The sequence below is a fragment of the Aythya ferina genome (genome assembly GCF_964211825.1).
Source record: "Aythya ferina genome assembly, contig: HAP1_SCAFFOLD_257, whole genome shotgun sequence".
NCBI classification, from domain to species: Eukaryota; Metazoa; Chordata; class Aves; order Anseriformes; family Anatidae; genus Aythya; species Aythya ferina.
The window spans coordinates 12,543-68,028 of record NW_028181284.1 but is presented as its reverse complement, the minus strand read 5'-3'; the positions used below and the strand labels follow the sequence as shown (position 1 = coordinate 68,028).

Below are 55,486 nucleotides of genomic sequence, written 5' to 3'. Positions count from 1 at the left end.
GACGAGTACCTTTTCAAATTAATAATAACCTGAAGAACACAAACTGAAAAAAGTTATCTTCCTGGCCTTAAAAGGCTACATTTTCAAAGGCTGGCACAGCAAATTCAAATATCACCTTTAAGAATCACCTATAGAATTAATGCTCGCTGAAGGGATTGTACGCTACACTGATAAAGTAATGGCTTTCACCACATCCAACAGCGCCTCCTTTGTATTTACTTGCCTTGCTGCAGCCTTTACTTAGAACCTTTATGGCTATCGAGGGAAGAGAAAGGCTTCAGCAGACAAGTGAGGGCTTTTTGCTGAGTTTTTATTTCTCTCCCAAAAGGTGTCTGAAGTAGCTAGTACCTCTACGTCTTCCTCCATTTTCAAGTTCTAGTATTAAAAGGTAGGTAAGGAATTTCACTACTTATTTTAGAAGGAATTTACAGCCTGTACAAAAACTTCTGTGGGAACTCAAGCACTTTCAAAGCAGTTGATAATAAACACGTCTAGGTAAGACCCGTTCTCTTCCCCCAATGACTGAGACCAAATCATCAGAATGACAACAGCGTGGTCCTGTTTTGGGCACCTTCCCTTAATGTAAACTCTCAGAAGTCAATGAAGTTCTGCACGTACTTTTACTACAGTTTATTTAGGAATACAACTAGAATTCGATTCCAAAGTTACTTTAGCAGAAATTGGAACTCAGCTTTCCAGCTTGGAAAGCTTTGGCCTATATGAAGAAAGAAACTGATTTATTTATTTATTTTTTTTAATCAAAGTGTTTCAATTCTCTACTAAATCGCATTATTAGCAGTTTACCCAACATAGCATGGAATGGCAGACTGTCAGAAGAAATCTCTTCAGTAAGAACATCCTCTTGTCATTTCAAGCACTTCATATTCTTGACTGAACCACTTTGTAGCCACCAGAATTATTGTATTAATTTATTATTTGCATGTGTGAGAAGGGGGTGAAAGTCACTTGCTTGACTCAGAAAAAACCTGAAGCAGATGCTTTCACAGTATTCTTTTTCTCTAAGCAAATTTTAAGTGATTTGTTAGGGTGCCTGAGTAATAACAGCATGCATTTAAGAAAGCACAGCATTTTGATGCTGAAAGCATATATAAATTACAAGACACTGAAGAAATAGTAAGAAAAGTATTGACAAATACCTCTTCTGGGAGATCTGAGTGACGTACATCAGACGTAGCAAGCAGCAAAACTGGCGAAAATGCTGGAATGTTACGTAGTAGAGTTAGAAAAGTAAGTTTCAAGGCAGGTCCAGCGTTGTCCCACCATAAATGGATATCTGGGACATAAATTGTGCTTGGTGCTGTCTTCTGAGCATTTCGGATCAGCTAGTGAAAAGGAAAGCTTGCGTAAGAAAACTAAAACACGTACAAGAACCTCTTAATACATAGCTACATAGCCATCTGACTGCCCCATGAAATGAAACTGCGTGAACAGAGTGGCAAGCATCCTTTCACATAAGGAATTTCTCTGTGCACCCTTTCAGATTATCAGTACTCGGAGAACTCTAGTCAGAAGATGGGAAGGATATATTCAGGCAGTGGCTAGACACCGTAGCTATATGGCCACAGCCACAATCATCGCATAACAAAGAAAGGAAATGTCCCTCTTAAGGGACACATCAGTATTCAGTCGTGTAACATGTCTGTCCTTACTTGTATGGCTCTCAAATGTTTCCACGAAAAGTAAAAATATTTTAAGGTAGTGATGCCAAACAAGAAAATGGATTTCCTGCCTAAAAGTAAAAACACCAAATCTGTTCATTTTTTCTAGTTAAAACCACATCACCGTGCAAATGAAGTGTTTTCTGAATGTTAATGCTTTTATTGCACATACTGCAACAGCACAAGTTGTGTACGTCCGTGCGAAAACAAAATAAACAGAAGCCCCAAACCTTGGTTGCCTTACTAATATAATTTAGAAGAAGGCTACAAAAAGTAGCCGACATGCAGTCTGATACAGAGCCATCTACTGGGAGCACACAGTCTTAGGAGGCAATGAGAACTACTTTCTGGATCCCAGTGACATGAGCAGCATTTCTTTCCACAAAGAGATGTTCATTAGCAACACCGCCCAGCTTCCTGAGCTGCTAGCAACAGCCTCACTGTAAAACTGGGTATGGAAAATGTCGACATGTACAACATCCAGATTGTTTGTGGTGCTGTCTAAAACAAAAGGGGATTTTCAGACAGAAGCAAACATCCCAGCACATTAAAACAAGGCCACCTCCATTACCAATGAATTTTGTTCACCTTACTTGCAACTCCATTGATCCTTTACATACAGTCAGTGAATCCGATGAGAAGAAAAAGAAAAAAGGTACCTGTCCGCAGATTTCTTCTGGCGATGCAACGTTTGTAAGCAGAACAGAAAGGTCCAGGGTGTGAACGGGAAACTTCTCCAAAGCATGCAACACCGCGGGTGCCACGTAAGAAACCTGGCTGTACCCTTCTTTTCCTACTATTAGCAGACGGGGCTGGCATGATGTTGGTTCACAGAAAGCACTCCTAGAACAGGAGTTAAGAAAACAAGTTTATAAATGAGGTGCTGAATAGACACACAGATGTTCCAAGTAATTTTCCTATAGACTTTCTCTTCCCTCCCCAAATAATCCAAATGGCAGCGGTACATTAAATACATGTAAGATTTCCAGTTAAGTTATTCAGTCATTCCAATTGTTTCACCTTCTTCCCTTGTGTTTCCTATTCTTTACTAAACCAAGACTGCAAATTAATATCCCTGCAATCTTGCTTTACTTTATTATAAATTTATTATTTATTATATATTTATTATTTACTTTATTATAAATTTATTTTTATTTAAAAATAAATTGGTGAGGAGCATTTGTTTCCCCGCTACAATCAGGCTGTACCTTTGCTGGCTTAAATCAAAGATGCTAGAGACTTAGCCTTGCTCTAAAGCACAGAAAATCTTCTGGACAGCACAGCAATAGAAACTGAGAAAAATAACTGATCCAGCTGTGACAACATGATCTAACTTTCCAACTGTGGGCTTGCATGACTTCCATACTAAAATATCACAAGATTAACACAACTTGGTGGCTTAACAAATAAAGACACCATTCAATTTTTTCTCAAGGTGTTTTAACAAGCCCTTTCTCGGTTTTCTTTCTGCTACATAATTCACTACTGGTTTAACAATCCTGGAAAACAGAAGGGCAAAAGGTGGCAACACAAACCCATAAAGCTGGGGTATTTTTAGCTAAAAGGACAGACAGCACATTTATGTGGTCTTGAGTCTTTCAAAGAATGCCATGGATTAAGTCAACGTGTTCTGGTAGTCTACGGATCACTTTGGCTTACGAAGAGAAGCCTGGGCTTTTCAATTTGGTCATTCAGAGCAACTTCATTACAACTTTAGTCCCTCCACCCTTTCTTCTTGTGAATACCAAGCACCCCTTCAACACACAAACTTGATGTTGCCCCTTCGTCTACCACCCCTCGCACTTTTAACAGCTGGAACTGTTTACAAAGACTCAGCAGACCTGAGAATTTAAACGTAACAGGGATCTATCTTTCTTTACCTGCTGAAACAGAGGCATTTTTTCTCTGGTCCATTAGGCATTCCATCTTTTAATTCATCTCCAGAAACCAAGGATGCAACGTCATCACTGTCAAACATATCATCTTGTAAAATAGGATTGAAATGCTCTGAAAGGCAAAAGAGGTTTGTTAACTTTCCTGAATAGCCTTGGTCTCTTTCTCTTCCATTAATACAGCTTCTAAATCAGTGCCAAAACCCTTTCTTCATTTGAGAGCACACACTGAAAGCTATTTCCTAGAGTTCAGCCCACCACAGATCTAAGGAGATGGCACAAGGCCCTACAAAGCTGTACTAAGTCCCACTGATGTGTACGTGTAAGGTACGCTACTCTTGGTGATTTTTTTCTCCCCCTTAGAATAAAGAAGATTACGAACAATTTCTGCAGTTGCTAAATAGCTAAAATAAAACAAAAACAAACAAGACCATTTCTTTCTGGAGGAGGTTCCCACAATGAAAGCACGGGGATAAAGGATGTGATGGCCACAGAATTCCATTCATCTAGTAAATATCAATGCTAATTGATCTCACGTGTATAGTACGATCCACAAACATTTAAATTAGGAGACTGGTTAAAAATGATGATAGCTAAAACAATATTTAGCTTAGACCAGTTATACTTGTATCCTGGTCCTGACATTCTTCAGAAAGGAATTAGAAACATTGACCTAGAAATGCTTCCCCTCCAAAGATCTGAGTTTTGATTTTTTAAAGAAAAATAGGTGCCTTATACTTCAAACCTCAAGTCAACCTCTACAAATGCTAATTATCTTAGCTGCCGTCAGAAGCAGGATGCTTCAGTAGAGAACGCATCATCCTTTACTGTGTATTGAGTCATTCAGAGCTTCCATTTGGCATTTCAGTTTCAAATCCACAATAAAACCTATGCGTTGTATTCCAGACTTGCCCAAAAAAAAGACATGCACATGGAAATAATAAAATTCTACCACCATTATGTCTGAAAGGTTTAAGTTGATTGCACAAACCGCAAGTTTTTGCTTTAGCAGAATTATAAAGAAGTGGATGCTGTGGTTATACCTTGCTGTTGGTCCTTCTTTAGCGCAAGCTGTGCATGCGGGAAGATCTGCACAACTTGTAAAATATTCTCTACTGATCTTTTAAAAAGTGGCTTGAAAATGGGTGATAGTGCTTATACGGGTGAAGCCTTGATCCGGTTTGAAGCTGGAACAACCTTCTTCATAGCCATGAAAAAGTCCTTTGCTTTTATTTTAATAGAATTAACGTCTAGTAGCAACTTCTCCCTACTTGCATAAATCTGAGGATAGCATCGGCGTAGAGAGCACAGCGCAGCTTCAGTACATAAAGATTTGATATCTGCACCACAGTATCCTAACAAACAAAAATCAAACGTTACATCGGTCAAGGCCCAGGTTTACAACATGCAACATTTAAAGAATTTGTAATGCCAAAACCAAACAGCTTAACAGGGAATTCAAAGTGCTACCGCTCTGCAGGGAAGTTTCATGTTGCTCACTGCCTGATATCCTGCGCTTATGCAGCTGAAGCAGACTCCTCATCAAAAACTATACTCTCGAGGAAGATGCCCCAGAACCATTTAATGTTCTCAGACAACAAGAGGAACGATAACAAAGAGTAAATAGATGAAAGCATCTCACTCAGATTGCTATGAAGGTGTGCCAGCTGCCTCGTTGACTAGTTGTGCAGCAAGGCACAAGAGCATGGGTACTGCCTGGTACAAGCTAAGGTTCTTTACAACTTGGTCACAAGCAAGAATCCGTTTCTGTTTCAGTCTTACCAATGCATTTCTCAGCTAGTTCATCATGCAACATGTCCGGTGGCTGAGGGGTCCAGTCACAAGTATGAATCTTGAAAATTTCTTTTCTAGCCTGGAAGCAAAATCATTGCATTTTAGCTTGTCCCAAGTTTTCCTTAAAAATACCAACAAGAAACAAACAAACCAAAAGGCAAACAAACAGACAAAAAAAAAACAGTCCTCCCTCAAAACCCCTCATCTATTAATACACTTTTCTTACTTGCTCAACTTTCAAGTATTTTACAGTTATTTAATATACACTCTGCATTTTCAACCAGGAAATTGAATATTTCTTATTTGTTATACTGAACTTTTTATAGGAACCTACAATGAAAGAAAAGGCATTTATAGCTTCAATAACAAGTTTCCAAACTACGAGACCTAAGGACCCAGAGGAAAATACTGTAATGAAAAATTTATCCAGAAACATTTCTTTGCTGTCCAAAAAACTTCTCTAAAACTTAGCAAGCTTTCATTGGGACAGTCTCATTACTTCATCACATTTGCTTTCCAGTCAGTAAATTCACAGAAAGCACTTCTGGCACAATGCTTCCAATTGCTACAATTACTATAAAGAAGAAAAGAATTATGACTCAAACTACTACCACTGATCCGGGGCACAATCAAATGCAAACACGTCCCCTGTTCACTCATAAGTGAAGGATTGAGACCAAAAACACAACTTCATGATGAAAGCGCCCAAGTGGACTAAATAATTAAGCAAACAGGTACAACTTTGGGAATGAAAGGTTTGATTATAGAACTAACTACTTGGTGGTATCATCCTGACCATATATATCCAGTACTAGATTTGCCCTCCATGGAACAACGCAGTGTCTCCACGTGTCACTCTTTTGTTCAAGTTGTCAATTATTTTTTTTTTCCTATAAAGTTGGACTTTGCCATGGTAGCACTAACGTTGAATTTAAGTTCTCACCTCTTAATTTGGCAAGTTGAAGAGGAAGTGTCTGCCAAAGCGTCCTGGTCTTCGTAAAGCAGGATCTATAGAATCCAGTCTGTTGGTAGCTCCGATTACCACGATCTCCCCTCTGTTATCTATGCCATCCATAAGCGTCTGAAGAGTTGCAACAATGGAACTAATAGAAAAATATAATTTTTACTTACTGGTTCAGTAAATTTTGTTACATTCCACATGACTTTTTTGATGCCGGAATAACCTTCTTCCTAGTGGTCATTCAAAACTGGGAAAAAAATAGTCTACCAAGTCGGGGTTTTTTTGATTTGATAATCAATCTGCAGACTGTTAAGTCATCAAGCACTTCAAGACTGTTTGAAATAATCTCTACGTTAATATAAAAGGAGTACTGCACACTTCTGCTCAGGAAGAAAATCACGGAAAATGTCAACTTTGATTTTAGATGTTGAATTTGTTGCAGTGAGATCTTCCTCATCGCACGATTCTATTTGGATTTAAACCATATTATCTATGGAGAGACCAAGATTAGGACAAGAACAGCACAGAGTTCAGCATGAAGCCAATCAGGAGCTCAAGTTTGTATTCTTTGTATTCAACTTTACCCTTCTCTTGCTGGAAGGACCTGCTTTTTGACTCTCCTTCTCTTCACTAGGAGCATGTTCCCTCTTGCATTCGTAATGCTCTTTCTCAGTGGTTTTAGTCTTGTCCTTTGTATCTTGGCATCTCTCTGTAACAGCTGAGGAGGAAAGGTTTTTAGAGCTACATTCAGTGTCAGACTCGAGACAGGAAGTATGCCGCAATTTCTCACCAGGCTCACAAGACTCTTTGCCGGACAAAACGGTTTCTTTTGAAATGAGGTCACGTTCTTTTGATCTTCTTGCTTTCTCCTTGTCTCCACGGTCATCACATTGGTACTGGGCGAGGTATTCAACATTCCCAGGAGATTTCGGAGGGTCCACGACACTGCACAAAATAAAATCACATTTCTCACTTCTGCTGAAGGACATGAATATTAAGAGTAAAACCTTCCAACGTCGAACAAACAAACAAAAACCTCTGAACTACAGGAACCCTCGCAAAGATATGCCATTTAGAAACCTCTCCTGTGATTAGGACACCTTCTTCAGCTCCCAGAGAAAGTGCTTTTTCCCCTCTTGCTTCTGAAGCCATTGCACTAAAAAAGCAAACGCATCTGTCTCCCTCCACATGCTGCTCTGAATAAGAGCCAGAATATTCAAAGCCACTCTATTTGTTCTCCCCACATAGCCGAAAAAACACCAGTTGAAAGAGTTTTCTACCTCTCTCCACGAATTTACATCCACATATCCTATGACTGCAAAAATAGAAGGCGGGGCTCAGGAGAAACAGCCAGTGCTGGAAATGAAAAAAAGCAGCTTGTTTCTTCAGAGTCTTAAGCCTATGCTACTAGGAACAAAACAAAACAAAACAAAACAAGAGGAGAGGAGAACAACAGCGGGAAATTTACCTATTCTCCAGGTGTTCAATTGCAAAGCCTCCTCTGGAGGATCAACAGTTGTGAATTCAGTGTGCTTAGGAGAAATCAGATCTACATCTGAACCACAACTATTTCAGTAGTATCACGAACTTCTGTTACTCTGAAGAAGCAGTCAGCACCGTTTCTATGTTAGGAAAGAGCTGAACAGAGTCTGTTATTCACATCAAGTAGTAAGGCAGGTTTCTTTAGGAAGGCTGGGTTTCACTAGAACATTACTAGCCTGTAAGCCTCATGGCATCACCTTCCATCTTGACTGCTGAACCTCCTTGCTCCCTACTATCTTCTTTGCCAAGATACAGCTGTCCACATTTACTTTTCCTACTTGGCTGGACTGAATTTAAGAAGATCTTGCATCTAAGAAAGGGAACAAAAGCTGCTGCCCAGCAGCGTCTGGCTCAGGGAGGAGTGAGAAAGCTCTGTGCAGCCCCCAAGGTCCGTGCAGCAGGAGGCAGGAGGTGCTCCAGGCTCACAGCAGCAGTTCCCCTGCGGCCTGTGCAGGGAGAGGCCCCTGGTGGAGCAGGCTGTCCCCCTGCAGCCCATGGGTCCCCCGTGGAGCAGATCTCCACGCTGCAGCCCCCCTGTGGCTGGAGGAGCCCCCGGTGGAGCAGGTGGCTGTGGCCTGGAGGAGGCCGCGGCCTGTGGAGAGCCCCCTCAGGAGCAGGCCCCGGGCTGGACTGGAACAGGCTGTGCTGAGCCTGCTTTGCCCGTGACGCTCCTTGTGGAGTGATCTCCCTGTCCTTCTGGCAGCCCTTGAGCCCTTGCCAGCCTCTTTTCTCCCCTTGGCGTTGGAGGAGGGGCAGGGAGAGAGCGCTTGTGCTGGAGCTCAGCTGCCCAGCTGAGGAAAACCACCACGGCTCTGTCTTGCCGCTGCTGCAGCACGCTGGTAGCAGCCAGCACCGTCTGTTCTTCGAGCCTCAGCAAGCCCACAGCATCTTCCGTGAAGGGATCCCGTTCCTTCACGCCTGACAGGCGCCGCCTCCAGAGGCTGAGGGCTTGTGCCCCGTTTGCAAGCGCTTTCTCAGTGCCCCCTTCCCCAGAGACGGATCCCAGCTGCTTGGCTTCACTGCCCTCTGCTGCCAGGCTCCCGCAGCTGCTATCCCAGCAGCGCAGCGAACATGCGGATAGAAGGCTGCATCATCGTGAGTATCCGCACGTCCCCATGTTACATCTTTCATTTCCCTCATTCACAATCGTGTTTTTTGGTCAAGAAAAGTTATCACAAGGAAAAAAAGAATTGTACTTCTCTAATAAGTAGTCTTTGTTGTCCGGCCAGGATCAGTAAAAATCCCTGCTCGCCGGTAACTAGAGCCCTTCATAGACCAGCGGGGGGCAGGGGAAAGGCCTCCTGCCCGGCCGGGCTCCCCTCTGCTGCCCTGAGGGGGAGCAGGCCGTGTCGCAGGCCCTGTGGGTCGGGGTGCCCTTAGGGGAGGGGGGGAGGTGAAGGCCGCAGGGCCTGGAGGCAGGGCTGGGGGCTGGGGTGTTCCCTCCCCCTGTATCAGCCCCTTCTGGGCCCTGTGAGACGCGGAGCTGCTGCCCGGGGTTAGGCCCAAGGTCTCCTGTCAGGCCCGGGGCCGCCCTTCCCCTCGCCCTGCCCTTCCCTCCCGCTCCTGAGCCCTTCGTCAGGCCTTGCTGGGCCCTCTGTCCGGCTGTCTGTCTGTCCGTCCATCTGACCCTCTGGCCATCTGTCCCACCACCCTGCCCCGTCCCTGCCCTCTCCCTAAGGAAGCAAAGAGTCCCCGGGCTGCCTTCATGGGGGGGGTGGGGGGCAGAGGGGAGGTTCTGCTGAGAAAAAAATGAAAGATTTCCCCCTTAACGGGCACCTTGCGAGTTCTTTCGAGTTCCAACCTTCTGCCTTCCTTCCGTAGCAGTGCCTCTAAGGGGTGCGCTGTAAGGCAGCCCTCATCTGGCGCGTTGCTCCTCTGTTCCCCCAAGGAACTGCCTTCAGGATCTGACTAACTCTGGATGCACCCGGTTGTCGCCTTAATTTCTCCTTTAGCTTGCTGAAAACAAGCCGGTTGGGTGACCTTTTGCGTTTCTCGCTTAAAATTTGGATCGAGGAGGTCTGTGTTTCCTTACGCTGATGTCCACGCTGAAGGTGCAGAAGGGTTCCGTGCTGTTGCTTGGGTCAGCCTTGTTGCCAGGTTCGGAATGTTTAGCCTACCGGTGCTTCGGTGCTGTTGGGCTGCACTCAGAGTGTGAGCTCTGGGCGTTATTTCTCAAATACTGCGTTATTTGAGCGTACAGACCCGAGATATTCTGCGGAGAGGTGATTTAAGGCACGTCAGAACCACCGCTGCGGCGTGTGCCAGCGTCGGACGCCCGTTCGAGTGATCGGGCGGAGCAGGTGAGTTGAATTTGGTGCTGGGTGGCGAGGTGGTGTTGGGGGAAGAGCTAGGCTAAGGAGAGCTTCCTCTTGCTCTGCCCCTTCCCATCTCAAATGGCCGCTTCCTGGGGAGATGGGTTCGTTGGGAGGTTAACTACAACGTTACAGTGAGGATGAGGAATCATCTTTAGTCCCGTAGGTATTTGCTGCCAGGCCGCAGCGTTGATTTCAGAAATTGTATTTAAAAAAGGGAAAAGAAAGGAAAGATGTATTCTTTAACATACTCTCTTTTCTCGGAGAGTAGATGGAGGAGCTTCAGCAGTGCCCTTCCTCCGGAAACGATTCCCAGTGTCTGCTCAGACACTGAGGAGGAAAATGGAGGAGAGCCACCCGATAGAAATAAAGGAAAGAAGGGGTCATGGATTAAGGGAAAAGCACTACTTAAAAAATTGGTGCTCTCTAAAAACGGGTTAAGGGTTTGGGACCTGCAGGTGCTGCCTACAGCTGTGTGCGTTGCAGTCGTGCCTGTTGCCACTGAGCAAAACGGGGAGAGCTGCTTTGTCGAACGCGGCGTGTTAAAGCACGTGCCACTGCCTGGAAGAAAAGCACGGACTTCCCTCGTGTGGGCCTTCTTCCCTAGCGATCTGTGGTTTACCTGATGGTTTCCCATAAGCTGAGAATGTTTAAAAGAAAAAAAAAAAAAAAACAAAAATCAAAAACCAACACCAACGTTGAGAGTGGTGAAGCAGATCCTCACGTGGGGACTCAGAATCAGCGGTGACATCACCATGCGAAGCATTGTGTGCGCTTCGGGTTGGGGCTGCTGCGAGCCTCGCAGCGGGGAGGGAGAGCGGATCCGGGGTGCCTCTGTGTCATCCCTCTGCCCTGGTGGCTTCGTGAGCACTGAGAGTTTGACTCCTGTGTTCCCAGCTTTCGCTTCCGCACCTGCGGTGTGGCAGAGCCAGCGAGCTGCTTGCTCAGCTGGAGGAGGAAGAGGAGTGACCTCAACATTGCCGAGGTAAAGCACAGTTACTGAAAAGATTTGGCAAAGATGTGGGTTGTACCAGCGCGGCTGCTGCAGCTGCAGCAGATCCTGGAGCATTGGAGAAGATAGAGAGGGTTTTCTTCATGAAAAGAATGCTGTTAAAAGTGTTTTCATGCCAGAAATTAGGATAAACGCCTCTGTTGTTTGACATCCTCTATTGAGCTGGCACATTGGCATTACAGCGTACCTGGCACGCTGTTTGTATTAAAAAAAAAAGGTATTTTATTCAGGGCAGGCCAGAAACCTGCCTTGGCACTTGCACATCTCAGCAATGCTTACAGACCCTGCATCCTGGCTGCCAGGCCAGGATCTAAATCCGATGGTGCTGTTGGTAAACTGAAGCTCAGGAAGCGCTTCTGGGTTTTTTTGTCCTTCCATGTGAATTTTTACCCTGTGAAGATGGTGTATGAAGCTATTTTCGTAACAACAAATAGGTTTAAAAGCAGTTTCAGTTTAACATCTACACGCTTGGGTGTTATCAACAGAGCTTTGTATACTGAGCTGGTGCTTGGTAGGAGAAAAACCATCAATCTTACCTGGGAAACCTGGACCCCCTCAGCTCCATACTGCTATGAGGAAACTCAGATGTAAGAACACACTTAAATAACACCTCACCAGAGCTGCTGTGCTCCTGACCACCAAAGGCACCTTTTTCCAACACCGTCGTACTGGAAGTTGATGCAGCTGGTTCCATCCGTAACGTGTGACTGTACAGTGCTGTAAAAGAACTATTTTTTCACAGCTTTGGAGAAAGTGAAGCAGAGAAAACCACGCGTAACCACTGATACCTGGACCCCAAACTGCCACAGACTGACGGTGATGCCCACTGGATATCTCCTGATACCCTGCTGCCTTCTGACTGCTCCAGCAGAAGTCCCGTTTTAATTAGCCAGCAGGTCCCTCTGAGGGAGGGACTTTGCTAAAAGTCCTGCCGTAGGAAGTATCCTACGGGAGCCAAGTTGCTAAACTGATGTGTGGTTTTCCCTTAACCCCCTCACCCCTGACTTTCCAGCTCCTGACGACACTGCCAACGTGTGCAGTGTCACCGTGTGCCAACTAGGTGCCAGCTGCCATGGTTTATATATTGTAAAATTAGTGATTTGGGACTCGTGAGCACTGAGGAGAGGCTAGCAATTGCTTAAGAGCTTTCCTTGTGTCGCTCTGGGGCAGGGAGATGGGTGAAACATCTTAGGCTTGAAAGTGATTCCCTGCAGAGTGACGTGCTCAGATCTGCACAACAGATCTGTCGTTTTGGTCACCTTATTAGATCCCTGCTTGAGAGGTTGCTTGCAAGAATCGATTCCTCTTCACCTTGATGTGTCAAGCTAAAGACAAATCTGTGCCGAAGCACTGTTTGATCAGACGAGTGCCTTGGTTCAGGATTGTTCTTTGACAGCTACAGAAACAGCAGGACGATCAGCGCCTTCAGGAACAGATGAATTTGATCTTGAGGCTGTCGTAAAACAGGTCCCTGAAGTTTGAAGACTCTTCAAATAGTTTGGGCCAGCAAGGAGCAGCTGTACGTGGCGGCTGCGGTAACTCGGGGCTCCGAGTCTCAGAGAGCGTGGTGAAAGCTGGCTGCTGGAGGAAGCTGAGGCAGCGTTCAGCTCTAACCTTTGCCTTCTTGGCTGGCATCTTTGCACTCCTGCTGTCAGTGGGTGTTGAGTGTCCTTCCCGGCAGCCTCAGAACGTGCCCTCAGATGTAGGCAGCGTTTAGCAGCTAGAATTCCCTCAAATAGAAAGAGTACAAATGATGCGTTTTCTGCTTTTGCTTTGGAACTCTTAGCTTGAGGTTTTCCTGCAGGCCTTGAGGTTTCTTGCAGCAGCAGGGATGAGTTCTGTTAGCAAGAGGCTGTTCTGTGCTTCGACTGTGGGAAGATGAATAGTTACGTGTGCACCGTTAAATATAACTTGACACCTAGCACACCGCACTTGCAGCCTGTGGGGTGCTTTAACAAGCAGGTAAATCAGCAGAGGCTGTTTTGCAGCCGGGGTGATGCTGGGTGATTAAAAAGCAGGGGCAGAACAAGGAGTTTCTAGTGTTTGTTCTTGCTTGTCATCCGACTCTCCACTTCCACTGTTCTTTAAACAAACAAACAAACAAACAAACAAACAAAACAAGCAAGGGGTAAGCATCTTAATATCTTTATTATAAATGGAAGGCACAAAAGAGGCCAGCAAGAGAGACTGTCCAAGAGAAATGCTTTGTGCTTTATAAACAAACAAGGAAGTACCCTTAGGTGGGTGTGATAATCCTCCTCTAATGCGTTTTTGGGGTGCAAAAATAGATTTGTTCCTTTCTTGCTCTTCTCTGCAGGACAAAGGCAGAATAGGCACTGCAAAGTTCGACCAGGGAGGTCAGTTTGTTCCGTACTGAGAAAGACAAGCCTGTAAAACAAACTAGACAGATTTTCTTTGTACTATTCATCTTCCTTCAGCAAAGGCAAAGCTTATGACACTTGTTGGTGTGTATTTCCAGACCCCCAGCTACTGGCACTGTAGCGCATCTCTAATTCTTTGGTACAAAAGGTTCAAAATCTCTTAATGCAAAAATTTTACCAGCACCCTGGAGCAAAAAAAAGAAATCTAAAACCCTTACCAACTTCTATTACAGACCTGCTGAGTGCACCAGAGTTACTCATTTTTATTCAGGCTTTCAGGGGCAACTTCAGTTGGTTTAGTGCTTGGATTGCTCTGTTAGCAGATGTCAGTTTAAAAAAAAAAAAAAGCTTTTGAGGTCCTTTTTAAAATGAGACTGCTTTTTTGGAATTTGGAATACTGCAAGGTATCGCTGGTTTTGCTTTCTTCCCATTCCTTAGACCAGATCCATTCAGATTCTGAACAGCGTTCCCGGTCTGTTCAGGAAAATGGAAGGCAACAAGCAAAATGATGAGCTCCTTGGGCAGTCAAAAGAGCTAAATCTGGAGAGTGTTTTGAGTCAAACTTCCATGCTAAGGAGCACCAGTAATTGTTAGAAGTAGCTGCAGAGGAACCTGCATGGCACTGGGTGTGTTTCTGAAGGTGCTAAAGGTCCGAAGTGACGATTCCTATCCATACTAAAGAAGAGAAGGAAACCTTGCACTTAACTACTGTTTTTATTCCCTTTGTCCAGCAGTCAAAAGCAGTAACTAATATGAGAACCCAACTTTTCCTCTCTTTATTTTAGATTTGGGAAAATTCCCTGCCAAAACAATATTTCCTGGAAAATTCACTAGTGTTTGTGTGAGTAAAAGCTTCCAACCTTTTATTATTAATTTGTAAGAACTATTTCATCCACTTTTGTCCAGAAGAGTCAGAAATAATTTGCACAGAAATGTGCAGCGTTTTAATGAAAGGATTCAGAATCACTCTGAATTGAACTTTATCTGGTCTGGTTGCAGGTTTTGTGACATTTAGTGTCTTTAAAAAAAAATAAATCAAAATTTCTGACTTCATATCAGAAAAAAAGAAAAAAAAATGCTTGTGGCGAAATAAAATCTGTTGCAGCTCTGCTCATCGAAAACTCATTGGCTGTTAAATTGGACCTAAGTCGTCTTCTCTAACCTTTCATGATCCTGCAGCAATGGATGATGATGGATATATGGATTAGGGAACAGCACGTGATGGCAAACTTGTGGTATTTGCTACTGTACTGGGTCTGGCTGGAATGTTAACTTTCCCTGCAGCAGCCCATACAGTGCCGTACTCTGTTCTTGTAGCTGGAACAGCAGTGTTATCACACCAGTGTTGTGTCTACTGCTGAGCAGCAGTGGCACAGCATTGGGCCTTTCTCTAACCCTCCTAGGGGGTGGGCAAAAAGGTGAGGAGAGAAACATCACTAGGGCAGCTGACCTAAACCAATCAAAGGGATATTCCATACCATGTGATGTCCCACTCAGCAATAAAAGGTGGAAACAGGAAGAAGAGGGGAGGGGTGGGCTCTCGTTGGGAAAACGTCGGTCCTCCTCTCGAACACCGGCTGCGTGCGTTGAGGCCTTGCTTCAAGGACGTGGTCAATGATGGCTCATTTGTGGGAAGTAGAGAGTAATTTCCTCTGCACTTCCATATAGCCTTCATTTATTTTGTTTGTTTGTTTTCCTCCCTTCTTTTCATTTTTCCTTTTCCCCTCCCTTTTCCCCTTTCCCTTTTTATTTCCCCTTAGTTAAATTGTTTAGTTCATGGTAGTCTTTATTTAATTATTATAATTTTTTCCCTTTAATTAAATTATCCTTATCTCAACCCGTGAGTTGTTCTTTGCTTTACTTCTCCCCCTCCTCATCTAAAGGAGGGGGAGTGAGAGAGCGGTTGTGGGGTTTAGCTGCCCAGCACGGTAAAACCACCACAGCTACAGCGCAGAAAGAAAAACCAAATTGCTTCCAAAAAATCAAAGTAATTCAAAATCCTTGGTATCATGCAGCCGTGCCACTGGCAAAGTGAGCATTCCCCTGCCTCTCAAAGCTTGCTGTACCCTTGATCTGCTGTCTTGCTGCTGTTAATTGATTGCAACTCTACGTGTCTGATCAGGGCTACGAGTTGTTCTCGATATGGAGATCATACAACATCTACTGTGCACGCTTGTGTGTATAGATATGTTTATCCTGTATGCATGTACATCCGTATGCATATTTGTGTGCTGGCCCCCAGATCCCTCATGTTACAAAGCATCGGCCTCGAAGGCATACTCATCAAAATCTTTTGTAGAGCCTCCATTTTTTTCTAGTTCCCTCAAAATGAGAGAATTTTTACGCGCTCTCTGTGTCGAAAAGGCAAAAATTCTGATTTTCACTGTCGCTCTCGCTAACTTTCTCTCACTCCCTCCTCGTGTGTGTATAAACACAGATGTGTGTATGCGTATGCACATCTGTGGATTTAGATGCACTGGTATGTTTTTTGCTGTACAGGTAATAAAGACGGGGAAAGGTTTTTGTGTTTTCTTAATAGGTGAAGAAATCTTGAAGACCAGAGATTGGAAACATGCTGAATTTTAAATTAAAAAAAAAAAAAAAAAAAAAAGTTAAATTGCCCGGCTGTGGAAGATGGAGCCTCATTTTTGCAGCCACTTTGAATCACGAGTTCATCTCTAAATGCGCTGTTTTTTTTTTGTTTTTGTTTTGTTTTGGTTTTTGTTTTTTATTTTTTTGAAGAGCTAACTAACCCTGGCTGCATCCAGTCTGAGAGAGCATTCAAATGGACTTGCTTCCTCTCTTAGTTATAAGCTGTTTAAAAGCGCATCCTATGTTTGAATTGTGGATGAGAGGTTCCCTTGGCAAAGTGAGGAGGAAAATTCTTCCTACCCCTTTATTATTAATTCACGGATTCAGTCTTGGTTCGGCCTACAGGAGCAGTTAACTGGAAGCCTTTGAAGATCGATAACTTTGCTGAGGTTGTCCAGGTAGGTGAAATCGAAGACCCACAGGGCCTGGAACGTGCTGTTTAATGCGTCCTAACTGTGTTCTAGAGAAGTTATTTGTAGCCATAGTTGATTATTGACTCGCATGTATCATCAGGTGTTTTTTTAAGGAGTGACTCCGTTTTCAGGCTTCCAGATGTGCTCCAAGTCATATTATTGAGGATGTGGAAGAGAACGCTTGCTGACAAAGCTCCTGGCAGCTTTACAGAACTTTAATATTTAGTTAGTTCATGTAACAGCTGATTTCAAGGCTTTGCTCTCTTCGAGAGACTGATAACTTGATTTGATTAACTGAAGAAAGCTGGAAAAATGTTCGTTCCTCATTATTTTTCACTTGTTACTTTCTTTCGGGTTACTTTTAAAAAGAAGATTTCACCGATCACAAGCCAGTAGAAGACTTTCAGCCCAAGCAAGGGTGAAGACAGCTCTCTCCAAGAGCAGAGGAAGTCCCTGTGGAGAGATCCCGAGCTTGTTAGCAGAACTCGTCGGCATGTCTAAACAAGGAGACGACTGCTACTTCTATTTCTATTCTACCTGTACCAAGGTATGGCTGGTTTTCCTTTGCCTTGCTTTTTTTTCCCCTTTTTTTTTCAGGAAGGAGTAGATTAGGAGGAGGAAGCACACTGGTCTTTGGTTAACTTGAGAACCAGATAGATTGTGAATTCAGTTGTAGCAACATGAGGCAGCAGCATGGCCATTTTTGAGGCTGTACTCTATTTTCCTTGTTGGTTTCCTTTTGGTTCCAGGGAGACAAATGTGCGTACCGCCACTGCGAAGCTGCTCTGGGCAATGAGACGGTCTGCAAGCTGTGGCAGGAGGGTCGTTGTTTCAGGAATGTCTGCCGATTCAGACACATGGAAATTGACGTGAGTGCCTAACGATGTGTTCTCAAAATAAATCAACAAAAGCATTTTTCAGTGCCGTAGGTGTACTGATTGTGCTTTTGCAGGATAGATTCGTTTGCTTCAAAATCATACTGGTTTCTGTTACCAAGAGGGGGGGTGGGAGGAAGCAGAGGGAAATAAAATCAATGCCTTAGGTATGTCTTAGCAAGATATTTTTATTTTTTTTTATTAGATGCTGACAGTTTTCTCAAGAGATGCAGAATAGCTGTTAAATAGACTGCTAAAACCTGCTGGAGCAGGGGGGTAATAAACAGGCTGTTCTATCCTCATGGGAGCAGGCTTGATAATGAACTATCAGGTGTCTTCTGACCCACAGTCCTTCAGATAACGCTGTTGTAGCTGCCTGGGGTAGGAAGTGGGGAAAGTTAAAGGTGCAGCAGAACTAAGTGTCCAAGAAGTAGTTCTAGACAGGGTTAGCCTAGGCAATTTCAGATGTTCTTTTTCCCTCTGAATAATCCTAGTATAATCCTAGGTGTATTAGTTTAAGCCACCCTCAACTGATGTCTGAGAGTGCCTGTCTTCTCAAACTGAGTGATGACCAAACTAAATGTGCATAGTGGTTACAGCTTATGCAAACTTTGTGAATATGCCCAGAAATACTACACTTAACTGAGAAACTGACCTTTGGAATGATGTTTCAGCACTGTGTTGTGACAGCTGTCACGATCTGGAGCTGTGCATCTCTTTGCAAGCCTCAGGTGCATGTTATCACGAGCTTTTCTTTCTTTCTGTCTTCAGAAAAAGCGCAGTGAGATTCCTTGCTACTGGGAGAACCAGCCGGGAGGCTGTCAGACAGCCAACTGTGCTTTTCATCATGCAAAGGGACGTTACATCGATGGACAATTCTTACCACCAAGCAAGAGTGAGTTTAGGTCCTTTTTCTTTAAGCGCTGAAGAATTAATTTTGAGTAGTACTTAGTGGGTGCCAATCCTGTAGGGGGCGTCAGGTAACTGTTCATTTGTGAGGGCAGGAAAAGGTCTGCAGTCATAGGTGTACTGCACCGAGTGTACTGCTGGTGTTTGTTTTCTGCTTTCGTGCTCAGCTTCTCTTTGCTTAGTGTGATGTTTGCCTTGCAGTTTGCTTCCTGTTGTTTCCTCTTTTGCTGGGTGGTAGGGAGATGTGGTGTTGTTGGAAGGGAAATCATTGTTCACGGTGTAAGCAGTGATGGGATGGGCAAAAGGAGATGCTGAACTCGTTGTCTGTGCGGGTTATCTGCCTTTGCTACCATCTCTTTGCATTGTGGTCAAAGTTTTAAACTGCCATATTACCGATGATCCTCGTCTTCCTCTAGCTACACTGCCAAGTCCGCCTGAGTGCGCGGACGATGATCTGAAAGTGGCTCAGATGTCACTGCAGCAAAACAAACTTTCTGTCCAGTCAAATCCCTCTCCACAGCTAAGGGGGTGACGAAAGTGGAAAACTCTGAAAATGTCCCAAGCCCTACACACCCTCCAGTTGTAATCAATGCTGCAGATGATGATGAAGATGATGATGGTGAGCATGTTTTGGTTCTTGGAAGGAATTTGTGCTGTAAATGATTGTGTAAATCTTTGGTTCTTGAAGGAATTTGTGCTGTAAATGAATGTGTTAAATCTTTGGTTCTTGAAGGAATTTGTGCTGTAAATGAATGTGTTAAATCTTTGGTTCTTGAAGGAATTTGTGCTGTAAATGAATGTGTTAAATCTTTGGTTCTTGGAAGGAATCTGTGCTGTAAATGGATGTATAAATCACAGATGACCTGAGGTCTGACTAGCGATAGGGCAGGCAGTCTGGCCAGGTCACTGGTGGCTTTGTCTGGCAGTCAGTGGACAGAAGCTGAAACGTTGGAGGAAAGCTTAGAACCACTCCTGGCTTTAGCTGGTCTTTTGTGTAAAGTTCTATGTGAAACTAGGAAGGAAATTTCTTTTTTCTGTCTGAAGAGCAATGTGTTGTGTAGTAGTTAAAGCTGCAGAGAGAATCTAGAGTCCTAGATGTTTTGTCCTAGTGTATTCTACTTAGGAGTTCATCAGGTCAGTGTAGCTGTTTAAAAAACAAACAAACAAACAAACAAACAAACAAAAAAAACAAAACAGCAACAAAGTTTTTTATATGAACCATGGGCTGAAGTGTCACTGCATGAGCTACGTAATCATGACCAACCTGGTCTATGCATAACTGAATCGATTTTTCCCCTTCAGACCAACTTTCTGAGGAAGGAGAAGAAACTAAAACTCCCGTCCAGCATCCAGCTGCGGAAGGCAAAAATGGATTACGGGTGATTTCCACTCGGAAAGGCAGTTCTACTACTACTAAACAAGGTATGCCAGCACCTTAGTAGGATAAATCAGAAGAACTTGACAGTTAAGTCAAAAGCAGCGTGGTGTAAAAACACAACAAAATGTAGGGGTGCTGAATGGAGTCGGTTATTTCCATGATCTCATTTCTGCCATTAATACCATCATGTGCCCATTGGGTCAGAAAGGTGAACTCCTTTTCTTTACTTTTGGAGAACAAAACAGGGCCACAGCATGGAGTTTAAATGGCTGCACGTGCAGCCTTGCAACCACTGTTGATAAGCCATATCTAACGATAGAGGGATCTAATATCGTGTAAATGGATTAAAATTAAAACTACATTTTGAACCCTGAAGGATGAAAGGAGGGGCAAAATGCCATTGGTTCTATGGCTCTTTCACTTGTGAGGAGTGTTGGCAGGCTTTATTCGAAATACTTCAGAAAGTTCCTGAGCGCTAAGAAGCCTGAGGACCTGTGGTCCTCAGTGAGTGCCTCTAAGCCTGTCTCATGAACTGTTTCCTGTTTTCAGAGGGCAATCTGAATTTTGGAATAAAAACACTTGAGGAAATCAAATGGCAGAAGATGAAGGAAAAAAATAAGAGACACGGTGGTGAGTTAATATTCCCTACTTTCTTATCCTGTTCACGGCAGGTGATGGTGACTGGGAGCTGCTTGAGGGACAGACTTCCATTTTTAGCTGGGGGCATAAAGCAACCTGATTCTCAGCCAGCTGGTATTCTAAATGGGAGTTCAAAGGGCAATCAGAGGCAAATTAGTCACCTCTCTTCTTTACATGCTCTGCTTGCTGTATTTTTGACAGTAACAAATCATTTAAAGTTTTTTGTTCTTTGTGATAGTTTTTTATGTTGGGCAAACTTCCTTACGTTTTGGTTGCTCTGAACAGAAGGTTCTTCAAGATCTTCTCTTCGTCCCGTTGATTCTATGATTTTTCCTGCTCCAGAAGAGGAAAATGTCCGGACAGTGGTGAGAACTGTGACAGTGTCTTCCAAGAAAGGTAATAATGAATGCTTTTGTTTTGATTTCATTACTCCTAAACTGGAGGGTTAAGCAATACTTAAAACAATTCACCCATGTTAGCCTTCTGGTGCTGCCTTCTGTTCAAAACGTGCTTTTATGCTTAAAGTCCCTGGTTGTACTGGAAAGATTTGGTGCTCAGGTTAAGTGCAGCGGCAGGAGAAAAAAAAAAAAGTGTCAGTATGCAAATAGGGGGGTAACTGAAAAACAGAAGAGTAACGAGAAGAAAGAGCTGTAGAAGCCAGTGCTATATAAGAAGCAATTTCTGAAGCATTAAAGAGGCGTACAGTGGCAGGTGTGGACGCAGTATGACAGGAGTTTGTATATAAATTGTTTAGAGCTGTGCAAATGCCTTTTAAAGGGAAAAAAGTGTGGAAGTACTTTTACTCGTAGACATTCACCTTAGAAAGGAATATTTCTCAGCATTTGTACCTAAGAATATTCTGCTTGCTTATGCAGCTTTGTTCTGCACAAAGTATAGGTGTCAAGCAGACTCAGATTCACTCTCTACTATCTCAGCTGGAATTTGAAGCAAGCACTGAGACTATTAATATTTTTTTCTATGTTAATTATAGTTAAAATATGAGTTTATGTGGTTTAGCTGTCAAAAGAGTGTCTGACTGGGGTTTTTTGGACATGGGCTAACAGGATACTATTTCTGTTGGCTACTGGTTTCTGTGAAATAGAAAAAAAAAATTCCCTTTTGTTTTAGGGGAGGAACCTGTGGTTCGAGTAGATCTTGCTGATAGACAAGGAAAACGGAAAGCCTCTGCGGGTAAGAACTTTTTACGAGCTGTTACGTAGGTGCTGCCTTCTATATATGACTGCATTAAAGATTATTTGTGGTGTATGAAAGGAAAATACATTGCAGTGGAGATCTGTGTTGACGGCAGAAATGGCAAATAAATAAATAAATAAATCATTTAGCAGCTGAAAGGCAATTCTATGAAAATATGCTTGAAAAAGAGAAGCTTATTGTTGACTGTTCTCAAACCTTCCTGCAAAGAAAAGTTCTTACAATATTCCTTGTTTTCTCTGAAGATGATGTAAGCAGCCTTCCAGTGAAGCGCAGCCTTGCTGAAAGGCTGGGGAAGAAGGTAGAGGCTCCGGGAAATGCTGACAAAGCACCCAAGAGAGAGACAGGTACTAAACGGGCATCTGGATTGGATTCCTGGGTTTCGTATTTAGTCTTTCTGTTTGTCCTTTTCCAGTGATGTTTCTTTTTGCATGTTGGCTGAGGTCGTAATCACTGGGATTCAAAGTCACCTTTCCTGTCTTGTTTTGAAATGTGAACCTGAAGTTGACATTATGCATCCTCCCTAATTCGTTCTTTTTCTGTTTTGCAGTTCGAGTTCCCAAGTCTCTGAAGGACAGGCTGGGATTACCTCCTAAGCAGACCAGTACTGAAAGAGGTAACAGCTAGATATTAAATGTGCTTTCTCCTCCTTCCTTTGCATGAACTTGGACTGCTTTCATACATCCCTACAAACTAATTTAAACGAAAACAAAGAACTGACGCCTCTTGCTTGAGTGCTGAAGCTCTTCTGACAGCCACTATCAGAACTCTGGCTCTAGGTGTGTGTTTATTTTCTACTTGTGCCTTGTCAAGGTTTTTAGCTGCTTCTGTGAACCGTTACGTACAATTAGAATAGAACCACTGCCAGGAGCAGGAATTTGAAATGCAGTCTGAAAAAGTAATAAAGTAAAGCAGCATTTCTGTGTAGCAGTTCTCTCTGGATAGGGCTGGTCTTCAAAATACAAGTGGCTCAGAGGAAGAGGAGAATGTTGTCCTAAGGATATTGTTCTAAGATGCATTATTGGGAACGCTCAAGATGAGTTTTCCTTAGTGCTCTGACAAATTTTGGAGACTTAAAATATTGCTGGACTCTCTTTAGATGTTGGTGCTTCTCCTCATTTCTTGATGATGACAGGGAAGGCTGCTAAGCCGATGGGAGAGATCCATGTGAAAACACTGGAGGAAATCCGTCACGAGAAAGCTCTTCAGAGACGCGAAACTCAAGCCAAAGCCGAGGCTGAAGGGCATGGTAAAACTGAAGATTCCAGCGCAGGGGCAAGAGCTGCTCGTGCAGGTCGCATCCAAACTTTCTCTGAAGCCTTGTCTGAAAAAAAGAATAATCGCTTGGTAGAAGAGAAGAAAAAAGCAGGAGAATGCCATAGCAAGAGCAAAATTCAGGGTGAGTCCAAGAAGCAGCTCGCTCTGTCCGGGCCCAGCAAAGGGCAGGCGAAGGAGCCGGCAGGAAAAGTCAAGCCGGAAGGAGAAGTGCGTGTTAAAACCTTGGAAGAAATAAAGCGTGAGAAAGCTCTGCGGATGCAGCAGAGTGAAGGAGATGTGCCAGCTCCCTCAGCACAACCCGGACCTGCCCCAGCAGAGCAGAAATCTTTATGGAGCACAAAACTAACAGGTAATAAGATGCTTTAATGCCTGCCCCAGTGAGGTGCTTCCCATATTGAGCAAGTTCAGTTTGCTCAGGATCTGCTTCATGGATAAATGCTGAATGGCTTGCACATTGTAGCCTTTCTCTCTCTCTCTCTCATGGGACACAAGGAAATAAATGCACAAAGGAAACAAGTACCCAGCTTTCTTTATTTCTGCCGTTGACAACACTTTTTTTTGTCTTTTTTTAAAGCACCTGAAAAAGAAGAAAAGAAGACAGTGGAATTGAACCGGCCTTTTCCTAAACTTTCCTCTGGACCTGATGTACAGGTGAGTCCTCTGTGAAGACACACATCCATTCGTACAATTTCTGATAATTCTGACAAGTTTTGTTACTCACCGTGTGCCACCCTCTTGAGTGTGTTCTTACCCTTCAGCAGCTGGTAGGAGCTGCAGTGCAGTCTAAATCCTATCGCCAGCAGCATTTCCAGACAGCTCTGTAATCCTCAAACTTGGAATCAGTCTGTCTATACCACAGCAACAAAGAAACCCTGTTAGCACCAGCTGAAATCTACACAGTTAACGTGGAGGGAATTCTTTTTGTTCTTACTGACTTGATCTGTCAGACATGAAGGATTTAATACAGAAGGCCAGAGTTCTGTGTTCAAGGAAATCAATCTGTCAGTGGATACTGTATAGGGGAACTTGTATGACTTTCTGCTGCTTAAAAAGAATGTGATAAATAGATGTACAGCAGAACACCCTATCTGTTTAAAGAAGCTTGCCATAGTGGATATTGCAGATATGTGAGACTGTGTCCGTAGTAAAGCATGGCTCTTGTTACAGGCAGAATTTTATGGAAAAAAAAAAAAACAAAAACAAACAAAAAAAAAACAACAGTAACCTGAACGAGATTAATATGCTGTTCCACATCAAGACCATTTTGGAGGGATTGCTGATCAGATTTTCTTAACGAAATCTCCACGGATTTTATTTATTTTTTTTGTCCTATTCATGCACTACTTTTCTTTCCTTCTAGCCCACTCAGCAGAGTGGAACTCGTAAATGTCCAGAGAAGAGCTTTGAAGAGAGACGGTGGGAGAAGTGGCAACAGAGAGAACAACAAGAGAAGCTTCGGCAGGAGGAAGCTGCTGTCAAATCTACTGCTGGCTTCTTTAATACTGAACCAGCAGGGAAAGTGGCAGCTCAATTTCAGGGCCAGGAAGCTAAAAGTAAGTGTTGAAGGTTAAGAGTTACTTAGGTTGTCTTCTGAAATACAGACAGAAGATGACAATTCTCATGCTGTAACTCTGGCTGGGTGCATTTGGCCACGCAATGCTACGAAGCGAAGGGTGTACTTTCTTTTTCTTAGTTTGTTTCTTTTCCTGCCAGCCAGATGTTAGGTAGGGAACGGGAGACTAGAAAATGACACTACAAATGTGGACTTTGTAGAACAACTTAACTGTGGGACATCACTGCAAGGGAGAGGAAGCTGGTACAACAGTTGCATACACTCTTGTCCTACTATAACTGCTGCTTTTTCCTTTCCTAGCGGGAGCAGGACTTTAAATATAAAAGCCGTCTATATTTGTGAACCTAGCTTGCACTTAGGATTGCTATGTGTCTGAGGTTTCCCTTGTCCTGGATTATTATTTACTGTAGCTCTTCGGTTTCTTTGTTCCTTTGTATGGATTGTTGGTAGACGGAGTTTCCTATGTGGAAAAGATTCCTGAGAATCCAGGCAATGGCGGTGTAATTGTGCTGGCCAAATGCATTTAAGTGTGTAGAAGGACTGTGGAAATGATTAAGAGAACCTGGATTTTTCCTGAGGCAGAGCAAGACTGTATCAGTTCTCTCTTGCTTTTACTCTAGCCAACTTTATGACACCTGCGAAGCCTTCGCGTGGGAAAGTCACTTTCCCCAAGAAGAAGGCACTGAAACGTAAGGCACCTGGGAGTTATCCCTCTGCCATAGCAGCTGTGGAACTACAGACTGCCTTTGATGCTGACATGATGGGACCTCCAGCCAGAAAAGCAGCCATGGTAAGGCCAGGGGCTAATGCAGCGATGGATCCCTTGTTAAATTTCTACCCTCCTCTATTTGAAAAGGTGGAAAACTCAAACGTTCCGCAGGCCTTCTGTTTCCTTTGAAATCCAGTAGCTGTCTCCAGGATGCTTGTAGAACCCTTCTGTATTTATGAGATGAATGGCACTCTTTAACCGGTACTCTGATGCTGTGATTTCTCTGGTGTGGGGGATTTTGTCCATTAATGCCATGTTCTTAAAAGACACAAGATCATGAGTAACCTCCAGGTGAATGTGAACTTTCTTCAGGAGCACCTTGGTTTTGTATTTTGGCCACGGCTCCGCAATGCCAGAGGAGAAGCAGTGTGGAGGAAAAAGCTATTAAGGAATCTTTTACCCATGTGTCATAAATACTGTTTTGCTGCTTTCTAGGGTGTTTCAGACGTGCCGGAGCACGTCCCAGCCATCAGACTTGAAGAAAATCCCCCAAACAGGTGACAACCCCAACTTGTTCTTTTTCTTAATCAGTGTATATCCCCAGGGAAACATAAGTTCTGTCACATGTGGGAAAAAATGAGGGTTCTGAGATAATTAAAGCCAAAATCCATCAAAGGAATAAGTCACCTGAAACCACTTTCTAGCAGCTAGCAGGATTGCTTAATTAGGCTTTCTTGAAATGCTGCAAGTCAGCACAGCTTTCCGGTGACTTCTTGGGTTGTCTGAATACCTGAACGAGGATGAGGTGAAGTTCTACTTCCTCGTGAGGTGATAGATGATGAGTAGTGTCCTCTGCCTTTTGGTCCTCAAGAATGCCACCTCAACTCCAGGTGCCCTGGCTTCACAGATAAACCCCCAGACTGAAAAATGTACCTGGTAACGCATCGGGCTCTAAATGTAGCCCTGGGTTGATTGATAACAATCCCTGTGTAAGATTGAAGCGTAGGAGGGCTTGCCTACAGTTTTAAGAGCCGGTTTGCAGGAAAGGGATTTCCCGTTAAGAAATGGCATATCCTGATTGTTCTTTCTTGCTCTCCCAAGACCTGAAGTGCGTCTTGGAAGCCCGGAAAGATTTGAGGAGCAGATGGAGATGGATCTCGAGACCTCGACCTCAGCTTCTTCCCAGCCAGAAGAGGCACGGACACGCTGGCTGAGTTCCACAGGGAACGCGCCCTTATCTGTGGATGAAGATTTTGAGAAGCTACTTTGGGAAATCTCAGGAGGCAGACTGGAAGCCGAAATCGACTTAGACCCAGGGAAGGATGAGGATGACCTCCTCCTTGAACTCTCCGAGATGATTGACAGTTGAACTGCGTAGTCCTAGGGTATAATTAAAAAAAAAAAAAAAAATTAAAACTGTTCTTCTTGTTGGATACCCCGAGGTGATCCTTTTTCTAACTGAGGCTTTGCAATGAGACTTAAAGCACAGTCCGAAGTGGTAGAAATTGGCAGGATCTGCACTCAGTTGTCCTAAATTTCCCTGCTGGTCAGAGTTAAGGTCTTGTGCATCCGTTCTGTAACTATAGGTGGTTACCTTCGATATCGAGAGGACAAAGCACTTCTTTTGCCACAGAAAGTTCTCCATTGGCACGCCATGGTGGCTACAAATCGATCTTCTGATGGAGCGATGCTCTGAAGGCTGAAATGTAAATCTTCTTCCTTCCTCCGCCCTTGGCACAACTCGATGTTGGGCACATTGTGAAGCTTCGGTGTTCTGATTTCTCGGACAGTTGATAGCCAAATCCTGGAGTTACTATGTCAACTCTTGACGTTTACTCGTGTATGCCATTGTTTTGACTGTACCCGTGTCAGATGATGAAGCTGTAGGGGTGGGAGGGAGCAGAATCGTTATTGCAGTGTGTTGTGGACCAAACTTGCTGCCAGGAATGGGGGTGGGGGTCAGCCCACCCAGCCTTCCTTTCAGTTATCAGGGGAGATCAAATGGTGAAAAGCAGCAGCTCTGCCATGCGGCTCCGCTACCCCCACTCCCTTCTCTTGTGCTATACCAAAGTTCCCCCAGGCTTTGGTTGGTGCTTTTTGCCTGTGTGAGGACTCCGGGGTGAGCAGTCGGGACTCTGCCACAGTCACAGGGTCGATGAAGGGTTGTTTAAGTGCCTCTTGGTTTTAAAACTTGCTCCCCTGAGCTGCTGGCTCTGCTGCCTGCTACAGCAAATGTTCGGGTGCCATCAGCATCGCGCTTGGGCATGGGCACTGACCCTGCGGAGGACAAAGCTGAGATTCGGGTGTATTGTGTACCCTGCCACCAGCCATCGTTTTTTTTCCCCTAGCAGGTCAATTTTGAATTATTTTCCGAACTTTTCGCGGCACGGTAGGCTCTTCCCGCTATGATTTGTGAAGCTGTGGGGGCCCTCAGGCATTTGCTGCTGGCAGAGGAAAAGCGCTTGTCGAATTTGTTGTAAATACTTAATGTTTGGACAAAACCACGCGTCTCTGTGTGTGTGTGTGTGTGTGCTGTGACGCCCCGGCCCCACCAGGGAAAACCTCCGCGGACGAAACTGCTGCTGGAGCTCACGCAGGCCTTCATCGTGCCGAAGGACTTCACGGGGACTTCTGCCGGCTCAGGAATGGGGGAGAAAAAGCAAAATCAGGAGGAGGAGAGCTCAGAGACTGCACCCACCTGCCCTCGCTTTCCCTTCACCCCAAGAAGCCCTGTTCTACCATCAGCCTTCGCCTCTTCTGCCTGCGGTGCTGGGAGCAGGAGCGGCGAGGCGGTGGCAGCCATGGCGTACCGCGGGCAGGGCCAGAAGGTGCAGAAGGTGATGGTGCAGCCCATCGTATCCTTCCTGCGGCTGGGGGGTGCCGGGGAGGTGGGTGGGGGGCGGCTCGGACCTCAGGGGGCTCGGCCCGGGCCTTGAGGCCTTGTCGCGGGGCCCTGAGGCCTCGCTGTGGGGTTTGGGGCCTTGTCCCGAGCCCGGAACTGTCGTCCCCGTGCTGAGCCCTTAACGCAGCGCCCCAGAACCTCATCTTCCGCTACCTGCAGAACGTGAGTACCGCGGGGAGGGGGCAGGGATGGGGATTTGGGGGGTGTGGGGGGAGTGGGGAGGGTCTGGGGATTCCCCTCGGTGAGTTTTCAGCTCCTGGCCGTGTCCCGGGACGGGTTTGTGGGGGATGGAGAGCTGTGCGGCGTGCTGGTGGGCACAAGGAGCCCGGCGTTTCCCCCTCGTGTAGCCGGGCGTGCAGGGGTGTTCCCTTGTGACTGGAAACGTGTTCTTCACCAAACGTGTAGTATTCACCCGATGGTATAACGTTCACATGTCAGATTGCTCATTGAAACTGCCCCTGAGAGTTGCTCCTCGGAGCGTTTGGGAGCTGTCGTGGCTGTGGCTAGCAGGTATTTCTGAACACATGAGAGAACAAAAGTGCTCAGTGTTTGTGGCCCGACTTACTCTCCTCCTTCGTTCTGCAGAGGTCGAGGATCCAGGTGTGGCTCTATGAGCAGGTGAACATGCAGATAGAAGGCTGCATCATCGTGAGTATCCGCACGTCCCCATGTTACATCTTTCATTTTGCCTCATTCACAATCGTGTTTTTTGGTCAAGAAAAGTTATCACAAGGAAAAAAAGATTTGTACTTCTCTGCCTTTCCCCTCGCCCTGCCCTTCCCTCCTGCTCCTGAGCCCTTCGTCAGGCCTTGCTGGGCCCTCTGTCCGGCTGTCTGTCCATCCATCCGAACCTCTGGCCTTCTGTCCCACCACCCTGCCCCGTCCCTGCCCTCTCCCTAAGGAAGCAAAGAGTCCCCGGTCTGCCTTCATGAGGGGGGGGGAGAGGGGAGGTTCTGCTGAGAAAAAAATGAAAGATTTCCCCCTTAACGGGCACCTTGCGAGTTCTTTCGAGTTCCAACCTTCTGCCTTCCTTCCGTAGCAGTGCCTCTAAGGGGTGCGCTGTAAGGCAGCCTTCATCTGGCGCGTTGCTCCTCCGTTCCCCCAAGGAACTGCCTTCAGGATCTGACTAACTCTGGATGCACCCGGTTGTCGCCTTAATTTCTCCTTTAGCTTGCTGAAAACAAGCCGGTTGGGTGACCTTTTGCGTTTCTCGCTTAAAATTTGGATCGAGGAGGTCTGTGTTTCCTTACGCTGATGTCCACGCTGAAGGTGCAGAAGGGTTCCGTGCTGTTGCTTGGGTCAGCCTTGTTGCCAGGTTCGGAATGTTTAGCCTACCGGTGCTTCGGTGCTGTTGGGCTGCACTCAGAGTGTGAGCTCTGGGCGTTATTTCTCAAATACTGCGTTATTTGAGCGTACAGACCCGAGATATTCTGCGGAGAGGTGATTTAAGGCACGTCAGAACCACCGCTGCGGCGTGTGCCAGCGTCGGACGCCCGTTCGAGTGATCGGGCGGAGCAGGTGAGTTGAATTTGGTGCTGGGTGGCGAGGTGGTGTTGGGGGAAGAGCTAGGCTAAGGAGAGCTTCCTCTTGCTCTGCCCCTTCCCATCTCAAATGGCCGCTTCCTGGGGAGATGGGTTCGTTGGGAGGTTAACTACAACGTTACAGTGAGGATGAGGAATCATCTTTAGTCCCGTAGGTATTTGCTGCCAGGCCGCAGCGTTGATTTCAGAAATTGTATTTAAAAAAGGGAAAAGAAAGGAAAGATGTATTCTTTAACATACTCTCTTTTCTCGGAGAGTAGATGGAGGAGCTTCAGCAGTGCCCTTCCTCCGGAAACGATTCCCAGTGTCTGCTCAGACACTGAGGAGGAAAATGGAGGAGAGCCACCCGATAGAAATAAAGGAAAGAAGGGGTCATGGATTAAGGGAAAAGCACTACTTAAAAAATTGGTGCTCTCTAAAAACGGGTTAAGGGTTTGGGACCTGCAGGTGCTGCCTACAGCTGTGTGCGTTGCAGTCGTGCCTGTTGCCACTGAGCAAAACGGGGAGAGCTGCTTTGTCGAACGCGGCGTGTTAAAGCACGTGCCACTGCCTGGAAGAAAAGCACGGACTTCCCTCGTGTGGGCCTTCTTCCCTAGCGATCTGTGGTTTACCTGATGGTTTCCCATAAGCTGAGAATGTTTAAAAGAAAAAAAAAAAAAAACAAAAATCAAAAACCAACACCAACGTTGAGAGTGGTGAAGCAGATCCTCACGTGGGGACTCAGAATCAGCGGTGACATCACCATGCGAAGCATTGTGTGCGCTTCGGGTTGGGGCTGCTGCGAGCCTCGCAGCGGGGAGGGAGAGCGGATCCGGGGTGCCTCTGTGTCATCCCTCTGCCCTGGTGGCTTCGTGAGCACTGAGAGTTTGACTCCTGTGTTCCCAGCTTTCGCTTCCGCACCTGCGGTGTGGCAGAGCCAGCGAGCTGCTTGCTCAGCTGGAGGAGGAAGAGGAGTGACCTCAACATTGCCGAGGTAAAGCACAATTATTGAAAAGATTTGGCAAAGATGTGGGTTGTACCAGCGCGGCTGCTGCAGCTGCAGCAGATCCTGGAGCATTGGAGAAGATAGAGAGGGTTTTCTTCATGAAAAGAATGCTGTTAAAAGTGTTTTCATGCCAGAAATTAGGATAAACGCCTCTGTTGTTTGACATCCTCTATTGAGCTGGCACATTGGCATTACAGCGTACCTGGCACGCTGTTTGTATTAAAAAAAAAAGGTATTTTATTCAGGGCAGGCCAGAAACCTGCCTTGGCACTTGCACATCGCAGCAATGCTTACAGACCCTGCATCCTGGCCTGGCAGCCAGGATCTAAATCCGATGGTGCTGTTGGTAAACTGAAGCTCAGGAAGCGCTTCTGGGTTTTTCTGTCCTTCCATGTGAATTTTTACCCTGTGAAGATGGTGTATTAAGCTATTTTCGTAACAACAAATAGGTTTAAAAGCAGTTTCAGTTTAACATCTACACGCTTGGGTGTTATTAACAGAGCTTTGTATACTGAGCTGGTGCTTGGTAGGAGAAAAACCATCAATCTTACCTGGGAAACCTGGACCCCCTCAGCTCCATACTGCTATGAGGAAATTCAGATGTAAGAACACACTTAAATAACACCTCACCAGAGCTGTTGTGCTCCTGACCACCAAAGGCACCTTTTTCCAACACCGTCATACTGGAAGTTGATGCAGCTGGTTCCATCCGTAAAGTGTGACTGTACAGTGCTGTAAAAGAACTATTTTTTCACAGCTTTGGAGAAAGTGAAGCAGAGAAAACCACACATAACCACTGATACCTGGACCCCAAACTGCCACAGACTGACAGTGATGCCCACTGGATATCTCCTGATACCCTGCTGCCTTCTGACTGCTCCAGCAGAAGTCCCGTTTTAATTAGCCAGCAGGTCCCTCTGAGGGAGGGACTTTGCTAAAAGTCCTGCTGTAGGAAGTATCCTACGGGAGCCAAGTTGCTAAACTGATGTGTGGTTTTCCCTTAACCCCCTCACCCCTGACTTTCCAGCTCCTGACGACACTGCCAACGTGTGCAGTGTCACCGTGTGCCAACTAGGTGCCAGCTGCCATGGTTTATATATTGTAAAATTAGTGATTTGGGACTCGTGAGCACTGAGAAGAGGTTAGCAATTACTTAAGAGCTTTCCTTGTGTCGCTCTGGGGCAGGGAGATGGGTGAAACATCTTAGGCTTGAAAGTGATTCCCTGCAGAGTGACGTGCTCAGATCTGCACAACAGATCTGTCGTTTGGTCACCTTATTAGATCCCTGCTTGAGAGGTTGCTTGCAAGAATCGATTCCTCTTCACCTTGATGTGTCAAGCTAAAGACAAATCTGTGCCGAAGCACTGTTTGATCAGACGAGTGCCTCGGTTCAGGATTGTTCTTTGACAGCTACAGAAACAGCAGGACGATCAGCGCCTTCAGGAACAGATGAATTTGATCTTGAGGCTGTCATAAAACAGGTCCCTGAAGTTTGAAGACTCTTCAAGTAGTTTGGGCCAGCAAGGAGCAGCTGTACGTGGCGGCTGCGGTAACTCGGGGCTCCGAGTCTCAGAGAGCGTGGTGAAAGGTGACCCCCAGCTGGCTGCTGGAGGAAGCTGAGGCAGCGTTCAGCTCTAACCTTTGCCTTCTTGGCTGGCATCTTTGCACTCCTGCTGTCAGTGGGTGTTGAGTGTCCTTCCCGGCAGCCTCAGAACGTGCCCTCAGATGTAGGCAGCGTTTAGCAGCTAGAATTCCCTCAAATAGAAAGAGTACAAATGATGCGTTTTCTGCTTTTGCTTTGGAACTCTTAGCTTGAGGTTTTCCTGCAGGCCTTGAGGTTTCTTGCAGCAGCAGGGATGAGTTCTGTTAGCAAGAGGCTGTTCTGTGCTTCGACTGTGGGAAGATGAATGGTTACGTGTGCACCGTTAAATATAACTTGACACCTAGCACACCGCACTTGCAGCCTGTGGGGTGCTTTAACAAGCAGGTAAATCAGCAGAGGCTGTTTTGCAGCCGGGGTGATGCTGGGTGATTAAAAAGCAGGGGCAGAACAAGGAGTTTCTAGTGTTTGTTCTTGCTTGTCATCCGACTCTCCACTTCCACTGTTCTTTAAAAAAACAAACAAACAAACAAACAAACAAACAAACAAAACAAGCAAGGGGTAAGCATCTTAATATCTTTATTATAAATGGAAGGCACAAAAGAGGCCAGCAAGAGAGACTGTCCAAGAGAAATGCTTTGTGCTTTATAAACAAACAAGGCAGTACCCTTAGGTGGGTGTGATAATCCTCCTCTAATGCGTTTTTGGGGTGCAAAAATAGATTTGTTCCTTTCTTGCTCTTCTCTGCAGGACAAAGGCAGAATAGGCACTGCAAAGTTCGACCAGGGAGGTCAGTTTGTTCCGTACTGAGAAAGACAAGCCTGTAAAACAAACTAGACAGATTTTCTTTGTACTATTCATCTTCCTTCAGCAAAGGCAAAGCTTATGACACTTGTTGGTGTGTATTTCCAGACCCCCAGCTACTGGCACTGTAGCGCATCTCTAATTCTTTGGTACAAAAGGTTCAAAATCTCTTAATGCAAAAATTTTACCAGCACCCTGGAGCAAAAAAAAGAAATCTAAAACCCTTACCAACTTCTATTACAGACCTGCTGAGTGCACCAGAGTTACTCATTTTTATTCAGGCTTTCAGGGGCAACTTCAGTTGGTTTAGTGCTTGGATTGCTCTGTTAGCAGATGTCAGTTTAAAAAAAAAAAAAGCTTTTGAGGTCCTTTTTAAAATGAGACTGCTTTTTTGGAATTTGGAATACTGCAAGGTATCGTTGGTTTTGCTTTCTTCCCATTCCTTAGACCAGATCCATTCAGATTCTGAACAGCGTTCCCGGTCTGTTCAGGAAAATGGAAGGCAACAAGCAAAATGATGAGCTCCTTGGGCAGTCAAAAGAGCTAAATCTGGAGAGTGTTTTGAGTCAAACTTCCATGCTAAGGAGCACCAGTAATTGTTAGAAGTAGCTGCAGAGGAACCTGCATGGCACTGGGTGTGTTTCTGAAGGTGCTAAAGGTCCGAAGTGACGATTCCTATCCATACTAAAGAAGAGAAGGAAACCTTGCACTTAACTACTGTTTTTATTCCCTTTGTCCAGCAGTCAAAAGCAGTAACTAATATGAGAACCCAACTTTTCCTCTCTTTATTTTAGATTTGGGAAAATTCCCTGCCAAAACAATATTTCCTGGAAAATTCACTAGTGTTTGTGTGAGTAAAAGCTTCCAACCTTTTATTATTAATTTGTAAGAACTATTTCATCCACTTTTGTCCAGAAGAGTCAGAAATAATTTGCACAGAAATGTGCAGCGTTTTAATGAAAGGATTCAGAATCACTCTGAATTGAACTTTATCTGGTCTGGTTGCAGGTTTTGTGACATTTAGTGTCTTTAAAAAAAAATAAATCAAAATTTCTGACTTCATATCAGAAAAAAAGAAAAAAAATGCTTGTGGCGAAATAAAATCTGTTGCAGCTCTGCTCATCGAAAACTCATTGGCTGTTAAATTGGACCTAAGTCGTCTTCTCTAACCTTTCATGATCCTGCAGCAATGGATGATGATGGATATATGGATTAGGGAACAGCACGTGATGGCAAACCTGTGGTATTTGCTACAGCGCAGAAAGAAAAACCAAATTGCTTCCAAAAAATCAAAGTAATTCAAAATCCTTGGTATCATGCAGCCGTGCCACTGGCAAAGTGAGCATTCCCCTGCCTCTCAAAGCTTGCTGTACCCTTGATCTGCTGTCTTGCTGCTGTTAATTGATTGCAACTCTACGTGTCTGATCAGGGCTACGAGTTGTTCTCGATATGGAGATCATACAACATCTACTGTGCACGCTTGTGTGTATAGATATGTTTATCCTGTATGCATGTACATCCGTATGCATATTTGTGTGCTGGCCCCCAGATCCCTCATGTTACAAAGCATCGGCCTCGAAGGCATACTCATCAAAATCTTTTGTAGAGCCTCCATTTTTTTCTAGTTCCCTCAAAATGAGAGAATTTTTACGCGCTCTCTGTGTCGAAAAGGCAAAAATTCTGATTTTCACTGTCGCTCTAGCTAACTTTCTCTCACTCCCTCCTCGTGTGTGTATAAACACAGATGTGTGTATGCGTATGCACATCTGTGGATTTAGATGCACTGGTATGTTTTTTGCTGTACAGGTAATAAAGACGGGGAAAGGTTTTTGTGTTTTCTTAATAGGTGAAGAAATCTTGAAGACCAGAGATTGGAACATGCTGAATTTTAAATTAAAAAAAAAAAAAAAAGTTAAATTGTCCGGCTGTGGAAGATGGAGCCTCATTTTTGCAGCCACTTTGAATCACGAGTTCATCTCTAAATGCGCTGTTTTTTTTGTTTTTGTTTTGTTTTGGTTTTTGTTTTTTATTTTTTTGAAGAGCTAACTAACCCTGGCTGCATCCAGTCTGAGAGAGCATTCAAATGGACTTGCTTCCTCTCTTAGTTATAAGCTGTTTAAAAGCGCATCCTATGTTTGAATTGTGGATGAGAGGTTCCCTTGGCAAAGTGAGGAGGAAAATTCTTCCTACCCCTTTATTATTAATTCACGGATTCAGTCTTGGTTCGGCCTACAGGAGCAGTTAACTGGAAGCCTTTGAAGATCGATAACTTTGCTGAGGTTGTCCAGGTAGGTGAAATCGAAGACCCACAGGGCCTGGAACGTGCTGTTTAATGCGTCCTAACTGTGTTCTAGAGAAGTTATTTGTAGCCATAGTTGATTATTGACTTGCATGTATCATCAGGTGGTTTTTTAAGGAGTGACTCCGTTTTCAGGCTTCCAGATGTGCTCCAGGTCATATTATTGAGGACGTGGAAGAGAACGCTTGCTGACAAAGCTCCTGGCAGCTTTACAGAACTTTAATATTTAGTTAGTTCATGTAACAGCTGATTTCAAGGCTTTGCTCTCTTCGAGAGACTGATAACTTGATTTGATTAACTGAAGAAAGCTGGAAAAATGTTGGTTCCTCATTATTTTTCACTTGTTACTTTCTTTCGGGTTACTTTTAAAAAGAAGATTTCACTGATCACAAGCCAGTAGAAGACTTTCAGCCCAAGCAAGGGTGAAGACAGCTCTCTCCAAGAGCAGAGGAAGTCCCTGTGGAGAGATCCCGAGCTTGTTAGCAGAACTCGTCGGCATGTCTAAACAAGGAGACGATTGCTACTTCTATTTCTATTCTACCTGTAGCAAGGTATGGCTGGCTTTCCTTTGCTTTGCTTTTTTTCCCCCTTTTTTTCAGGAAGGAGTAGATTAGGAGGAGGAAGCACACTGGTCTTTGGTTAACTTGAGAACCAGATAGATTGTGAATTCAGTTGTAGCACCATTAGGCAGCAGCATGGCCATTTTTGAGGCTGTACTCTATTTTCCTTGTTGGTTTCCTTTTGGTTCCAGGGAGACAAATGTGCGTACCGCCACTGCGAAGCTGCTCTGGGCAATGAGACGGTCTGCAAGCTGTGGCAGGAGGGTCGTTGTTTCAGGAATGTCTGCCGATTCAGACACATGGAAATTGACGTGAGTGCCTAACAATGTGTTCTCAAAATAAATCCACAAAAGCATTTTTCAGTGCCGTAGGTGTACTGATTGTGCTTTTGCAGGATAGATTTGTTTGCTTCAAAATCATACTGGTTTCTGTTACCAAGAGAGGGGGTGGGAGGAAGCAGAGGGAAATAAAATCAATGCCTTAGGTATGTCTTAGCAAGATATTTGTTTATTTTTTTTTATTAGATGCTGACAGTTTTCTCAAGAGATGCAGAATAGCTGTTAAATAGACTGCTAAAACCTGCTGGAGCAGGGGGGTAATAAACAGGCTGTTCTATCCTCATGGGAGCAGGCTTGATAATGAACTATCAGGTGTCTTCTGACCCACAGTCCTTCAGATAACGCTGTTGTAGCTGCCTGGGGTAGGAAGTGGGGAAAGTTAAAGGTGCAGCAGAACTAAGTGTCCAAGAAGTAGTTCTAGACAGGGTTAACCTAGGCAATTTCAGATGTTCTTTTTCCCTCTGAATAATCCTAGTATAATCCTAGGTGTATTAGTTTAAGCCACCCTCAACTGATGTCTGAGAGTGCCTGTCTTCTCAAACTGAGTGATGACCAAACTAAATGTGCATAGTGGTTACAGCTTATGCAAACTTTGTGAATATGCCCAGAAATACTACACTTAACTGAGAAACTGACCTTTGGAATGATGTTTCAGCACTGTGTTGTGACAGCTGTCACGATCTGGAGCTGTGCATCTCTTTGCAAGCCTCAGGTGCATGTTATCACGAGCTTTTCTTTCTTTCTGTCTTCAGAAAAAGCGCAGTGAGATTCCTTGCTACTGGGAGAACCAGCCGGGAGGCTGTCAGAAAGCCAACTGTGCTTTTCATCATGCAAAGGGACGTTACATCGATGGACAATTCCTACCACCAAGCAAGAGTGAGTTTAGGTCCTTTTTCTTTAAGCGCTGAAGAATTAATTTTGAGTAGTACTTAGTGGGTGCCAATCCTGTAGGGGGCGTCAGGTAACTGTTCATTTGTGAGGGCAGGAAAAGGTCTGCAGTCATAGGTGTACTGCACCGAGTGTACTGCTGGTGTTTGTTTTCTGCTTTCGTGCTCAGCTTCTCTTTGCTTAGTGTGATGTTTGCCTTGCAGTTTGCTTCCTGTTGTTTCCTCTTTTGCTGGGTGGTAGGGAGATGTGGTGTTGTTGGAAGGGAAATCATTGTTCACGGTGTAAGCAGTGATGGGATGGGCAAAAGGAGATGCTGAATTCGTTGTCTGTGCGGGTTATCTGCCTTTGCTACCATCTCTTTGCATTGTGGTCAAAGTTTTAAACTGCCATATTACCGATGATCCTCGTCTTCCTCTAGCTACACTGCCAAGTCCGCCTGAGTGCGCGGACGATGATCTGAAAGTGGCTCAGATGTCACTGCAGCAAAACAAACTTTCTGTCCAGTCAAATCCCTCTCCACAGCTAAGGGGGTGACGAAAGTGGAAAACTCTGAAAATGTCCCAAGCCCTACACACCCTCCAGTTGTAATCAATGCTGCAGATGATGATGAAGATGATGATGGTGAGCATGTTTTGGTTCTTGGAAGGAATTTGTGCTGTAAATGATTGTGTAAATCTTTGGTTCTTGAAGGAATTTGTGCTGTAAATGAATGTGTTAAATCTTTGGTTCTTGAAGGAATCTGTGCTGTAAATGAATGTGTTAAATCTTTGGTTCTTGGAAGGAATCTGTGCTGTAAATGGATGTATAAATCACAGATGACCTGAGGTCTGACTAGCGATAGGGCAGGCAGTCTGGCCAGGTCACTGGTGGCTTTGTCTGGCAGTCAGTGGACAGAAGCTGAAACGTTGGAGGAAAGCTTAGAACCACTCCTGGCTTTAGCTGGTCTTTTGTGTAAAGTTCTATGTGAAACTAGGAAGGAAATTTCTTTTTTCTGTCTGAAGAGCAATGTGTTGTGTAGTAGTTAAAGCTGCAGAGAGAATCTAGAGTCCTAGAGGTTTTGTCCTAGTGTATTCTACTTAGGAGTTCATCAGGTCAGTGTAGCTGTTTAAAAACAAACAAACAAACAAACAAACAAACAAACAAAAAAAAACAAAACAGCAACAAAGTTTTTTATATGAACCATGGGCTGAAGTGTCACTGCATGAGCTACGTAATCATGACCAACCTGGTCTATGCATAACTGAATCGATTTTTCCCCTTCAGACCAACTTTCTGAGGAAGGAGAAGAAACTAAAACTCCCGTCCAGCATCCAGCTGCGGAAGGCAAAAATGGATTACGGGTGATTTCCACTCGGAAAGGCAGTTCTACTACTACTAAACAAGGTATGCCAGCACCTTAGTAGGATAAATCAGAAGAACTTGACAGTTAAGTCAAAAGCAGCGTGGTGTAAAAACACAACAAAATGTAGGGGTGCTGAATGGAGTCGGTTATTTCCATGATCTCATTTCTGCCATTAATACCATCATGTGCCCATTGGGTCAGAAAGGTGAACTCCTTTTCTTTACTTTTGGAGAACAAAACAGGGCCACAGCATGGAGTTTAAATGGCTGCACGTGCAGCCTTGCAACCACTGTTGATAAGCCATATCTAACGATAGAGGGATCTAATATCGTGTAAATGGATTAAAATGTGGATCTAATATCGTGTAAATGGATTAAAATTAAAACTACATTTTGAACCCTGAAGGATGAAAGGAGGGGCAAAATGCCATTGGTTCTATGGCTCTTTCACTTGTGAGGAGTGTTGACAGGCTTTATTCGAAATACTTCAGAAAGTTCCTGAGCGCTAAGAAGCCTGAGGACCTGTGGTCCTCAGTGAGTGCCTCTAAGCCTGTCTCATGAACTGTTTCCTGTTTTCAGAGGGCAATCTGAATTTTGGAATAAAAACACTTGAGGAAATCAAATGGCAGAAGATGAAGGAAAAAAATAAGAGACACGGTGGTGAGTTAATATTCCCTACTTTCTTATCCTGTTCACGGCAGGTGATGGTGACTGGGAGCTGCTTGAGGGACAGACTTCCATTTTTAGCTGGGGGCATAAAGCAACCTGATTCTCAGCCAGCTGGTATTCTAAATGGGAGTTCAAAGGGCAACCAGAGGCAAATTAGTCACCTCTCTTCTTTACATGCTCTGCTTGCTGTATTTTTGACAGTAACAAATCATTTAAAGTTTTTTGTTCTTTGTGATAGTTTTTTATGTTGGGTAAACTTCCTTACGTTTTGGTTGCTCTGAACAGAAGATTCTTCAAGATCTTCTCTTCGTCCCGTTGATTCTATGATTTTTCCTGCTCCAGAAGAGGAAAATGTCCGGACAGTGGTGAGAACTGTGACAGTGTCTTCCAAGAAAGGTAATAATGAATGCTTTTGTTTTGATTTCATTACTCCTAAACTGGAGGGTTAAGCAATACTTAAAACAATTCACCCATGTTAGCCTTCTGGTGCTGCCTTCTGTTCAAAACGTGCTTTTATGCTTAAAGTCCCTGGTTGTACTGGAAAGATTTGGTGCTCAGGTTAAGTGCAGTGGCAGGAGAGAAAAAAAAAAGTGTCAGTATGCCAATAGGGGGGTAACTGAAAACCAGAAGAGTAACGAGAAGAGCGAGCTGTAGAAGCCAGTGCTATATAAGAAGCAATTTCTGAAGCATTAAAGAGGCGTACAGTGGCAGGTGTGGACACAGTATGACAGGAGTTTGTGTATAAATTGTTTAGAGCTGTGCAAATGCCTTTTAAAGGGAAAAAAGTGTGGAAGTACTTTTACTCGTAGACATTCACCTTAGAAAGGAATATTTCTCAGCATTTGCACCTAAGAATATTCTGCTTGCTTATGCAGCTTTGTTCTGCACAAAGTATAGGTGTCAAGCAGACTCAGATTCACTCTCCACTATCTCAGCTGGAATTTGAAGCAAGCACTGAGACTATTAATATTTTTTTTCCATGTTAATTATAGTTAAAATATGAGTTTATGTGGTTTAGCTGTCAAAACAGTGTCTGACTGGGGTTTTTTGGACATGGGCTAACAGGATACTATTTCTGTTGGCTACTGGTTTCTGTGAAATAGAAAAAAAAATTCCCTTTTGTTTTAGGGGAGGAACCTGTGGTTCGAGTAGATCTTGCTGATAGACAAGGAAAACGGAAAGCCTCTGCGGGTAAGAACTTTTTACGAGCTGTTACGTAGGTGCTGCCTTCTATATATGACTGCATTAAAGAGTATTTGGGATGTATGAAAGGAAAATACATTGCAGTGGAGATCTGTGTTGACTGCAGAAATGGCAAAAAAAAAAAAAATCATTTAGCAGCTGAAAGGCAATTCTATGAAAATATGCTTGAAAAAGAGAAGCTTATTGTTGACTGTTCTCAAACCTTCCTGCAAAGAAAAGTTCTTACAATATTCCTTGTTTTCTCTGAAGATGATGTAAGCAGCCTTCCAGTGAAGCGCAGCCTTGCTGAAAGGCTGGGGAAGAAGGTTGAGGCTCCGGGAAATGCTGACAAAGCACCCAAGAGAGAGACAGGTACTAAACGGGCATCTGGATTGGATTCCTGGGTTTCGTATTTAGTCTTTCTGTTTGTCCTTTTCCAGTGATGTTTCTTTTTGCATGTTGGCTGAGGTCGTAATCACTGGGATTCAAAGTTACCTTTCCTGTCTTGTTTTGAAATGTGAACCTGAAGTTGACATTATGCAGCCTCCCTAATTCGTTCTTTTTCTGTTTTGCAGTTCGAGTTCCCAAGTCTCTGAAGGACAGGCTGGGATTACCTCCTAAGCAGACCAGTACTGAGAGAGGTAACAACTAGATATTAAATATGCTTTCTCCTCCTTCCTTTCCACGAACTTGGACTGCTTTCATACATCCCTACAAACTAATTTAAACGAAAACAAAGAACTGACGCCTCTTGCTTGAGTGCTGAAGCTCTTCTGACAGCCACTATCAGAACTCTGGCTCTAGGTGTGTGTTTATTTTCTACTTGTGCCTTGTCGAGGTTTTTAGCTGCTTCTGTGAACCGTTACGTACAATTAGAATAGAACCACTGCCAGGAGCAGGAATTTGAAATGCAGTCTGAAAAAGTAATAAAGTAAAGCAGCATTTCTGTGTAGCAGTTCTCTCTGGATAGGGCTGGTCTTCAAAATACAAGTGGCTCAGAGGAGGAGGAGAATGTTGTTCTAAGGATATTGTTCTAAGATGCATTATTGGGAACGCTCAAGATGAGTTTTCCTTAGTGCTCTGACAAATTTTGGAGACTTAAAATATTGCTGGACTCTCTTTAAATGTTGGTGCTTCTCCTCATTTCTTGATGATGACAGGGAAGGCTGCCAAGCCGATGGGAGAGATCCATGTGAAAACACTGGAGGAAATCCGTCGTGAGAAAGCTCTTCAGAGACGCGAAACTCAAGCCAAAGCCGAGGCTGAAGGGCATGGTAAAACTGAAGATTCCAGCGCAGGGGCAAGAGCTGCTCGTGCAGGTCGCATCCAAACTTTCTCTGAAGCCTTGTCCGAAAAAAAGAATAATCGCTTGGTAGAAGAGAAGAAAAAAGCAGGAGAATGCCATAGCAAGAGCAAAATTCAGGGTGAGTCCAAGAAGCAGCTCGCTCTGTCCGGGCCCAGCAAAGGGCAGGCGAAGGAGCCGGCAGGAAAAGTCAAGCCGGAAGGAGAAGTGCGTGTTAAAACCTTGGAAGAAATAAAGCGTGAGAAAGCTCTGCGGATGCAGCAGAGTGAAGGAGATGTGCCAGCTCCCTCAGCACAACCCGGACCTGCCCCAGCAGAGCAGAAATCTTTATGGAGCACAAAACTAACAGGTAATAAGATGCTTTAATGCCTGCCCCAGTGAGGTGCTTCCCATATTGAGCAAGTTCAGTTTGCTCAGGATCTGCTTCATGGATAAATGCTGAATGGCTTGCACATTGTAGCCTTTCTCTCTCTCTCTCTCATGGGACACAAGGAAATAAATGCACAAAGGAAACAAGTACCCAGCTTTCTTTATTTCTGCCGTTGACAACACTTTTTTTTGTCTTTTTTTAAAGCACCTGAAAAAGAAGAAAAGAAGGCAGTGGAATTGAACCGGCCTTTTCCTAAACTTTCCTCTGGACCTGATGTACAGGTGAGTCCTCTGTGAAGACACACATCCATTCGTACAATTTCTGATAATTCTGACAAGTTTTGTTACTCACCGTGTGCCACCCTCTTGAGTGTGTTCTTACCCTTCAGCAGCTGGTAGGAGCTGCAGTGCAGTCTAAATCCTATCGCCAGCAGCATTTCCAGACAACTCTGTAATCCTCAAACTTGGAATCAGTCTGTTTATACCACAGCAACAAAGAAACCCTGTTAGCACCAGCTGAAATCTACACAGTTAACGTGGAGGGAATTCTTTTTGTTCTTACTGACTTGATCTGTCAGACATGAAGGATTTAATACAGAAGGCCAGAGTTCTGTGTTCAAGGAAATCAATCTGTCAGTGGATACTGTATAGGGGAACTTGTATGACTTTCTGCTGCTTAAAAAGAATGTGATAAATAGATGTACAGCAGAACACCCTAGCTGTTTAAAGAAGCTTGCCATAGTGGATATTGCAGATATGTGAGACTGTGTCCGTAGTAAAGCATGGCTCTTGTTACAGGCAGAATTTTATGGAGAAAAAAAAACACAACAGTAACCTGAACAATATTAATATGCTGTTCCACATCAAGACCATTTTGGAGGGATTGCTGATCAGATTTTCTTAACGAAATCTCCACGGATTTTTTTTTTTTTTTTGTCCTATTCATGCACTCCTTTTCTTTCCTTCTAGCCCACTCAGCAGAGTGGAACTCGTAAATGTCCAGAGAAGAGCTTTGAAGAGAGACGGTGGGAGAAGTGGCAACAGAGAAAACAACAAGAGAAGCTTCGGCAGGAGGAAGCTGCTGTCAAATCTACTGCTGGCTTCTTTAATACTGAACCAGCAGGGAAAGTGGCAGCTCAATTTCAGGGCCAGGAAGCTAAAAGTAAGTGTTGAAGGTTAAGAGTTACTTAGGTTGTCTTCTGAAATACAGACAGAAGATGACAATTCTCATGCTGTAACTCTGGCTGGGTGCATTTTGCCACGCAGTGCTACGAAGCGAAGGGTGTACTTTCTTTTTCTTAGTTTGTTTCTTTTCCTGCCAGCCAGATGTTAGGTAAGGAACGGGAGACTAGAAAATGACACTACAAATGTGGACTTTGTAGAACAACTTAACTGTGGGACATCACTGCAAGGGAGAGGAAGCTGGTACAACAGTTGCATACACTCTTGTCCTACTATAACTGCTGCTTTTTCCTTTCCTAGCGGGAGCAGGACTTTAAATATAAAAGCCGTCTATATTTGTGAACCTAGCTTGCACTTAGGATTGCTATGTGTCTGAAGTGTCCCTTGTCCTGGATTATTATTTACTGTAGCTCTTCGGTTTCTTTGTTCCTTTGTATGGATTGTTGGTAGACGGAGTTTCCTATGTGGAAAAGATTCCTGAGAATCCAGGCAATGGCGGTGTAATTGTGCTGGCCAAATGCATTTAAGTGTGTAGAAGGACTGTGGAAATGATTAAGAGAACCTGGATTTTTCCTGAGGCAGAGCAAGACTGTATCAGTTCTCTCTTGCTTTTACTCTAGCCAACTTTATGACACCTGCGAAGCTTTCGCGTGGGAAAGTCACTTTCCCCAAGAAGAAGGCACTGAAACGTAAGGCACCTGGGAGTTATCCCTCTGCCATAGCAGCTGTGGAACTACAGACTGCCTTTGATGCTGACATGATGGGACCTCCAGCCAGAAAAGCAGCCATGGTAAGGCCAGGGGCTAATGCAGAGATGGATCCCTTGTTAAATTTCTACCCTCCTCTATTTGAAAAGGTGGAAAACTCAAACGTTCTGCAGGCCTTCTGTTTCCTTTGAAATCCAGTAGCTGTCTCCAGGATGCTTGTAGAACCCTTCTGTATTTATGAGATGAATGGCACTCTTTAACCGGTACTCTGATGCTGTGATTTCTCTGGTGTGGGGGATTTTGTCCATTAATGCCATGTTCTTAAAAGACACCAGATCATGAATAACCTCCAGGTGAATGTGAACTTTCTTCAGGAGCACCTTGGTTTTGTATTTTGGCCACGGCTCCGCAATGCCAGAGGAGAAGCAGTGTGGAGGAAAAAGCTATTAAGGAATCTTTTACCCATGTGTCATAAATACTGTTTTGCTGCTTTCTAGGGTGTTTCAGACGTGCCGGAGCACGTCCCAGCCATCAGACTTGAAGAAAATCCCCCAAACAGGTGACAACCCCAACTTGCTCTTTTTCTTAATCAGTGTATATCCCCAGGGAAACATAAGTTCTGTCACATGTGGGAAAAAATGAGGGTTCTGAGATAATTAAAGCCCAAATCCATCAAAGGAATAAGTCACCTGAAACCACTTTCTAGCAGCTAGCAGGATTGCTTAATTAGGCTTTCTTGAAATGCTGCAAGTCAGCACAGCTTTCCGGTGACTTCTTGGGTTGTCTGAACACCTGAACGAGGATGAGGTGAAGTTCTACTTCCTCGTGAGGTGATAGATGATGAGTAGTGTCCTCTGCCTTTTGGTCCTCAAGAATGCCACCTCAACTCCAGGTGCCCTGGCTTCACAGATAAACCCCCAGACTGAAAAATGTACCTGGTAACGCATCGGGCTCTAAATGTAGCCCTGGGTTGATTGATAACAATCCCTGTGTAAGATTGAAGCGTAGGAGGGCTTGCCTACAGTTTTAAGAGCCGGTTTGCAGGAAAGGGATTTCCCGTTAAGAAATGGCATATCCTGATTGTTCTTTCTTGCTCTCCCAAGACCTGAAGTGCGTCTTGGAAGCCCGGAAAGATTTGAGGAGCAGATGGAGATGGATCTCGAGACCTCGACCTCAGCTTCTTCCCAGCTAGAAGAGGCACGGACACGCTGGCTGAGTTGCACAGGGAACGCGCCCTTATCTGCGGATGAAGATTTTGAGAAGCTACTTTGGGAAATCTCAGGAGGCAGACTGGAAGCCGAAATCGACTTAGACCCAGGGAAGGATGAGGATGACCTCCTCCTTGAACTCTCCGAGATGATTGACAGTTGAACTGCGTAGTCCTATGGTAGAATTAAAAAAAAAAAAAAAAATTAAAACTGTTCTTCTTGTTAGATACCCTGAGGTGATCCTTTTTCTAACTGAGGCTTTGCAATGAGACTTAAAGCACAGTCCAAAGTGGTAGAAATTGGCAGGATCTGCACTCAGTTGTCCTAAATTTCCCTGCTGGTCAGAGTTAAGGTCTTGTGCATCCGTTCTCTTACCTTCGATATTGAGAGGACAAAGCACTTCTTTTGGCACAGAAAGATCTCCATTGGCACGCCATGGTGGCTACAAATCGATCTTCTGATGGAGCGATGCTCTGAAGGCTGAAACGTAAAGCTTCTTCCTTCCTCCGCCCTTGGCACAACTCGATGTTGGGCACATTGTGAAGCTTCGGTGTTCTGATTTCTCGGACAGTTGATAGCCAAATCCTGGAGTTACTATGTCAACTCTTGACTTTTACTCGTGTATGCCATTGTTTTGACTGTACCTGTGTCAGATGATGAAGCTGTAGGGGTGGGAGGGAGCAGAATCGTTATTGCAGTGTGTTGTGGACCAAACTTGCTGCCAGGAGTGGGGGTGGGGGTCAGCCCACCCAGCCTTCCTTTCAATTATCAGGGAGGATCAAATGGTGAAAAGCAGCAGCTCTGCCATGCGGCTCCGCTACCCCCACTCCCTTCTCTTGTGCTGTACCAAAGTTCCCCCAGGCTTTGGTTGGTGCTTTTTGCTGGTGTGAGGACTCCGGGGCGAGCAGTCGGGACTCTGCCGCAGTTACGGGGTCGATGAAAGGTTGTTTAAGTGCCTCTTGGTTTTAAAACTTGCTCCCCTGAGCTGCTGGCTCTGCTGCCTGCTACAGCAAATGTTCGGGTGCCATCAGCATCTTGCTTGGGCGTGGGCACTGACTCTGCGGAGGACAAAGCTGAGATTTGGGTGTATTGTGTACCCTGCCACCAGCCATCGTTTTTTTTCCCCTAGCAGATCAATTTTGAATTATTTTCCGAACTTTTCGCGGCACGGTAGGCTCTTCCCGCTATGATTTGTGAAGCTGTGGGGGCCCTCAGGCATTTGCTGCTGGCAGAGGAAAAGCGCTTGTCGAATTTGTTGTAAATACTTAATGTTTGGACAAAACCACGCGTCTCTGTCTGTGTGTGTGTGTGTGTGTGTGTGTGTGCTGTGACGCCCCGGCCCCACCAGGGAAAACCTCCGCGGACGAAACTGCTGCTGGAGCTCACGCAGGCCTTCATCGTGCCAAAGGACTTCACGGGGACTTCTGCCAGCTCAGTAATGGGGGAGAAAAAGCAAAATCAGGAGGAGGAGAGCTCAGAGACTGCACCCACCTGCCCTCGCTTTCCCTTCACCCCAAGCCCTGTTCTACCATCAGCCTTCGCCTCTTCTGCCTGCGGTGCTGGGAGCAGGAGCGGCGAGGTGGCGGCAGCCACGGCGTACCGCGAGCAGGACCAGAAGGTGCAGAAGGTGATGGTGCAGCCCATCGTATCCTTCCTGCGGCTGGGGGGTGCCGGGGAGGTGGGTGGGGGGCGGCTCGGACCTCAGGGGGCTCGGCCCGGGCCTTGAGGCCTTGTCGCGGGGCCCTGAGGCCTCGCTGTGGGGTTTGGGGCCTTGTCCCGAGCCCGGAACTGTCGTCCCCGTGCTGAGCCCTTAACGCAGCGCCCCAGAACCTCATCTTCCGCTACCTGCAGAACGTGAGTACCGCGGGGAGGGGGCAGGGATGGGGATTTGGGGGATGTGGGGGGAGTGGGGAGGGTCTGGGGATTCCCCTCAGTGAGTTTTCAGCTCCTGGCCGTGTCCCAGGACGGGTTTGTGGGGGATGGAGAGCTGTGCAGCGTGCTGGTGGGCACAAGGAGCCCGGCGTTTCCCCCTCGTGTAGCCGGGCGTGCAGGGGTGTTCCCTTGTGACTGGAAACGTGTTCTTCACCAAACGTGTAGTATTCACCCGATGGTATAACGCTCAAATGTCAGATTGCTCATTGAAACTGCCCCTGAGAGTTGCTCCTCGGAGCGTTTGGGAGCTGTCGTGGCTGTGGCTAGCAGGTATTTCTGAACACATGAGAGAACAAAAGTGCTCAGTGTTTGTGGCCCGACTTACTCTCCTCCTTCGTTCTGCAGAGGTCGAGGATCCAGGTGTGGCTCTATGAGCAGGTGAACATGCGGATAGAAGGCTGCATCATCGTGAGTATCCGCACGTCCCCATGTTTCATCTTTCATTTTGCCTCATTCACAATCGTGTTTTTTGGTCAAGAAAAGTTATCACAAGGAAAAAAAGATTTGTACTTCTCTACCCTTCCCCTCGCCCTGCCCTTCCCTCCTGCTCCTGAGCCCTTCGTCAGGCCTTGCTGGGCCCTCTGTCCGGCTGTCTGTCCGTCCATCCGACCCTCTGGCCATCTGTCCCACCACCCTGCCCCGTCCCTGCCCTCTCCCTAAGGAAGGAAAGAGTCCCCGGGCTGCCTTCTTGGGGGGAGGGGGGGAAGTGGGGAGGTTCTGCTGAGAAAAAAATGAAAGATTTCCCCCTTAACGGGCACCTTGCGAGTTCTTTCGAGTTCCAACCTTCTGCCTTCCTTCCGTAGCAGTGCCTCTAAGGGGTGCGCTGTAAGGCAGCCTTCATCTGGCGCGTTGCTCCTCCGTTCCCCCAAGGAACTGCCTTCAGGATCTGACTAACTCTGGATGCACCCGGTTGTCGCCTTAATTTCTCCTTTAGCTTGCCGAAAACAAGCCGGTTGGGTGACCTTTTGCGTTTCTCGCTTAAAATTTGGATCGAGGAGGTCTGTGTTTCCTTACGCTGATGTCCACGCTGAAGGTGCAGAAGGGTTCCGTGCTGTTGCTTGGGTCAGCCTTGTTGCCAGGTTCGGAATGTTTAGCCTACCGGTGCTTCGGTGCTGTTGGGCTGCACTCAGAGTGTGAGCTCTGGGCGTTATTTCTCAAATACTGCGTTATTTGAGCGTACAGACCCGAGATATTCTGCGGAGAGGTGATTTAAGGCACGTCAGAACCACCGCTGCGGCGTGTGCCAGCGTCGGACGCCCGTTCGAGTGATCGGGCGGAGCAGGTGAGTTGAATTTGGTGCTGGGTGGCGAGGTGGTGTTGGGGGAAGAGCTAGGCTAAGGAGAGCTTCCTCTTGCTCTGCCCCTTCCCATCTCAAATGGCCGCTTCCTGGGGAGATGGGTTCGTTGGGAGGTAAACTACAACGTTACAGTGAGGATGAGGAATCATCTTTAGTCCCGTAGGTATTTGCTGCCAGGCCGCAGCGTTGATTTCAGAAATTGTATTTTAAAAAGGGAAAAGAAAGGAAAGATGTATTCTTTAACATACTCTCTTTTCTCGGAGAGTAGATGGAGGAGCTTCAGCAGTGCCCTTCCTCCGGAAACGATTCCCAGTGTCTGCTCAGACACTGAGGAGGAAAATGGAGGAGAGCCACCCGATAGAAATAAAGGAAAGAAGGGGTCATGGATTAAGGGAAAAGCACTACTTAAAAAATTGGTGCTCTCTAAAAACGGGTTAAGGGTTTGGGACCTGCAGGTGCTGCCTACAGCTGTGTGCGTTGCAGTCGTGCCTGTTGCCACTGAGCAAAACGGGGAGAGCTGCTTTGTCGAACGCGGCGTGTTAAAGCACGTGCCACTGCCTGGAAGAAAAGCACGGACTTCCCTCGTGTGGGCCTTCTTCCCTAGCGATCTGTGGTTTACCTGATGGTTTCCCATAAGCTGAGAATGTTTAAAAGAAAAACAAACAAACAAACAAACAAACAAAAAAAAAACACCAACGTTGAGAGTGGTGAGGCAGATCCTCACCTGGGGACTCAGAATCAGCGGTGACATCACCATGCGAAGCATTGTGTGCGCTTCGGGTTGGGGCTGCTGCGAGCCTCGCAGCGGGGAGGGAGAGCGGATCCGGGGTGCCTCTGTGTCAGCCCTCTGCCCTGGTGGCTTCGTGAGCACTGAGAGTTTGACTCCTGTGTTCCCAGCTTTCGCTTCCGCACCTGCGGTGTGGCAGAGCCAGCGAGCTGCTTGCTCAGCTGGAGGAGGAAGAGGAGTGACCTCAACATTGCCGAGGTAAAGCACAATTATTGAAAAGATTTGGCAAAGATGTGGGTTGTACCAGCGCGGCTGCTGCAGCTGCAGCAGGTCCTGGAGCATTGGAGAAGATAGAGAGGGGTTTCTTCGTGAAAAGAATGCTGTTAAAAGTGTTTTCATGCCAGAAATTAGGATAAACGCCTCTGTTGTTTGACATCCTCTATTGAGCTGGCACATTGGCATTACAGCGTACCTGGCACGCTGTTTGTATTAAAAAAAAAAAAAAGGTATTTTATTCAGGGCAGGCCAGAAACCTGCCTTGGCACTTGCACATCGCAGCAATGCTTACAGACCCTGCATCCTGGCCTGGCAGCCAGGATCTAAATCCGATGGTGCTGTTGGTAAACTGAAGCTCAGGAAGCGCTTCTGGGTTTTTCTGTCCTTCCATGTGAATTTTTACCCTGTGAAGATGGTGTATGAAGCTATTTTCGTAACAACAAATAGGTTTAAAAGCAGTTTCAGTTTAACATCTACACGCTTGGGTGTTATTAACAGAGCTTTGTATACTGAGCTGGTGCTTGGTAGGAGAAAAACCATCAATCTTACCTGGGAAACCCGGACCCCCTCAGCTCCATACTGCTATGAGGAAACTCAGATGTAAGAACACACTTAAATAACACCTCACCAGAGCTGTTGTGCTCCTGACCACCAAAGGCACCTTTTTCCAACACCGTCGTACTGGAAGTTGATGCAGCTGGTTCCATCCGTAAAGTGTGACTGTACAGTGCTGTAAAAGAAATATTTTTTCACAGCTTTGGAGAAAGTGAAGCAGAGAAAACCACGCGTAACCACTGATACCTGGACCCCAAACTGCCACAGACTGACGGTGATGCCCACTGGATATCTCCTGATACCCTGCTGCCTTCTGACTGCTCCAGCAGAAGTCCCGTTTTAATTAGCCAGCAGGTCCCTCTGAGGGAGGGACTTTGCTAAAAGTCCTGCTGTAGGAAGTATCCTACGGGAGCCAAGTTGCTAAACTGATGTGTGGTTTTCCCTTAACCCCCTCACCCCTGACTTTCCAGCTCCTGACGACACTGCCAACGTGTGCAGTGTCACCGTGTGCCAACTAGGTGCCAGCTGCCATGGTTTATATATTGTAAAATTAGTGATTTGGGACTCGTGAGCACTGAGGAGAGGCTAGCAATTGCTTAAGAGCTTTCCTTGTGTCGCTCTGGGGCAGGGAGATGGGTGAAACATCTTAGGCTTGAAAGTGATTCCCTGCAGAGTGACGTGCTCAGATCTGCACAACAGATCTGTCGTTTTGGTCACCTTATTAGATCCCTGCTTGAGAGGTTGCTTGCAAGAATCGATTCCTCTTCACCTTGATGTGTCAAGCTAAAGACAAATCTGTGCCGAAGCACTGTTTGATCAGACGAGTGCCTCGGTTCAGGATTGTTCTTTGACAGCTACAGAAACAGCAGGACGATCAGCGCCTTCAGGAACAGATGAATTTGATCTTGAGGCTGTCGTAAAACAGGTCCCTGAAGTTTGAAGACTTCAAATAGTTTGGGCCAGCAAGGAGCAGCTGTACGTGGCGGCTGCGGTAACTCGGGGCTCCGAGTCTCAGAGAGCGTGGTGAAAGCTGGCTGCTGGAGGAAGCTGAGGCAGCGTTCAGCTCTAACCTTTGCCTTCTTGGCTGGCATCTTTGCACTCCTGCTGTCAGTGGGTGTTGAGTGTCCTTCCCGGCAGCCTCAGAACGTGCCCTCAAATGTAGGCAGCGTTTAGCAGCTAGAATTCCCTCAAATAGAAAGAGTACAAATGATGCGTTTTCTGCTTTTGCTTTGGAACTCTTAGCTTGAGGTTTTCCTGCAGGCCTTGAGGTTTCTTGCAGCAGCAGGGATGAGTTCTGTTAGCAAGAGGCTGTTCTGTGCTTCGACTGTGGGAAGATGAATGGTTACGTGTGCACCGTTAAATATAACTTGACACCTAGCACACAGCACTTGCAGCCTGTGGGGTGCTTTAACAAGCAGGTAAATCAGCAGAGGCTGTTTTGCAGCCGGGGTGATGCTGGGTGATTAAAAAGCAGGGGCAGAACAAGGAGTTTCTAGTGTTTGTTCTTGCTTGTCATCCGACTCTCCACTTCCACTGTTCTTTAAACAAACAAACAAACAAACAAACAAACAAACAAAACAAGCAAGGGGTAAGCATCTTAATATCTTTATTATAAATGGAAGGCACAAAAGAGGCCAGCAACAGAGACTGTCCAAGAGAAATGCTTCGTGCTTTATAAACAAACAAGGAAGTACCCTTAGGTGGGTGTGATAATCCTCCTCTAATGCGTTTTTGGGGTGCAAAAATAGATTTGTTCCTTTCTTGCTCTTCTCTGCAGGACAAAGGCAGAATGGGCAACTGCAAAGTTAGACCAGGGAGGTCAGTTTGTTCCGTACTGAGAAAGACAAGCTTGTAAAACAAACTAGACAGATTTTCTTTGTACTATTCATCTTCCTTCAGCAAAGGCAAAGCTTATGACACTTGTTGGTGTGTGTATATATATTTATCCAGTGCTCTCACAACAAAATTTTGATTTGAAGAGGGCACACAGATTTGATTTTTTTATTCTTTTCCAGTAAATAGTATAATAAGCACTGGTATATTTGTATAAAATCAGAGAAATACAAAACAAAAGACTGAATATTATGTGGTATGCATGACATTTAAAAAAATGGTGGTTTCAACGCAATATGTACCCTTGGGTGTTTGCCATATACTAGAGTCCAGCTTAAAGTGCACGTGATGTGTATTACATTTTGATATTAATCTCTATGTACAATGTTTTACATGTAATTTATATGGTTCTTGGGAGAAAAAAAAAAAAAAAAAAAAAAGAGAAAACCCCCAAAAACCATAGATCCACCCAAAAACAGCCCTAAACCTACCTGATGTTCTCCAAAAAAAAAAAAATTTACTCTTTTCCACCACGATGACCACGGAAAACCCAACGAAACCCAATGGAGACCCCAAAACACGTCGAAAACACCCCAAACAAGAATGGCATCACCCCCAAAACTGGAAGAAAATGCCCAAAAAGAACGGATACAATCCGAAAAGCACCCTAAACCTACCTGATGTTCTCCAAATCCCAAAGACCACTCCCAACCACCATAAAATCCATTAGGAACTAAACGAAACACAACGGAAACCCCAAAACACATCAAAAACACCCCAAAAGTGAACTGGATCAGAAGAAAAAAAGTGATTTAACCCCCGAAAAACCTTTAAACCTACCTGATGTTCTCCTAAATGTACAATCCACTCCCAACCACCAGAAAACTCAATGGAAACCAAACAAAACACAACGGAGACCCCAAAACACGTCAAAAACACCGCAAAAAAGAACAGGATCACACCAAAAATGAAAGAAAACCACAAACACCATAGATCAACCCCAAAAGTTCCCCTAAACTACCTGATGTTCTCCAAAACCCACAACTGACCATTTTCCAACATGATGACCAACAAGAACCACACTAAAACCCAACGGAGAAGCCAAAACACATCAAAACAACACCAAACAAGAACGGGATCACCCCCAAAAATGAAAGAAAACCCCCAAAACCATAGATCCACCCAAAAACCACCCTAAACCTACCTGATGTTCTCCAAAACCCACAATTTAAACTTCTCCACCTTGACGACCAACGAGAACCCAACAAAACCCAACGGAGACCACAAAACACGTCAAAAATTCCCCAAAAAGGAACAGGATAACACCCAAAAACGAAAGAAATCCCCCAAAATCATACATCCACCCCAAAACCACCCTAAACCTACCTGGTGTTCTCCAAAATGCACAACTTACTCTTTTCCACCACGATGACCACGGAAAACAAAAGCAACCCAACGGAGACCCCAAAACATGTCAAAAACACCCCAAAAAAGAATGGGATCACCCCCAAAACTGGAAGAAAGTACCCCAAAACCATAGATCCGCCCCAAAACCATCCTAAACCTACCTGATATTCTCCAAAACCCACAATTTACCCTTTTCCAAAATGATTAACATGGAAAACGCAACGAAACACAACGGAGACCCCAAAACACATCAAAAACACCCCAAAAAAGAAAGGGATTAGAAGAAAAAACACCAAAAACTGAATTTCCCCTCAAAACCACCCTAAACTCACCTGATCTTCTCCAAAACCCACAGTCCACTCCCATTTACCTTGAAGACCAACGAGAACCCAACGAAACCCAACGGAGACCCCAAAACAAGTCAAAGACATCCCAAAAAGGAACAGGATCACCCCCAAAAACGAAAGAAAAACCTCAAAAACATAGATCCACCCCAAAACCACCGTAAAGCTACCTAATCTTCTCCAAAACCCACAATTTACACTTTTCCACCACGATGAACACGGAAAACACAACAAAACCCAACGGAGATCCCTAAATATGTCAAAAACACCCCAAAGAAGAACGGGATCACCATCTAAACTGGAAGAAAATCCCCAAAAACCACGGATCCAAACACCAAAACCACTCTAAACTCACCTGATCTCCTCCAAAACCCACAAACAACTCCCATTTATCTAAACGCCAAACGAGAACAGAATGAAACCCAAAAAAGACTGCAAAACACGTCAAAAACACCCGAAAAAAGAAAGGGATCACCCCAAGAAAAAACAGAAGAAAACCCCAAATACCATAGATCCACCCCAAAACCACCCTAAACCTACCTGATGTTCTCCAAAACCCACAATTTATGCATTTCCACCACGATGACCACGGAAAACCAAACGAAACCCAACGGAGACCCCAAAACACGTCAAAATCACCGCAAACAAGAACGGGATCACCCCCAAAAACGAAAGAAAACCCCCAAAACCATAGATCCACCCCAAAACCACCCTAAACCTACCTGATGCTCTCCAAAATCCACAATTTACACTTTTCCATCTTGACGACCAACGAGAACCCAACAAAACCCAACGGACACATCTAAACACGTCTAAAACACCCCAAAAAAGAACGGGATCAGAAGAAAAAACACCAAAAGCTATGAATTTCACCCCAAAACCATACTAAACTCACATGATCTTCTCCAAAACCCACAATCCAATCCCATTTACCTTAACGTCAAATGAGAACCCAATGAAACCCAACAAAAAACGCAAAACACGTCAAAAACACCCCAAGAAAGAAAGGGATCACCCCCCAAAAACAGAAGAAAACCGCAAATACCAAGAATCCACCCTCAATGTCCCCCCAAACCTACCTGATGTTCTCCAAAACCCGCAACTTACCCTTTTCCACCACGATGACCACGCAAAACCAAAAGCAACCCAACGGAGACCCGAAAACACGTCAAAATCACCGCAAACAAGAACGGGATCACACCAAAAAACAGAAGAAAACCCCAAATACCATAGATCCACCCCAAAACCACCCTAAACCTACGTGATGTTCTCCAAAACACACAATTTACGCTTTTCCACCATGATGACCACGCAAAAGCAAACGAACCCCAACGGAGACCCCAAAACACGTCAAAATCACCGCAAAAAAGAAGGGGATCACCCCCAAAACTGGAAGAAAATCACCCAAAACCATAGATCCACCCCAAAACCACCCTAAACCTACCTGATGTTCTCCAAAACCCACAATTTATGCATTTCCACCATGATGACCACGCAAAACCAAACGAAACCCAACGGAGACCACAAAACACGTAAAAGCACCCCAAAAAAGAACGGGATCACCCCAAAAACTAAAAGAAAAATCCCAAAAAGCACGGATCCAATCCCCAAACCACCCTAAACTCACCTGATCTTCTCCAAAACCCACAATCCACTCCCATTTACGTTAACGACCAACGAGAACCCAGCGAAACCCAAAGGAGACCCCAAAACACGTCAAAAACACCCTAAACAAGAACAGGATCACACCCAAAAACGAAAGAAAAGCCAAAATACCATAGATCCACCCCAAAAACACCGTAAAGCAACCTGATCTTCTCCAAAACCCACAATTGACCCTTTTCCACCATGATGACCACGCAAAACCCAAAGAAACCCAACGGGGACACCAAAACACGTCGAAAACACCCCAAACAAGAACGGGATCACCCCCAAAACTGGAAGAAAACCCCTCAAAACCATAGATCTAAACAAAACCACCCTAAAGCTACCTGATCTTCTCCAAAACCCACAATTTACACTTTTCCAATATGTTGACCACGCAAGACACAACGAAACCCAACGGAGACCCCAAAACACGTCAAAA

At 45.1% G+C, this 55,486-nt stretch overlaps 1 protein-coding gene and 3 pseudogenes across 4 annotated transcripts; 3 read left to right on the top strand and 1 right to left on the bottom strand.

Annotated features, from left to right (window-relative positions):
- Positions 1-4,585: 4,585 nt before the first annotated feature.
- LOC311429038 (ATPase family AAA domain-containing protein 2-like) lies at positions 4,586-7,980 on the bottom strand (annotated as a pseudogene). The gene is made up of 6 exons: positions 7,795-7,980; positions 7,607-7,682; positions 6,911-7,271; positions 6,309-6,468; positions 5,354-5,444; positions 4,586-4,926 (listed from the first exon to the last, which is right to left on the bottom strand). The product of its transcript is annotated as an ATPase family AAA domain-containing protein 2-like (transcript).
- A 3,162-nt stretch (positions 7,981-11,142) lies between these two features.
- Positions 11,143-26,687, top strand: LOC311429037 (zinc finger CCCH domain-containing protein 11A-like; annotated as a pseudogene). Its single transcript, XR_014698950.1, has 17 exons — positions 11,143-11,165; positions 16,511-16,563; positions 16,951-17,125; positions 17,328-17,447; positions 18,225-18,348; positions 18,779-18,981; positions 19,665-19,784; positions 20,290-20,370; positions 20,665-20,775; positions 21,508-21,570; positions 21,837-21,931; positions 22,732-23,218; positions 23,444-23,520; positions 24,230-24,422; positions 25,063-25,232; positions 25,647-25,708; positions 26,253-26,687. The product of XR_014698950.1 is annotated as a zinc finger CCCH domain-containing protein 11A-like (transcript).
- Positions 26,688-35,217: 8,530 nt separating this feature from the next.
- On the top strand, positions 35,218-43,105 carry LOC311429036 (zinc finger CCCH domain-containing protein 11A-like; annotated as a pseudogene). The gene is made up of 11 exons: positions 35,218-35,271; positions 35,659-35,833; positions 36,034-36,153; positions 36,933-37,056; positions 37,487-37,689; positions 38,332-38,451; positions 38,989-39,329; positions 40,841-40,901; positions 41,421-41,912; positions 42,138-42,214; positions 42,902-43,105. The product of its transcript is annotated as a zinc finger CCCH domain-containing protein 11A-like (transcript).
- Positions 43,106-46,467: 3,362 nt separating this feature from the next.
- Positions 46,468-49,392, top strand: LOC311429035 (uncharacterized protein; the record flags this gene model as incomplete). Its single annotated transcript, XM_084540186.1, has 4 exons — positions 46,468-46,674; positions 46,857-46,883; positions 47,307-47,369; positions 49,156-49,392. 4 exons carry the CDS (start codon positions 46,468-46,470, stop codon positions 49,225-49,227), a joined length of 369 nt encoding a protein of 122 aa, XP_084396312.1. The 3' UTR covers positions 49,228-49,392.
- Positions 49,393-55,486: the final 6,094 nt, after the last annotated feature.